Below are 72,089 nucleotides of genomic sequence, written 5' to 3' on the forward strand. Positions count from 1 at the left end.
TTCCCTTTCTTCAGGAAATCTATCTAGAAAAAAGCTGCTACAACTAAAGTCAGAGAAATCACTCTCTGTGCTCTCTCCTAGGATTTTTATAATTTTAGATCTCGTGTTTAGGTCTTTAACCTATTTTGAATTTACTTTGTGTTTGGTATAGTTTCACTCTTTTGCATGTTCCTGTCCAGTTGGGAAAACCCAACACCATTGTTGAAGAGATTGTCTTTTTCCCAATCGAATTCTTTCCTTCTTTGTTGAAGATTGATTGACCATGTAATTGTGGGTTTGTTTGGGTTTTCTATTCTGTTCTATCAATCTATGTGTCTTTTTTTGTGTGTGTCAATAACATATTGTTTTGATTACTACAGTTTTGTAATATAACTTGAAGTCTGGAATTATAATGCCTCCAGCTTTGCTTGCTTTTTTCTTTTTTTTTCCTTTTTCTTTTTTAAAAATTTTATTTATTTGACACACAGAGAGAGAGCACAAGCAGGAGGAGTGGCAGGCAGATAGAGGGAGAAGGAGAAGCAGGCTCCCTGCTAAGCAGGGACCCCCCCCCCCCAATGCAGGACTCTATCTCAGGACCCTGGGATCACGACCTGAGCTGAAGGCAGATGCTTAACTGACTGAGCCACCCAGGCACTCCGGATTGCTTTTTTCAAAATCACTTTGGCTACTTGGAGTCTTTGTAGTTCCATCTAGATTTTAGGATTTTTTTTCTAATTCTGTGAAAAATGCTATTGGAATTTTTTGTAAAGCTTTTTACTTATTTAAATAATTTCTACACCCAACATGGGTCTTGAACTCACGACCCGAGATCAAGTCACATGCTCTTCCAACTGAGCCAGCTGAGCACCCCTGCTGTTGGTATTTTGATAGGAATTGCATTAAATGTATAGAATGCTTTGGACAGGATAGACATTTTTAACAGTATTTGTTCTTCTAACCTATGAGCATGGAATGTCTTTCCATTTCTTTGTATCATCTTTGATATCTTTCATAGTTTGCAGAGTACAGGTTTTTCACTTCTTTGGTTAGGTTTATTCCTGGGTATCTCATTGTTTTTGGCACTCACCAGTGTTTTTTTAAGGCCACGCCCATGTGGAGCTGCAGTGAACTTCTATTTTCAGCTTGTACCCACTCATTGAATGGACACAGCCATGATTCAACCTTGACCTTTCCTCCTCCATCAGGTGATCTTGAGTAATTCTCCATACAGCCACAGTGTAAGATGAAGGAGAGGTGCTGATGCAACCCACTTGTGCCCTCTGGTCCTGCTTATGCTAGATTCCAGGTGTACAACTTTCATCTCGTAATGAATCATTGCTAGGCTGCATAGCCTTGTGACTTAGTGGAATAGGTCTGACAGATCCCAGCTCATCATGGGTAATTGCAACCATATGGGTCACTTGATGTCCCATGGGCAAGTATTTCCCTTCTATCAGGGTCTGAGAGCATGCCAGAGAATTGTTTTCCAAAAGGAGTAAAATTCTTTGCTGCAAATGCCATGGCCTTTCTATGGAGCCCCAGAGGCTTACATTGTGATTATTCTTCTACAGCTTGCCAAAAATTCCACACGGCATCTTTCACCATCATTGACACCCCTAACATCATAGGTCTTCTGGTTCATATGGTTCTTTTTTTTTTTTTTTTTTTTTTTAATTTGACAGACAGAGATCACAAGTAGGCAGAGAGGCCGTCAGAGAGAGGGAGGGGAAAGCAAGCTCCTTGCTGAGCAGAGAACCCAATGTGGGGCTCGATCCCAGGACCCTGGGATCATGACCTGAACTGAAGGCAGAGACTTTAACCTACTGAGCCACCCAGGTGCCCCCAAGGTTCATATGGTTCAAAGGGCAGAGCTATTTGCACCTTAATCTGGTCCTACTCTAGAGCCCTTTCTCCTCTGGGCCCCATTCAAAGCTAGCAGCCTTTATCACTTTATTCCAGAAAGAGAATATGCTGCCTCCAGAACCTCAAGAAACATATATCTGATGTTATGCTTCCTTTTTCACTGGAGGTGGTGTGAGATGCAATTAGTCCTTTAGTTTGGATGGGCTATCCTGCCATGCTCCTGACCATTGGATACCTAAAAATTGTAATGACATGTCAGGCTCCTGAATCTTAGTAGCATTTATCTTCTACCTTCTGATGCACATATGTCCTACCAAAGTCTGCAATGTGCTACCCTATTTGCTCATCCAGCTGGATTAGAATGATGTCAGTGACACAACAAATAAATGTGATGTTCTGCAAGATGTCCAGACATTCAAAACCTCATAGAACTGTATTATGACAGAAGCATGTGGTATACTGTATTATAACATGGACTGAGGGCAAAATTATAAATGTAAATGTATATGTAAATATAAATGTATATGTAAATGTCTATGTAAATGAAGTCCTTTAAATCCACATTTTAGATAAAGATGGAAAAAATTGCACCAAATTTAATGGACATATATGATGTATTGAGGCCATGTTAATCTGTTATAGCAAAGATACTATGTCTCGTACAGTAGCAGCAATTTGAGCTTCTACTTACTTGAGTTTCAAAGATCTAATGTGATATTTTGGGATCTATCTAGTTTTTAAATGGGCAAGACTTGTGGATTAAATCAAGATATAAGGGGGACCACCATTCCTGCATCTTTTTGAGTTTTAGGAGTAGGACTATCATTGTTTCCAGAATTGTACTGGTTTTCGTTTATTATCTTAACTGGAGACAGTGGGGGAGGAGGAGCAGTTTCAGAGGTTTTCACCTGGACTTTACTACTATGAAACATTTCTCACAAGGGCTAAGTTTCCAACTACGAAGTATTCCAGTTACGCATTCAGAGAATGGTAAAATAACTATGCAGTGGGTTTCTTGATACAGTGAATTTACTGTGCACTAGACACTAATGGGGATTCCATTTATTACTTGAATTTCATATGCTCTCATTCTAAGAGGGGGAGCCAGGATGACTTTTCAGGGCTCTGGGTATCAAGGTAAAGTTAGACCTGAGTCCAAGAATTTTAGAAATATTTACATATTCTCTTCTCCAGGGTGTGCACTTACCCAAATAAATGGTCTTAGATCCATTTGAGAAAGGACTGAGAAAATCATTTCCCCATTGCTGGCCACAATTCCTTTCTCTTGAGCTGCCAGCTCCTTCAGTCAATGGAATATGGGTCTGAAAACTGGGGGCACCTGGGTGGCTCAGTGGGTTAAGCCTCTGCTTTCGGCTCAGGTCATGATGTCAGGGTCCTGGGATCGAGCTTCTCATCGGGCTCTCTGCTCAGCAGGGAGCCTGCTTCCCCCTCTCTCTCTGCCTGCCTCTCTGCCTACTTGTGATCTCTCTCTCTGTCAAAAAAATAAAATCTTAAAAAAAAAAAAAAACTGGCTCAGGTCCAGAAATTGGGCAAAAGATTGTGTTGAGTGCATTTATCTTGATGAGCACTGATAAATGTATAGAATTATTGAATCATTGTATTGTATACCTGAAACTAATATAATACTGTACAATTTTAAAAATTGTGATTTTTATTGATATGACTGCCTTTGGGCTTCTATCATCCATCATAAATTTTTGATAGTACGAATCAAATAGTTTTATTTTTGGCTGCCCATCTATTTTGCACCTACCAGCTTCATGTCTCATTAACTATTTCCATAATTCTGAGGGACAGACCCCATTGGCTTTTAAACACTTTTTAATTACACAAGTATTTCTATCAATCCTTATTCATTCAAAGATTAACAACCAGAGAATCTAGATGAAGAGTTTACAAGTGTTTATTATACTGTTTCAACATTTTGTAGATTTAAAATTTTCCAGAATAAAAAGGAAGAGAACATGGGATGCCTGGGTGGCTCAGTTGGTTAAGCAGCTGCCTTCGGCTCAGGTCATGATCCCAGCATCCTGGGATCGAGTCCCACATCGGGCTCCTTGCTCTGCAGAAAGCCTGCTTCTCCCTCTGACTCTGCCTTCCACTCTGCCTGTGCTCGCTCTCGCTCTCTCTCTCTCTCTCTGACAAATAAATAAATAAAAAATCTTTAAAAAAAAAAAAAGAGAACAAAGGTAAAGCCGATGAATAAGTAAATACAAAAACTGGTGATTAAAAATTATTAACAATATATTCTCTTCATTCCTTTTTTTTTTTTTAAGATTTTATTTATTTATTTGTGAGAGAGAGAGAGTGAGAGCCAGCACAGGCAGACAGAGAGGCAGGCAGAGTCAGAGGGAGAAGCAGGCTCCCTGCGGAGCAAGGAGCCTGATGTGGGACTCGATCCCAGGACGCTGGGATCATGACCTGAGCTGAAGGCAGCTGCTTAACCAACTGAGCCACCCAGGCGATCCTCTTCATTCCTTTTAACACCCAATACTAAAGAGTTTGTGTGACCTGTTATGTCAATATAACACTTTTAGAGAGCAGCGTGAATTCCAATATGTATAAAGAGTGAACATTTTGTTTATACTTTATAAACTGTTTAATTCCCCTGCTGAAAATTCATCCTGAAGGAATCATCTAAAATATGAAATTTCTCATGAATGTATGTATTGGAGCATTATTCATAATAGGAGAAAGTGGAAATAGTCTGAGTATATAGCTATAGGGAATTGGGTAAGAGAATTGTAATATACCTATTCAGTGGAATATTCTGAAGTTACTAATGTTACCAATGTTGTGATGCACTAGATGGGACACAATATTACTTATGTAGTATTTCTGCCAAAAACGTACAATCCAAAAATGTTGTATCAACATAATAAGATCACAATAATCCTACCAGCACTGAATGTCAAACTGTTGTAAGGAAACAATCAGATAAACAAAAGTAAGAGATAATCTTCAAAACAACTATTCTTTATTCCTCAAAGTGTCAATATCTCAAAAGACAAAGAAAAACTGAGAAATTGTTCCAATTTATAGAAAACTAAAGGGACATGATAACTAATGCCATTCATGATCCTGGACTAGAAAAAAAAATTCTATGAAAATAATTATTGGAATAATTGACAAAATTCAAAAGATTTATTATATCTTTTTGATAAAAGTATTGAGTTAATACTACATTTCCTGATTTAATTAATTGTATAGCTTTATAAGTAGATGTCTTTATACTAAGGAATACGCTGAACCATTTAGAGATTATGTCTGCATCGTGTTCTCGAATGACTTAGAAATAATTGAAGATTAAGAGACAAGGCAACATTTTAATGATCAGTGGATATCGAAGCATTTGTGGAAGTTTACCATTAAGACAGTTCTGTAAGTTTGAGAAATTTTCAATATAAAATGTTCAAAAATGTTATCCAGTCTGTAACCAATGCTCAATATGCAGCATTTTCAACAAAATATCATGTGAAAAAAATACCAAGTTCAAAATTGCATGTGCCCTACAATTATAAAAGCATAAAATGTGATTTTTATGCTTTGGCATGTTGGATATACTGGAGTAGAATAGATTTTCCTTTAAAAAGTTTTTTTCTTGAGAATAAATGAAACAAGATGGGATTGGGAGGGAGACAAACCATAAGTGACTCTTAATCTCACAAAACAAACTGAGGGTTGCTGGGGGGAGGGGGGTTGGGAGAAGGGGAGTGGGGTTATGGACATTGGGGAGGGTATGTGCTTTGGTGAGTGCTGTGAAGTGTGTAAACCTGGCGATTCACAGACCTGTACCCCTGGGGATAAAAATATATGTTTATAAAAAATAAAAAATTTAAAATTTAAAAAAAATAAAAAAGTTTTTTTCATGGGGCACCAGCACTCAGTTGAGTCACTGCCCAGCTCTTGGTTTTGGCTCAGGTTGTGATCTCAGGATCGTGGTATACAGACCAAGTCCAGGAGTGAGCCCTGCCTTGGGCTCCATGCTCAGCAGGGAGTCTGCTTGAGCTTTCCCTCTCCTTCTGCCACTCCCCCTGCTCTCTCTCTTTCTCTAATAAATAAAAACATCTGTAAAACACTTTTTTCTGTGTGCCAGGGTGGCTCAGTTGGTTAAGCGTCTGTGTTCAGCTCAGACTGTGGTCCCAGAGTCCTGGGATCCAGTCCCACACTGGGCTCCCAGCTCTGAAGGGAGCCTGTTTCTCCCTTTCCCTCTGCCTCTCTCTCTGTGTCTCTCATGAATGAATGAATAAAATCTTAAAAAAAAATTTTTAAATATTGTTTGTTATATTGTATTTTAAATGAAACCACGACATGAGATTAAATGCATTTTAAAAATCACCAAGGGGAAGAACTATAAGAAATGAAAAGAAAAACAAAATAATTTTTAAAGTTCCAGTTCTTCTCCAAAGTTCCTTAACCATCTTGAAAAACAAAAATTTGTAGATTCAAACTGATTTATGCTGTTGTTCCAACCCCAAAGTGAAGTCTCAAAAAGTCCAGCTCTTTTTAACTTAAAGCAAACAAATTCACCTTTGGGTGTGGGTGGGATTTTTTTTAATGAACTAAGAACCAAACTTTTAAGTAATGTTATCTCCTATCATATATCTGACTTAATTTCCCAAAACAGCAACATAATTCCAAGTTTATCAGTACTTTATTATTTTATTAAGACTTTATTTATGTGTTTATTTGAGAGAGATTGAGAAACAAGGGAGGGGGAGCAGCAGAGAGAGACAAGCCAACTCCTCGCTGAACACACAGCCTATGGGACTGGGATCTCCCCATCCTGAGATCATGACCTGAGCCGAAACTAACTTACTGAGCTGAAATCAACTTACTGGGCTGAAACAGATGCTTAACCAACTGAGCCACCCAGGCACATTTCTTTGTCAGTACTTTAAATACCTTTACCCTCTAGGCAAGTTTAGAAAATAGCATGAATTTCCTATATTAAACATTCCCTTTTCAGCTTAAAAAAGTTTTATTGTGGTATAGCCTTACATAGACTGTAACAATGCCTTTCAGGACAAAAATAAACAGAAGTAATAAGCTAAAATATTTTAGTATATGTGCTGCCGAAGTGAGCACAGCTAAAATATTTTAAAAAGCTTTCACTCAAGGATTTTCAGTCAAGTAATGTTGATTGCTCTGGCTTTCAAATACTACATTTAGCCAATTTTTGTAATTAACAACACACAATATTTTCCCCTTGGCTTTTCAATTTTGACAATGGCTGCTGCTATTTCCCTACATATTTCCAAAAATCCTTTCCAGAATGTAAAAATTAAGCTCTAATAAAATGATAATATTGTGTTCACTCACCTTGCCATCTTAGTTTATTGTAAAATGAAATAGTTACCACATTTAACTTTCATCTGAATAAATTCTCTCAAATTAACAGGAGTGGCTGGGAGGAAGTATATAAGTATATAAGGAAGAAATTTTAAACAAGGTGAGATTATCTCTTTTAAGGTGTCTTTTCCATAAATTACCTGGCAATTAAACTAACAGTTTCAGAAGTCTGCTGAAAATTGTATTTTGTCATTTCCCAGAAGTCAGTTTTCACAAACCAAATATACAGTCTGCTAATACCCATATCTGGATCCCCCTTAAAACCTGATAACCTCAGGTACTGATATGATAAACTATAAACCCTTGTTTCTTGACTTTCCATTTCAGAACACTAATGCTGTTGGTTAATTTGTACTAAATGCATCTGTAGAGCTGGCAAAAGGTCTCCCCAGAGAGTGTGACTTAGTGATTTATTTTTTTCAAGATATAAATGGCTCTCTTTGAGTATTATTAACATTATTTTATAATTTATATTAATAAAACAATAATCATGGTTTTCCACTAGCTACTTGAAACACATAGTGTCATATCAGAATTTTTAGTACATCTCATGTTTTTAAGCAACTTCCTGAATGAGGTTTGTATTCTTAGGCTTTGAAATTAGAGTTTAGAGATAGATAAGTCAAAAATGTTTATTTCACAGGTCTCTAAAGATACAGTTGGAATAGAAAGGCATGTGGCAAGTCTTAATGAAGGCTGATTAGCCATCCAGACAATTCCTACTGATTGACATTTCTTCAGAGAATCATTAGAGTCTGAGGACATAAAGAAAATCCAGTCTGCAGGGGTAGCTGTTTTCCAAGCTCAGAGATTGTAATTTAAAAAAACTAAAAAACTTTGTACTATTTAAAAAAAGAAGGGGGAACTCTGGAGTGCCTGTCTGGCTCAGTAGGTAGAGTATGTGATTCTTGATCTTGGATTCATGAGGTCAAGCCCCATGTTGCATATAGAGCTTAAAGAGCTTACGTTAAAAAAAAAAAAAAAAGACAAACAAACAACCATTCCCCCCCAAAACCCAACTTTTTAAAAAGGACTCTGAGCAATGAAACTATTATGGATCTGAATATTAGTGTTTCCATATCAGCCCCACATTTCTACGAATCAACATGGGAAGGTATGTTTACCATATGATTATGAACCTGGAGTCAAAGCAAGGTGAATCCGTTGTATGATTAGTGTCCTCAAGAAATCATCTCTCTCATCATCTCATCAACCAAGCCTCAATGTTAATGTTAATTAGAGGTTGCTTTAGATTATATCTGAAGTTAATAGATTGAGGAACAATCAACCAGAGATCCATATTTTAGCACCAGAGCACCTTGTCTGCAGAAAAATACTAGAGACAGATAATCAAATATTGTTATTCTAGATTTCTCTTCTACAGATAGCAAGCAGACCATCTGCCACCCATTAATATATTTCTCTCTTTAGACAAATTCAATGCAGGCATTTACTCACATATGTGGCAATGACAATTCAGTCATGTCTCCCTGGGAGTTCCACTTAAACCTCTGAATTTTGGGTGTTTACAATCTTGCAGGTTACTTCTAAATACTATAGATTCCTCTCATATGTTTACATTTTTCTTAATTTCAGTTTTAAAAGGGAAATTAAGGTAGATCATTTTGGGAGCTACCTTATTGTTGCCCAACATACTACTTAATATGGATTTTTCACATACTCTTTGCAGATTCTTTCTCATTATTTCAGACAATGATTTCACTTACTAGGTGGTCCAGTCAAAATCCAGTCAATATTATATAGTGTTAAGAGCCCTGAAAACCAAACTGTGTTTTTGGAAAAATTATTTAACTGCAGTTTCCTTATCTATCTCAGAAGGTTGTTTTGAAGATAAAGTGAGGTTATTACTGTGGCAAGTAAACTGAGTAACATGGGGCTTGACATATAATAATTTTTCTATTACTTACATTATTTCTTTTGAGGCTAGAAATTTTACATAGTTTTACAAATTATATTTGAATTTTCCCAATATTTGTTAGCAATCTACCTACAAATCACCAAAAAGCTAATATTTTAATACTGGATACCACCTATAATTGGTTAAACAATGTTTTATATACTCTTGGGTGTTGAGCTGGGGTAATGAAGTAGTCTGAAGAAAAATAAAGCAAAGTAAGGAGATAAAAAATAATGAGCATGCTAACTTAGGTAGGGTGATCAAGGAAGTCCTTTCTGAGGAGATGGCATCAGAACAGAAAACTGAGTGAAACAAGGGAAGGAACTGTGACTGTCTCATTCATTAGATGAATTAGTGCTTGTTATGGTGTTTGTTAGCTGCATCCTTTTAGTTCTTAGTCACACTTCTTTATATGGGTACTGAACTATTTATATTTCTATGACTTAGGATGCCAAGCAGATTTTACAGTCCAGGAAGGAAGGGCCTGGGCTTTCCATGTGCTTTAAATATCTGCCAGTGATTACACATTTCCCATTACTGACTTAGTACTTCTTGAATGGTTTGTCAGTTCTGTAAATGAACTTAGTATTAGAAGTCCTTTGAAAAGGAACAGGCATTTGGAAGAACCTATCAGAGGAAAGCCGCTATGGTATGGAGGAAAAAATCTTGAGTCAAGAGAATTGGGTGTGAATTCCAGCTCACCATTGGCTGTGTGGATATGTCCCCTAACTTTAAGGCATTTGTTCTTTATCTATAAAATGGGGATGATAATGCTTGATTCACATAATTGTTGTAAAGGTCCACCAAAGTAATTGATATGAATAATACTTAGTATGTTATATGAAATCAATAAATGTTACTTGAATTTGAAAGCTTAGAGTATCCTTAAAGATAATGGTCTGGGGTTGGTTCTCTGCATTAAAGAATTCTTAAGCATATTAGACTAAACTAAGAAGTAGTAATAAGAAACTTATGTTACTACAATATCCCAGTCATAACAATTATAGTTAACATTGAGTGCTCACTATGTTCTAAGAACTATCCTAAGAATGTTACATAGATTAAATAATTTATTTCTCAAACTAACCATACAAGTACTATTATTCTGCCCCTTTAACTCATGACAAAATTGAGGCTCAAAGATGGGGCTCCTGGCTGGCTCAGTCAGAAGTGTATGTGACTCTTAATCTCATGGTCATGAGTTCAAACCCCATGTGGAGTCTACTTAAAAAAATTTCTTTAAATGAGGCAAAAGGAGATTAATCTGCATATGGTGATATAGTAAGTGGTAGGATTGGGGTTATGAATTAGATGATTTGACATCACAGCTCATTTTTAAACTTTATTAAACTATACAATTATAATTTAAAAGATTATCTTGTCTGAAGCCCCATCATCTCAGGCCTTTCTTTAAGGAACATCACTGTAGAAAGTGACATTAAAAAAAAGATAGAGTTTAAGGTATGACCAAGTTTAAAAAGAGAGTGAATAAGGTTAAAAAAAAAAAAGCAAAAAGCCAAGCCTCAATGTTAATGTTAATTAGAGGTTGCTTTAGATTATGTCTGAAGTTAATAGCCAGCACTGTAATATTAAGGATCATCTACTTTATTATGCAATTTCATATCTTGTTTGAAGATCTACTCATTTTAAGAAAAATGGTTGCTTAATACTGACCAGAGACTAAGAAAGACATCTAAGAAGAACAGATTGTCTAAAATTCCAAGTCCTTAAAAAAAAAAAAAAAAAAAAAAAAAAAAAAAAAAAAAAAAAAACCCAGAGGGTGAAACAGTAACATTTTTGAGGGATTGGGTTGTAACAGATGTGATCAGTTTGAACCACAGCTGAACAACATCCAGTAAAACAATGATTCTGGCTATCTAGAAAACCTAAATAAAGTTCCAATGACAAAGAGGTAAATAAATGAAAAAAAAAAAAAAAAACACCTGATGTATTCTATCAAATTATTTAAAATATTTTACCATGAGTTAAATCTATAAAGGCTGGTAATATACCAGCTTGTGGAATATATTATGTAGGAAAAAGATCATGACTATACATGCTAAATGATAACCAATCATCCCAGGCTTATAAGTAACAGTTACCATGATACAATGCTGGGTCATTAGTTATGTATTAGCTAATTTGATGAAATAAAATAGTATTTCAATGCTATATTCCATTTCATACATTTCTTTATTGGCCTTTCTTTTTCTTAAATATAAGCATAAATATGGTATTAAGGTAACAAATGTAATTTTTTATATACTAATAACTAAAGTATAACATTTCTACTCTACACAATTCAGACTGACAAAAACAATACAATCACATAAACACATAGATAAAAATCTAATCACCAAATCTTTGACATGGTAGAATCTAATGGTGATATTAGGCAAAGACACACGAATGTGCCATAAACATATGTGCCATAAACTGTATACAAAATGGAGATAAATTAAGCTACAAAGAATAGGAGCATATATAAGTATTATAGAAGTACTGGGATGATTTACAAAAGTGGAGAGATTTTTAATTGAGAAAAGTTAATAAAATGGAAGCTATAATTAAAGTTTTAAGAGTATCACTGGCTTTCAGTCTCATATGGGGACTGAAGTTCCCTTAATTTTTTGCTACTATCTAGTAGCACTATCAAAATACATCTATGCTATCCCCTCGAAGAAGATAACCAGATACTACAGAAGATATCACTGAGATCAACTGTAATTACTTTGGGTAGTATAAGTAACAGTAGATAGTTTCCATAAGTAGAAATTCATTTATTTACTCAGAATTTCATATACTTTAAGCCTGCTATAGGTAAGCTGATTGGAAAAAAGCTTTCATTAATCACCTTTGACATCCAGGGAAACCAAAGCATATGAAAAGGCGATGGTTTTGTGTGTACAGCCTCAATTATGTGTTAGTCAACTCAAGCAACCATTATGTACTCAATAATAGGTATGACACAGCTCTGGACATCAGCAACACTAAAGCAGGCAGGCACAGGCAGCCTGCTAATACTGATGTTTCTAGTGTTGACATTCTTAAGAAGTATGGAAAATAATAATGATGTCTTCCTCATTAGAACTTTATAGCAGTGTTCTTTTAGATTTACCTCCACTTTTTATTAACAACCAGGCTGTGCAGAATAACACGGTCTTAAGAAATTACAGCAGAATGTCTTAAAGGAAAAGGAAATGTACGATGCTGGTGTGGGGATAACTGCCAGTGATTTTTGCGAGAATAACAATATATTCTTGAACATAAAGCCTCTGTAGAAGGTACCTACAGTAGTAACGAAAAAAGTCGTCTTGAAACTTTTTAAAATTTAAATTCCTTAGTGTACATGACAATGTAGCAAAGTAAACAGAAAAAAAATTAACATTGTTTAAGAAAACATTAGGGGAAGCAGCTTATCCTTAGGGAGGCATGAGGTTGCCTTATTATTAAGTAGTTAATAGAGTTCGATGCATTTTCAAAGCTGGTTACAATCATTACCACAGCACACCCTTGTGAGGTAAGTGTATTATCATCTGTGGTTCATAAATGACAAAGCTGAGGCACTGAATGATTAAGTCACTCGCCTAAGGAGAATGAGTCAACGTCAAGAGTCATAGTTGACCGACCTAACTTCTGCCGATCAGTCCAGGGCTCAGTCAGCGGGGCCCAGAGTGGCTTCCCTGGCTGGCACCTGGACTTCGGCTATTTTCGTTCTCGTTAAGCAGACTAGTGGGACCGAGAGGACAAAACTTTCAAATAATTTTTACTTCTACTCAAGATTTAGCCCTGAGGTCCTAATCTCAGAATTTGGGACAGGAAAAGCTGTCGGGCGCACTCTCCCTCCCCCAATCTGCGGCTAGTGGGTACTGCGGGCGGTTCCGGCACCCCCTTTTCGCAGCGATGGCAATGAGTGACCACCCTCTTTAGCAGAACAGGGGGACGGGGGAGGGTCGGTTGCTTTAAACAACGACTCTCCATCGCCGCCTCTTTCTGAAAGCAAGAGAAAATGGTGGGAAGTCCAACAAAATTTAAATAAACAACTTGTCCTCGGACCCCAACTAAGCAAATGAAGCCTCATTGTGCGTGCTGAGCCTGCAGTTCCCAACTTTCCGGGGAAGATGGGCGGACAGGGCAACAAAGGGCCCAGCAGGCATGCCTGGCAGTAAACGCGACAGCAGCTATCCAGGCGGAAGAGCACAGGACTGAAAACCACCCTCCGCCACGCCAGGGTCCGCCGCCGAGAACCGCGAACCCGACCCACCAACCACGTGACCAGTCCTTTTCTTTCTTTCCTTTTTTTTTTTTTTTTTTAAACTTCTTTGCCCTTAAAAAAGAGAGGGAGAGCGAGAGTGAGCGAGAGAGACTCCACTTCCCAGAAGCCTCTTGTTACCCACGCAGCCGCAGTCGTGCGCAGGCGCCGCCGAGCCAAACGGACACGTCCGTCACGTGGACAGTAGCCGGCCAATCCGGTTTGAATCTCATTTTTTTCCTCTCACCCCCCCTTCAGGAGCGGTTGTGCGATCAGATCGATCTAAGATGGCGACTGTGGAACCGGTGAGTATTGCCTTTGCCCCCCCCCCCACCGGTCCCCGCGCTCCGTCTCCCTTCGGACTGGGGGACCCCGCGGGACGGCGTTCCCGGCGCGCACGCTACTGCTTGTTGCCCCCTCCCCCTCTTCTTGGGCCTGACCTCTCCGCGGGCAACTGGGGGCGCCCCGGAGGCTGGCCGAGGCGGCGTGTAGCGCACACGTTCTGGTGGGGGCCCGAGAGCAAGGGGAGAGGGGTGGGGGAGGGGCGGCACGGCGCCTCCTGCGGATCCGTGAGGTGGTCTGCTAGGATGGAGAGTGATCGGGGTCCTGAGCAGGGTGTGTGGGGTTTGTGTCTTCAGGATAGAACGGCGCAGGACTGGCTGGAGCGGGTGCCCAGATCCGCAGGGAGGGTGGGTGGCGAGCCGGCCCGGAATGAGATGGAGGAGGGATCCCCGGGGTAGCCTTTCCGTCCCTCTCCCCCTCCCGAGCTCCAGCCTGGGGGTTCGTGTGCGAGGCGCACGCGGGTCTTTATACCGGTGGGCCAAGGGGCCGGTGGGCGCGCGTTCTGGAGGGTGGGTTGGGCGGGAGTGGTTCCGCGGCACGCGCGGAGAAGCTTCGACCTCGCCGAGGGGAGCCGAGAGGGGCGAGCGCATGTTACTCCAGCGCGCCCGAGAGTTGCCGGGGTTGGCGGCAGGGGAGGCGAGAAAGGTTTGGGGCGGGGAGGAGAACCTCGTGTTGCGCGGTAGAGCTCTCAGAGTAGGGTGGAAGGTAGTGGTGGTGAGAAAGGGGGATCACATTGTCCTCTCCCCTCCATGCTTGATACTGGGCTGTCATGGAGGAGGGAAGGGGGAGGAGCGAGGCCTACAGATCGCTGCTGCTGGTCTGGTTGCCGGCCGGACCTGCTGCATTTCACACGCGCCTGTCTTCCATTCATTCATCGTTTTCCGCGCAGTGCGCACGTCTCGAGAGAATGCGGATGGGTCTTGATCCATCTGTTCTTCCAAACCTTTATAGTCTGAAATATTTCTAAGACATAGTTTATTGGAAATAGGAACTTAACTTTTTAAAATCAGTTTTTTGTTTATTTTTCCTTTACCTATTCTGCCGCTTTCTTTTCAGTTTAGGTACCATCTTAAACTTAGTGAAGCAAGCCGATCCCAGAACAGTAGTTTGGTAGTTAACCGCCCGAAGGAGAGGATCTCTTGGTCATGTTTGGTTTTGCCGGCACTGGCTCACTGAAACTTACAGGCCTGTGTTGCAGTTTTAGGAATGTCACATCTAAGTGAGATTTTTTTAGAGGCATAATGGACTGTTTTAACAACTAGAAGACCTTTGACACTCTGGAAGCAGTTCTAGACCTTGGTTGCTAGATATTTTTGTGTATCTTTAATGATAGTTTGTGATTTTGATAATGATTTAACCAGTTTGTTTAGACTTTTTAGAGACTTTTATAGCTAGATGAAAAATTAGTCATGGAAGGCTTGTAGAATTCAAAAAGACTTTTTTCATTACGTTGGTGTGAACTATCCTTACCTTGTTGCCAGAGTTTACGGCAATTCTCTTCGGTTACTTGTTCTTCAGTGGTGCGTGTTTTCATTTATGTTCTGCAGAACTGTCTCTTAACTTGCTGATACACTTAACTTTATAACATTAATGTTACATAAATAAAAAGATAAAGGATGAAAATGAAAATACTCCCTTTTAACAGATTCCCTGTCCACTTTTTACTGGATCTGCTCTCCTCCCTACTGTTACCAATATCATTAAAAAGCATTACAGCGAGTAATAGGGGCAAGGCTGAAACCTCTAAGCTGTGAAATAATGATGTATCCTGTGAAGTTTAAGTAACATTTAGGCCCTTTGGATTTTGCAAAGCTATGCAGTTTTCTTTCAGCCGCGCAGAACAGAACTACAAAGTGTTGAAGGACTATTTTGAGTCAGTGTACATTTATAGTCTCTTATGTTTAGGAGGCTATACCAAATGTTTTTTAGGATACAACGTTATACAAAATGTGATTCTATACCTTGTTCAATTTAACTTTTAAGGAGCTTAATTCTCAGTGATGTGGTGGGTGATACAGTATAGTACTCGTTCTGTTGCTGACAGAAGGAAATTTGGATAGTGCATTTAAATTTAGGGAGTAGGGAACCTAAAAACCTAAAGTGTGTGAAAGTGGAAGGCCAATAGTAGTTTGAAGATGTATGTAAAATACATTGACATGTTTATTTTTAGTGAGAATGGCTTTTTTTTTTTTTGCACCTTTAATGCACCTTTTTCACAGGTTATTCTTAGAATTCTTTGATGATTGTAAATACTGGGAGGTGGTTGTTTTTAAACTGCAGCTGGTTAGTATTGATTGTAGTTGGTGTTCCTGCTGAAGCCTACAGAAACCATATTTATATTTGTTCATTGCTATTTCATCTAGCTTGTGAGTTTCCTTACTGCTTTTTTGTTGGGCATAATCAGTAAGCACTTAAGGAGTCATGGGTCTTTCCTGCTTGTCCTACCTTTCGTAGATATTTGGGAGATTTTTAACGATGGAAATTACATAAAATATCAGTCATTTTCTGTTTGATATTAGTTGATTTTTTTCAGATGTGTTTAAGAGATCAGTTACATAAAGATGTGGTTTACAGATACTAAATTTATTAAGAAGCTTGGTAGGGCAAAGTAAAGGAAGCATTTTACCTCTCTGTATGTAATATGGGAAATTTTTGAACATTGGGATAAACAATGTTTTCCTTTTAGTCTCTTGGCATTTGAATTGTGGCTAGGTCAAAATTAGACTTAATATTAGTAGTGAAGATGGCAAGGCAGTTTCCCCAGGCCATCTTGCTTCTAGTAGCAAAACGTTTCTTTGTAGCTATCTTCATTCTGCATTCTTCATTGTTGGGCTGGTTTTTGACTTGTAGTTCTTTTTTTTTTTTTAAAGATTTTATTTATTTATTTGACAGAGAGAAATCACAAGTAGATGGAGAGGCAGGCAGACAGAGAGAGAGAGAGAGAGGGAAGCAGGCTCCCTGCTGAGCAGAGAGCCCGATGCGGGACTCGATCCCAGGACCCTGAGATCATGACCTGAGCCGGAAGGCAGCGGCTTAACCCACTGAGCCACCCGGGCGCCCCGACTTGTAGTTCTTTTTAAAGGGGTTTTTTTTTCTTTGCTGGAGGTATACAGTTTTACATTGTATCTCTTGGGTTTTTAAAACTATGTTAATTGCATAACTGGAATCAACTTGGACAGTGGGCTGAACTGTTTCCATTTTTACCCTTTAGAAACAGGTTTTGTACTACAAAGAGCTTATTAAAAGTAAATAAGGCTTGGGCACCTGGGTGGCTCAGTGGGTTAAAGCCTCTGCCTTCCACTTAGGTCATGATCTCAGGGCCATGGGATCAAGCCCCACATCCGGCTCTCTGCTCAGCCAGGGAGGCCGCCCCCCCCCCACCCCCACCTGCCTCTCTGCCTACTTGTGATTTCTATCAAATAAATAAATAAAAATCTTTTAAAAAATTTTTTAAAAAGTAAATAAGGCTTACATATATATTGACAAATCTGTTGTATATAATAAATTTTTGGTTAATCAGAGACTGTTGATTGACAAGCAGACCTTGCAAGTTAATATTCTATTTTCACCTTAATGAAAGAACCCAGTATATATATCAAAGTTCATTCATAAACCAAGTAAATTTGGTTCTGGTGTTTATATTTCAAATTTCACTTCATTTTATACTTTGAATTAATACTATGCATAATCATTTGACCTAGAGAAATCCAGTTTAGAGAGCAGTCCTAATTTGTACACTGAAGTTGCAGAGCATACAGTGTTAAATGAATTGGGTAAGCTTAATCCAATTTGGACAGCAAATTCTAGGCAATACAAAAATATGTTGTTTAATATATATAAGGTTAAAAATGTAGTAGAGTACCTGGATATAACAAGGAACTTGTGAAACGGTTACTCTGGCAAAGATAATTTCTACTTTTCCTTCTCTGCTACTACTGGAAATTTTCTTGCTCTTCTGGTACCTGTTAGTTTTTCCATCTTTGTTGTAGAGATTTTTGTTGTAGAGATTTTTTAGAGAAGTGGAAAAGAGCAGGGGTGATAGTCAAATTTTAATATGTTTGACCTTGACTGAAATTTCTAAGTTTAGCTGAGAAAATGGGAATAAGATATCTTACAGTGATTTTGATTTTCAAGTTCAGTATTCAGGGATGACAGTTTTTTAGTTATGGAGACCTAGGTATACCAAGTTAATAGTCCATGAATGTGTTGCATGCAGGTGTATTCACGCATACGTATACTCACCTTTTCCTCTTTTTTCTCAGAAATTCATGTGGCTGCTTTTTGATTATCATTCTTAGTCTTTGGCAAGAAATGCAAAACTTATGCTGTACAGTTCTGAGATACTCTTCCCACTCCTATCCCTATCATAAAAATCACTAGTGTTTGTTTGAAAGTTCCTGTTTATGTCAGGAGAAAAAACGAAAGGATCACTTTTGTCTTGCAGGTACTTAGAATGTGGTCAGAAAATAAGTTCTTTTTTTTTCCCCCCTCTAGTTGGAACTTTTGATATATTATTCCACAGAAACAATGGAAAGCTGTGATTTAGTCACATTGTTCAGTAAGTTTCTGTGGCATTAGGACAAATCTAACCAGCATTGAATTTCTAGGGAAATGGATACAGAGTTCTAAGCAGTGGTCTTAAAAATGACTTTTAAGGGGTGCCTGGATGGCTTAGCCAGTTAAGCATCTGCCTTTGGCTCAGGTCATTGTCCCAGAGTCCTGGGATCCAGCCCTATGTGGGGCTCCCTGCCTGCTCCTCCTCCTCCTCCCTTTACCATCCTTCGCTTCACCACCCTCTCCCCACTCCCCGCTCTGTCTGTCAGATAAATAAAATCTTTGGGGGAAAAAATGACCTTTAAGCAGAACCTGTTTGTAACTGATTTTTAACGTAGGCAGATCTTTATTTCTTAATTAAAATGTAGCACTTATGTATGTCGGGCACTATATTACTTTACATATATTAATTCATTTAATCCTACAGAGCCCTGTGAGGGAGATACTATTGTCCATAATTCAGATGAGGAAACCAGAGCACAAAGCGATTAAGTTACTTTGTGTGACTAACTTGATCAAGATCGCACAGCTAATAAATGGTGGGGTGGAGTTCAAACTAAAGCAGCAAATTTCAGCATATGTGTTCTTAACTGTGACACAGTCTTTCCAATGGCCATGTAATGTGTTTTCCTTATGTGATTTGGGAACAGTAATTTGATTAACTAGGTATTTTGCTGCAGCTCTAAAAGAAAATGTGTGGACATTTTAGGCTCTTTTGTACTACAGTTAGATAACTGATAACTGAAGTACAGTAAGAAAATAGCACTGTGGTGTCTAAATCCAAGGACTAAACAAGTTTTTACACCTAAGTTTATATTTTAGAAACTGGTCCACAACATTTTGGATAGATTTCTGAGGAAAGCAAATGGTCACTTCCCTCCCCCCCCTTATTTGCTTTTGGACCTTGTCAAATCAAAATCAAATGATTTGCCAATTAAAATATTTTGCTAGTAAAGACAGTAAGTTTTTAAGAATTTGTCATTATGGAATTTACTAATAACTACCTTGAACTGTTAGTAATTTTGATGAAAGGACTAAAAGTTAAGCAGTTATTTTGAAAATGTTTCAGTATAATAATTGCTAGCTTTTTTTTTTTTTTAAACAGATCTATTTTATTTATTGTTTAGAGAGCACGTGAGAGAGAGAGAGAGAGAGTGCCTGCGATCAGGGGCATGAGCGCCTGTTGGGCAGGTGTGGAGGGAGAGGGAGAGAGAATTTCAAGCCGACTCTCTACTGAGTGTGGATCCAGATGCTCAATCTCATGAGATCATGACCTGAGCCTAAGTCAGGAGTCAGTTGCTTAACCAGCTGAGGCACCCAAGCACCCCTAATGTTGCTAGTCTTAGAAGCTCAGGTGTTTGAGGAAGATAGTAGTAAGACCATTTCTCTGAAATTCAAGGCTTTGCAGTAATTGTTAGAGCTAAAATGTATATTTAAATGTTTTTAGCTGTATGTTTTAAACTTGTTACTATAAAATGTTGAGGAGAAATTACAGTCTTTCTTTTTTTTTTTTTTAAGATTTTATTTATTTAACAGAGAGAGATCACAAGTAGGCAGAGAGGCAGGCAGAGAGAGAGAGGAGGAAGCAGGCTCCCTGCTGAGCAGAGAGCCCAATGCGGGACGCGATCCCAGGACTCTGAGATCATGACCTGAGCCAAAGGCAGCGGCTTAACCCACTGAACCACCCAGGCACCCTACAGTCTTTCAATACTGTGCTTATTACAGTGACCATCAATAAGATTTTTATATTTATCTGAACTAATGTCAGTGTTTTTTTTTTTTTTAACATTTTATTAGAGGGAGATAGTGCCAGTGGGGGGAAGGGCAGAAGGTGAGAGTAAGAGAATCTGAAGCGGCTGTACTAAGCATGGGGCCTGATACATGGTTGATCCCAGGACCCTAGATTATGACCTGAGCTGCAGCCAAGAGTCAGACACTTAAATGACTGAGCCACCCAGGCGTCTCGTGTTAGTGTTCTTATGAAGAATTTTTATGGGGTTTTACATAGTCATCTTAGGGCAACACCTTATGCAGTCACAAAGTCTGATAACTTCCAAGTATTAACTAAGTCAAGAAAATTTAATATTTTAATGGAAATATGAAACATCTTTTTCTTGTAGTTTTTCTCCCTAATTCTCTTAATATTTTGAGATAAATAATAGCTGGGAAATTCATATTTCAAGTCATTTTTTCCCCTGTCTAACTTAGAACTCAAACTCAGGCCCTTGGGCCTAAGTTGTGTTACTATTCTATTAAAAAAAAAAAAAAAAGAAACTGAAATTCAAGACTAAAAAGTCTAAGTCCTTGTTATCAGTAAATCTCCTGCCTTAAGCATAAATTGCTATATAGATCATTTTGCACAAGTAAATTAAATATAAAATTCTGTCTTTGAGGGCGCCTGGGTGACTCCATTGTTTAAGCTGCAGACTCTTGATTTTGGCTTAGGTCATGATCTCTTCTGGGTCCTGGGTTTGAGCCCTGGTTCAGGCTACATGCCCAGTGGGAGGTCCGCTTCTCTCTCTCCCTCTGCCCCTTCCCCCACGCATGTGCATGCTCTCTCAAATAAATTAACAAACAAACAAACAAAAAACCAAAAACCCATTGTTGAAAAGATATATCAAATGATTTATGGGCTGTGGTATGGAGCAATTCGGGTTTTTCTTTTCTTTTTTCTTGTCTCTTCTCTTCATTTGAACTTGTACGCTGTATTTTTAATAATGTTCAGGATTATAAAATCTCGTTTGGATTTTGGCTTATAGGTAATTCCCATTTAGCTTTTCTTTTTTTCTTTTTTTTTTTTAACTTTTTTCTTGAATTAGTAATACATGCTCATGGTCCAGAATTCAAATGGATCCCTTTAGCAGTGAAGTCTATGGCTCCATTATCAGAATAATGTTTTTAAATTCATTAAGTAGAATATTTAGGATTACAAAAGAAACCGTATTTTTGAAGTACAGTAAGGATTAACTGAGTTAACATGCAGCATTAAGGATGCTGCCTAGCCTAGGCTCAGTCCTATCTCCTCCCCCACCCCCACCCCCAGAGATTTATTTTGTGGGAAGGGAGAGAGAGTGCATGCTAGTGCGCACATGAGTGGGTCGGTAAAGGGAGAGGGAGAGAGAGACTCTCAAGCAGACTCCCTGCTGAGTGCAGAGCCTGTATGGGCCATTGCATGATCATGAAATCACAACCTGAGCTGAAACCAAGAAATGAGGAGTTAAAAGCTTGACTAAACCACATGGACACCCTGTCCTGTCTTTAAAACCTATTTCCTATCTATCTTTCCAGCCATCTAGTTCCCTTCTCCAGTGCATCCGCACTGTTACCCACTTTTTTGAAGATTCTTTTAGATAAGGGCTGTCCAGGAGAACTTCTGTGATGGTAGAAATGTTCTATATTTGTGCTATTCGGTATAGTAGCTACTAGCCCTACTTGGCTTTTGAGCACTTGAATTGTGACTGATTCCACCAAAGAAGTGAATTTTAAACTTCATTTAATTTTAATTTAAACGTCATTTTAATTAATTGAAATTTAATTTGATTTGTCACTAGTGGCTACCAGATTGGACAGTGTAGCTGTAGAATCTAGACCTATCTGGTATAAACATATGCATATTGTATTTCGCTTAACTTTGTAAGGTACAATCAACTATAACCAGTTTGGTTGGAGAAATTATCAAATTTTATCCTAGAGAAACTTCTGTCTGTATTTTAAACTTTCAAAGGCAATTATTTGCGCTTATATGTATAATTAAAATTGTCCTATAGCCTTTTTTGTGCTGTTTAAAAAATTTTGTGAATAGGCAGTACTTTATGTTGTTTGAAATTCAGATTTTGTACAAAAGACTAGTGAAGTCTGTGTCTCACGCTGATCCCATTCAGGTAGATCACTTCTAGACACAGCCAGCATCATCACTTCTTTCCATGGAAATTTGTATGTATATAAGCAAAAAGGGTATATATTCTTTAAAAACAAAAAAAGTGGTCAACTGTATACACTAATCTGGCACATTGTTTTTCACTTTAATAATATGTGTTTTAGAGCCTTGCATATCAGCACATAAATCTTTTGCTTTTTTTTTCTGATGGTATGTATTGCATGGTTTGGTCTTAAACATAGTTATTTCTGTATTGTATTTCTATACATTTGGGTTATTTCCAACTATTTGCTAATTCATTTTATAATAGCCTTTTACTAAGGTTCCATACATGAGGTAGTATAGCTGCAAGGTAAGTGTTTTGGCAATAAATTGAAAATTAAAGCTCTACTGGTTAGATAAACTACTTTGTGATTACAGTTGGCTATTAGGCTATAATTTTTTTAGAACTACACCTTTTTTTTTTTAAGATTTTTAAATTTACTTATTTGACAGATCACAAGTAGGCAGAAAGGCAGGCAGAGAGAGGGGGGAAGCAGGCTCCCTGCTGAGCAGAGAACCCTATGTGGGGCTTGATCCCGGAACTCTGGGATCATGACCTGAGCTGAAAGCAGAGGCTTTAATACACCTCTTTTTCTAATTGTGATAGATTTATATGTAAAAAACGTAGAAGATGCACATGTGCATAGGTTTTAGAGTAATAAGTTGATGACCTGTGTATTCATCACCTAAGACATCATCATGTCTTTATGATGGCTTCAGTTTCCTTGAATCTCTACTAAAGCCCTACTTGGGGGAACCAGTGGGCAAGATCATGAACATATTCTGGGAAACATAGGACTCCATAGTTGTTATCTAGCAGGTTACGGTGTGAGTCAGGCAAAGAACCTTCAGTTAGGAGAGTGTTTTGTGCTAGTAAGATGATTTTGTGTTGTTTTAAGTGCGAGTTCCTCAGTGTGAAATTTGTAGCTGTTTCAGGGGAAAGGGTGCAAAGGAGAGAATGGGAACTTTGTCAACACAGGGTTAAGATGAATTAAGTGTAGTTAAAAATCTGGGCTAGACTAACCATGGCAATCAGTGTTTTGTTTTGTTTTAAGTGTAGAATAATAAGCATCTTGATCATTACAGCCATAAGATGAAGAATGTAGCCTGAATCACATTGCTCGGATCTGGACCTTGCTCTCTATACTTGGCGCACACCTGTCTTTGACTATGCTCGTGATTCCCTCATCTGACTTCCTTTGTGTCCCTTGTTTTATTTGGTTTTCTGTATCATTTCAGTAGGTCACATCTCAAGTAATTTTTTGAGAAAAGATACATGAAGAGTTGGATATTTTTGATACCTGGCCTATTAAGCAATATCCTGTAGTTTGGCTGGGTGGAAAATTCTTTTCTTCAGAATTTTAGTTGTTATTTCAGGTTGTCATCTGTTGGTGGCTGTTTAAAGTCAGATATTCTTTTTTTTTTTTTTAATATTTTATTTATTTGACAGAGAGAGGAGAGAGAGCGAGCGAGATAGATCACAAGCAGGTAGAGAGAGCAGAGAGCTGAGCAGAGAGAGAGCCCAATGTGGGGCTCGATCCCAGGACCCTGGGATCTTGACCCGAGCCGAAGGCAGAGGCTTTAACCCACGGAGCCACCCAGGTGCCCCTAAAGTCAGATATTCTGATGGCTACTTCCTTTTCTCTTTGCTTTCCTTTCTTTTCCTCTTCTCTTTTCTTTTCTTTGTGTGACCAGTTCTCCTACTTCAGCCCCGCAATTTTTTTGTCCCCATTTCACAGTGACATTCTCCACTATGCTAGGTACTCATTGCACTTTTTAATGTAGTAATGCCTATTCATCACTTTAGATTTATTTGTGACTTTCATTTCTCTTTTCTTTCCTCTCTTTAAAACAGTTATTCAGATAATAGATCGCCTAGCGTGGTTCTCTGATTTTTTTTTTTTTTTTTTTTTTTAGTTTAAATCTTGCTTTCGTTTTCTGTCTTCTGTTTTCTGGGAATTTTTACTTTCCAATCTTTTCTGTCATAATTTCAATTTCCAGATGTCTTCTTTTTTCTCTTCTCTTCTCAGTGTTAACGTTATAGCTTCCTATACTTGTGATGCAACATTTTATCCTTTGGAGGATATAGATTGGTACATATTTTTATTTTTTTAAGATTTTATTTATTTATCAGAGAGAGGGCGAGTGAGCACAGGCAGACAGAATGGCAGGCAGAGGCAGAGGGAGAAGCAGGCTCCCTGCCAAGGGAGGAACCTGATGTGGGACTCGATCCTAGGACACTGGGATCATGACCTGAGCCGAAGGCAGCTGCTTAACCAACTGAGCCATCCAGACATCCCCATATTTTTGAAGGCATTTTCTTTTTCCTGCCTCTTCCTCCAAGTTGCTTATTTTCTTTTTTATTTTTGAACTCATGGCAGCAATCCTGTGAAGGTGGAGGGAGGAAATTGAAGAATCTAGAGAAATTGAAGAATCAAATAGCTTTTGCCATATTCTCTTTATTTACCTCCTTCTTTCACTGTCAGTTCTAAAGGTGCTTTCTTTTAGGTGCTGCCGGCTTTTGAGACTTTTAGGATCTAGCTATATATATTGATTAGTGACCACTTGTCCATCTGTGTTCCAGCCCTTTTCCTTTTTTCCCTGCTCTTTCCATAGTTGTGGACTTAGAAAAAAGTTGTGGGATTTTGAGAGGGAACAAAATTAAAATCATTTATTCGAACATTTGAGTACCTATCATGTGCTAGACACTTCTGAGTGCTTAACCCAGCTCTCCTTTGAGCTTAAAGTTACTGAATTACTAAATAGCAAAAAAGAAAGAAAGAAAGAAAAAGTAACTTATTGTTGCATTCTGGTAATAGAACACAGTATTACAGTTTTTCTCTAACTAGGCAGATAGTGCCAGGAATAGTAAACTTAGCAAGTAATTGACCACTTTCATGTACCCAGGAACCAGTGCCTTCAATTGGGTAGAAATTATAAACCTAGTAAGTAATTTGCAGAATTTATAAATGAAAGCTATACAGTTCTACTGAAGAATACAGTGGAGGGCTTTAATAAAATCATAATTTGCTTTTGGGAATGATTCAGTATTAGAAAGATGTTAATTTTTCCTGAATTTAATGCTTAAATTTGGTATATACTGAATCAAAATGCCAAAATCATTGCAAGGGATGGGGAACTATATGCTGAGGTCCACAGACTGGCCTTAGTGCTGTTCTTGTGTGGCCTGCTAGCTAAGAACATGTTTTGTATTTCAGAGGGTTGTAAAACAAAACCGAATAAGTGATATAGAAAGATATCAGCCTAAAATATTTACTCCTTGACCCTTTATAGAAAAAGTTTGCAAACTCCTGCTTTATAAAATGATTATAAAGTTTATTTGAAAGGATAAATAAATGAGAATTGGCAGTACATTTTTAAAGAGAAAAGAGGAATGGAGAACTTGACTTACAATGAGAAAAAAATATTGAACAAAGTTAACTCTTAAAAATGTATTGGTGTAAATAGGACTGACAGATCACTGGGACAGACCCCCCCACCCCCAGCCCCACATCCCTTACCTGAGTGGAACATATGTTATACCAAATAAACCTACATTGACATATCATTGTCGTCTGAAGTCTCTAGTTTACATTAGGTTTCACTCTTGGTGATGTACAGTCTTTGGGTTTGGACAAATAGTGTCATGTATTTACCATTATATCATACAGATTCAAGTATATATTTGGTTTCAGTAATTTTGTTGTAATAAATTTGGAACATTTAGATCTGTGTGAAGAAAATAAAAGTCCTTTGTAATCACAACAACTAGGTTTTCTTTGGTAATATTTTGGTTTTTCTTGTTTGTGGGCTTTTTTTCCCCTTACCTCATCTTTTATCTCTCTTTTCCTTTATTTATTTATTTATATTTTAAAGATTGATAGAGATGGGCTTATGAATGGGAGGGGCAGAAGGAGAGAGAGAATCTCAAGCTGATTCCACAATGAGCCCGGAGCCTGATGTGGGGCTCCATATCTCAGGATCCTGAGATCCGGGCCTGAGCTGAAACCAAGAGTTGAAGGCTTAACAGACTGCACCACCCAGGTGCCCCTTTGCTTTTAAATAACAGTATTTTTAAGAACAATTTTTGATTCACTACAAAATTGAGAGGAAGGTAGAGAGGCTTCTGGTATTCTTCTGTATGCACAGACCCCCACCCCCACCCCCTACATCCCATACCTGAGTGGAACATATGTTATACCAAATGAACCTACATTTGACACATCATTGTCGACTGAAGTCTCTAGTTTACATTAGGTTTCACTCTTGGTGTTGTACAGTCTTTGGGTTTGGACACATAGTGTCATGTATTTACCATTGTATCATACAGAAGGAGTTTCACTGCCTAAAATCTTCTGTTTTCTGCTTATTCATCCCTCCCTTCTAACCCCTGGCAACTACTGATCTTTTTACTGCCCATGTAGTTTTGCCTTTTCCAGACTGTCATGTAGTTGGAATCATTCAGCATGTAGTCTTTTCAGATTGACTTCTTTCACTTAGTATCATTCCTCCGTGTCTTTTCACGGTTTGATAGCTCGTTTCTTTTTTGCGCAGAACAATATGTTAACCATGGTTTATTTAGGACTTCTTAAAAAGTGCCTCCCCTCCACTGGAAAAGCGAAGTGGTTCTTGTTTGTACAATTCTGTAATCTACCTTTTCTCACATTTACATTAGCATTTTTTTTTAAAGAATTTATTTATTCATTAGAGAGTCAGAGATCACAAGTAGGCAGAGAGGCAGGCAGAGAGAGAGAGGGAAGCAGGCTCCCCGCTGAGCAGAGAGCCCCATGTTGGGCTCTATCCCAGAACCTCGAGATCATGACCTGAGCTGAAGACAGAGGCCTCAACCCACTGAGCCACCCAGGCGCCCCTTACATTAGCATTTTAAAATAATTTTCTAAGCATCACATTTAGTGTGAACACCATAGTAGATCTCTTACTTTTTGGTCATATGTTTTGATATATGCTGACTGTACTTTTTATTTACTAACATAAAATACACAAAACTGTTAGTGTCATGATACTTTTTTTTTTTAAAGAAATCTGAGAAGTATTACTGAGTTAAAGAATAAAGCTCTTTTTATATTTGGAAGCTTGTAGTTCATTAACTTAAGCTCAGTAAGTAGAAGAGTATAACCTACTCTGTAAACCTGGGGACATTTGAAACTATGACTGTCTCTAGTTTTCTAATTTTAAAAAGTAATATAGGTTGATTTCTTCTGGAAGATAATTTAGATATTTGAAATAAGAAAGGACAACTCTAATTTTCTTGGTAAAATTATTGTTTTGGGGCCCTGGCTGGCTCATTTGGTGGAGCATGACTCTTGATCTCAGAGGCATGAGTTTGATCCCCTCCTGGGTAGAAATTAAAAAAAAAAAAAAAAAAAAAAAGAACTAGTTTATATCACAATTTTAATCTTTAACTTTTAACATTATAGAACTTCTAAAAAACATGTAGAATTTAGAAAATTCAGCTGTAAAAAAAGCTGCTTACTTGTTTAACTGGGACTGTAAAGATTTCAATCAGTGTCATGAAATTTTAGTTACAATTTTAAAAGGAATAAACTTTAAAAGAATCAGAAGATAAATTCTTCAAAATGTTTGCCTTACAGATTGTAATTATGAAGCTTTGAAGAATAATTGAAATAGAAATTGCCATGCTACTGGAACCAGTGTAATTTTGTGCAGTGAAAATGCTTGTCCTTACATGATTTTAATGTTATTTGGAGCACTTTTAAATTTTGTATAATGTTTAACTCCTATAAATTTCCTTAGTTGTTATAATGATGAGTCTTTATATATGAGTCTTTTGGTAGTCTTTGGTTTAAGTAGCATTGACATTTAAGTTTTATCATTAGCCTTCTTATACTATATCACACATGTTTATTTTTTATGTCTCTATCATCACATTTTCCTTTCCGAATTTGGAATCTTCTCCTAAGCTACATAAGATGTGCAGTGTAATCTGGCTGACAGATTTCAAATGAAACAAGATGCCTCCAAGTCTTTCTAGTAAATGGTTAAAGATAGATGCATCCAAGTTTTAAGAATTTTATTCTATAAGGTCAGAAATTCAAGTGTGGCCTGTAGGGAAATTTTTTTTTTAATATTAGTAAAATGTGGTTAAGTATATCTTGCTGTCTATCCAGAAATAACCATTTTTAGCTATAGAGCTGCAAAGTTAATCAACTCTGTTCACTGAAAAGTTTAGTGCTTGCTAGTCATTAATTTTAGTCAGGTAATTAATTAGGTTATTGTTACTTAAATAGATTGAACAGCTATTAAATTTTGCAGTACTTATAGATATGACACAATTTGTACAAATCCTCACAGCTCTTCCCTTCTATACCTCAGCTTCCAATATTTTTTGTTGTGTAGATGCCATTTTATATCAGTTGAAATGAATGTTGCCTGGGTGGCTCAGTGGGTTAAAGCCTCTGCCTTCGGCTCAGGTCATGATCCCAGGGTCCTGGGATCAAGCCCCATATCCAGCTCTCTGCTCAGCAGGGAGCCTGCTTCCTCCTCTCTCTCTGCCTACTTGTGATCTCTCTCTCTCTCTCTCAAATAAATAAATTTAAAAAAAAAAAAAAAGTACTGTCTTTTGAATCAGAATTGGTATTTAGGGTTTCATAGTCCTTTACATGAAAAAAATTTCTCCATTTAAACAGTGCCTTAAACTTAAAAGGTTTGTATTTTGCTAAATCTGCTTATGTTGTTTTTCCACCTCGACGTTTTAGTTTAGAGCATGAAAGTCACTATTTTGATTCTTCATTACAGACAAGGAAGAAGATCTGCAAAATCCACAGCCTCCTCTTTTGTGAAGAGTGATGTCAATTAGCTGATATTACTTTAACAACCGAAATAATTGATTTAATTATTTGTGGTTAATTTCCAGTGTTTACACCAATTTTTTTTTATTCCTTACAAGGCAAGTGGTAAGACTACTTGTTCTTTTGTACTAGTTAATTAGTCATACTAATTTGCATATGGAGAGTGCTGGGGGAAATGCATTGTTTGCTAAAAAGAGACCTGGGAGCTCACTGTTTGGAGACTAAAGGGGAGAGCAATATATCTTGAGGTCTGTTTACATATCTTACATGAAATGATTTTCTCCTTTCAGTTATTTGTATCCATTAAGAGAGGATTTTATTTATACTTGACTGTATTTCTGAGATTTTTGACCATATAGGCATTTAGTATGCTGTCTTAAAAAATACTACAAACTCACTGTAATTGATAATTGGCATTTGCTTGCTTTTTTTCCTGGTGGAATTTTGTGTGTGTGTCGGGAGTAAGGTATACCATTCATGCCTTTTTTCTAGTTTATTGACAGTGCCATGCATTTGCAGGATAGTGAAGGTATTGAGTCCGAGGCTGTGGCGCAAGGCATAGTACATACTGTAGTGTTGTGCAGCCTGGAAAGCATACCTTGATAACCTTATATAATTTATTATCCAACTCTGGGCACTTTTGGGAGTGAATGAAGATTCTACTGACACACTGAAACAATAAACCGGTAAAAACCAGGACATATGATATCCCTAGCTGTGAATCCTGATGGTCCTGGATTCAAATGTAGCTTACAGCTAGGCCACATTAACTTCCAGCACTTAAATTTGAAGAGCAGAGAGCATTAGTAGTTTCACAGTATTGTGAAGATTGAATATATTGAGATTATGTAAATATTGAAATAATGATGTAAAAATGTGTAGCACATTATTTGATAGTAACTGCTTGGCAAATATTACTATCAAGTAAAAACTCATAGTTTGGATGAAGTGTGAGGGTGGGTGTTACCACTTTAAAAGTCACAATGCACCATTCTTCTCTGTTCTTATTTGCTTATTCTCATTATTTTGCATCTTTAATGTATGTAGTGCTTTCAGTTTACTGAAATGTTGGGTGAGTAACTTGTAGAGATAATTACAACTCTCTTTGTCAAAATAGCATTTACATTTCTCTTAAGGCCACAAATGATCTTTTCTAACTCAACTAAAGAACAGTGAAGCAAGGGGTATATATAAGGAAGTGCGACTGAAAATAGGATATTATCCATTATTCGGTATTCTGTTGAACTTGCCTTAAATTACACAACTGTGAATGGCAGAGCTGGGATTCCAACCTGGGTAGCTTGGCTACAGAGTACGTGATCTAAACCAGTGTCTCTCATACTCTGGTAGAAAGTGAGTTATTTATTTATTTATTTATTTATAAAGACTTTACTTTTTAAGTAATCTCAGAACCCAATGTGAGACTTGAATTTACAGCCCCAAGATCAAGAGTCACATGCTCTACGGACTGAACCATCCAGGCACCCCTTTTGTTTTTAAACAATTGCTCGTGTAATGTTTTTATAAATCCTAAAAATAGGATAAAGAAAAATGCAAAAATGTAAGCCTGAGTTTGCTGTTACTAGTTTTGACAGGTACAAAAATACTGTCAAATTGTTGTAAAGTTTTCTAAGTACTTACTTCCCATTTCTATACCTACCCTGGTTGTAGACTATAACCAGCAGAAATTGGACTGCATTTTGAGTTACTGCTTTAACTCTTTTTAGTGCCAGGGGAACTGTCTTCAAATTAAATTTTAGGTGATGTCCTAAAGCTGTGTGTGTGGAGGGGGGATGGTAGAAGTTCTTAGTAATATTTGTTCAATGAAGTAAGGGAAGACACTAATTAAGTCTTCTGAGGGGAAGGCTCATTGTTATTTCTAGGAAAGATAGTTTGTAAGTGTGTTTGAGTTGAGAGTTAATGAAAAATTGTGAGTGTTTACAACCATGGAAAAGCATACTGTGGTTTTGGAATTAAAGCTCTGTAGATTTGAACATGGCTAGAAGCAAGAATCTAAACTTGTCAGATTAGAGAAATGATACTGTATCTGGGAAGTATTTAGCTTTAATTTTTTTATTAAAGATTTATTTATTTATTTGACAGAGAGAGAGATTGAGAGAGAACTCGCACGTGCTAGAGAGGAACACGGCAGGGGAGTGTGGGAGAGGGAGAAGCAGGCTTCTGGCAGAGTATGGAGCCCATTGTGGGGCTCCATCCCAGGGTCCTGGGATCATGACCAGAACTGAAGGCAGATGCTTAAAGACTGAGCCACTATGTTAAGCTTTATTATATTAGGATTGTCCAACAAACTTAATATTGTGTTTGATACATGTGCTAGTTTTCACAGAATGTTACTACATTCTGAGATGTAGCAACAATTAGAAGTTTCCTGAGATTCTTTGCAGCTGATTGTTAAACTTGCCCTACTCTTGCTCTACTTTTTTTCAACTTCTCTTGTTATGACAGTTACTGAACTCTGGGACCACTAAATTATAAGACTACATTTTTATTTGAATCTCATAAACTAATCTAAAACCATGCTTAATATTTTGCACTTAAACTGGTTGTCTTTTCTATTCCCATACTTGTCATCAGTGTTTAATTAGTTTGATCTGTCAGTGAATGGCTTCCATTGCTCACAAGATGAAAGGTTAACTTGACCGTTAAGGCTTTTCAGTTTCCCTTCAGCCCCACTGTTCTAGTCTGTCCTTGGTTTCATGAGCCCTCTATTTCAGTCTCATTGGTTCCTTACCATCTAGTTAAACCTTGTACCATCTAATAGCTTTGTGCTCTCCATTCTACCCACCTGAAATAGGTTATACAAGAGTTTTTCAAGTATAGTTTGTCTTTTAGGTTAAAAATGTATTTGATAACTTAGACCAAAATTAACACAAGAAACAGCAGGTGTTCGTGAGGATGTGGAGAAAGGGGAACCCTCTTGCACTGTTTGTGGGAATGCAAACTGGTGCAGCAACTCTGGATAACAGTATGGAGGTTCCTCAAAAAGTTAAAAATAGAAATGCCCCATGATCCAGCAATTAAACTGCTAGGTATTTACCCAGAGGATACAAAAATACTGAGTCAAAGGGATACATGCACCCCAGTGTTTATAGCAGCATTATCAGCAATAGCGAAATTATGGAAAGAGCCCAAGTGTATGTCAGTTGATAAATGGATAAAGAAGATGTGTGTGCGCGCGCGCGCGTACACACACACACACATGAATATTATTCAGCCATCAAAAAGAATTAAATCTTGCCATTTGCAATGACATGGAGGGAGCTAAAGAGTATTATGCTAAACTAAGTCACTCAGATAAGGACAAATGCCATATGATTTCATTCATATGGGAAATTTAAGAAACAAAACAAATGGACACAGGGGTTAAATAAAAGAGACAGACCAAGAAACAGAATGTTAAGTATAGACAAACTGAGGGTTACTGGAGGGAAGGTGGGTGGGAGGATGGGTTAAATAGGTGATAGGGATTAAGGAGGCCACTTGTTGTGATGAGCACCAGGGGTTGTATGTGAGTGTTGAATCACTAAATTCTATACCTGAAACTAATATTACACTGTATGTTAACTGGACTTTAAATAAAAACTTGGAAAGAAAAAATGCATTTGATTACTCTGAGAGTACAGTAATTATTAAATTAGCCTCTTTTGTTTTATTTGTGTAATTTTAATGAATACTGGTAAAACATGGATATTTAAGATGTAATTCTCAATAAAATTTGCTTACAGAGGATCTTAGAACGAAGGTAGAGGATGTGGTGGAAGTAAAGAATTGTTTTTAAATTGAATGTAAATTTGGAACTTTTATTGTCTGCTCTATATACAAAGCAACCATAAAAATGACAAGTTACGGAACACATTTTTTAGTTCTTATACAGATCATAATCTTATTTGCTTTACTTGCTCCTTTGATGATCTTACATATTTAAAAATAAGTAACTGAATCAGTTGTTACAGATATCCAGGGAGAATTTTATGAAGTTGGTGTTAACAAACAAAACTGTACCTGTTTTTTTGGTAATCCTAAGTCTTCGTCATTTTTAAATCAAAGGATTTAATTCAGGATGACCTTCATTCTTCACATCATTTTTCATTGTGTATGTTGCTGTAGATTGAGAAGTTTATGTAGGAATTGGACTTTCCCCATAGAGAACTACTGTCACAGAATTAGCCTGGAAGTCTTAAATAACCTCCTACACTGATTATATTTTTTCTTTTGTTTTATCTAAGTTCTTTTAAAAAAGCATCCTGATTATTTGAATCAAAGTTGAAAGGTCTTATAACAATAAAATAATAAGTTGAAAGAAATTAACAGAGAAGCATGTCTTTTTTTTTTTTAACTTCTTCACAATAATTTACAGTATAGTTGCAAGAAACTTAAAAGGTGAATGATTGATAAATTTTTGGTTTAGATTTTGGTTTAAATTTCTGCTGATTAAGAGTGAATTGATGAGATAAGTAAGATGGTCGTAACAAAATATGGCCTAAATAAGAAAGTGTATGCCAAAAGATATGACTTCTTTTTATTTTATTGTGCCTTTTCATATGTGGTTTTTAATATTAATGTTTTTGTAAGTAAATTCCATCATGAAGTGATTTCTGAGTTTTATTAGATTTGGTTTGTGCTGTGTTAAAGAGTATTTTCATTTTGTCTTGGAAATAATTGGCTATTAAAACCATTGTTGCTTTATTAAAAGAATTTGAAAAATTCTTAAGTTAAAAATTTGAACATGAGGGACGCCTGGGTGGTGCAGTCAGTTGAGCATCCAACTCTTGGTTTTTGCTCAGGTCATGATTTTGGGGTCATGAGATTAAGCCCTGCTTAAGACTCTCTCCCCTTTGCCCCTCCCTTCCACTGTGCGCGCACTCTCTCTCAAATAAATAAAATCTTAAAAAAAAATTTGAACATGAAACTATTAAAACGCAGATGGTAACTTAAAAGGCTAAATAAAAGAAACGTCAGTCCACTGCTTAAAATCTTTAAATAAAAGGGAGATGGGTGCCTGAGTGCCTCAGTAGGTTAAGCATCTGCCCTGGGCTCAAGTCGACTGAGCCTCCAGTCTGGCTCCTTGCTCAGCAGGGAGCGAGCCTCTTTCTCCCCCTCTGCTGTCTTCCCTGCTTATATTCTCTTGCTCTGTTTCTGTCAAATAAATAAAGAAAATCTTAAAAGTTTTAAATACTGAAAGATGATTGTGTTTAATAATTTTGGGGGGGTGTTTTAGAGTATTTCTCTTAACATTTAGCGTATTTGTGTAATATTAAAAGTGGAGCTGAAAGATTTTTACATTTTTATACAATCACACATTTATTTAAAGTTGAGTACTTATTTTAATTTTAGTTATAAGAAAAATTCAAAATTATAGATTCTTAATGTAAAGACTGAAACATCAGTTAAGGTAGGACTTTTAATTCAAAAGAAACTTAAATTCTAGGAACTGAATATACTTTTTCCTGAGTTATTACCTGCTTTTAGTTCCTCTGTGTCCAAAAATTTTTAATACCATCTAAGTCTTTGATCATTCTCCTCATTGTGAAAAGATTCAAGTAACCAAGAAGGAAGGAAAATACTAAGTTTAGCAGGTGACATTTTGGATCTCATAAAACTTGTAATTATTCATACTGAAATTAATTGTTTTTATGTGCTGCTGACATAAACTGTTTAAGTAAACATTGGGAAAGTATGGTTTGTACTGAGGATTTTGAACTTAGGAGTACATTTTACTCCTCTCTTACTGTAGGTAAATAAGATGATTTATAGCACTTAACTTCTGAAGGAAGAATATGCTGTACAGCCAACCTTACAAATTTATATATACCCAGCTCTTCATTAGAACCATCATTACTATTTTAAACTTCATGAGACATCATTATTATTGTTCTTCTAAACTGTTCATAGTCTTTGACAAATTGATCTATCTATTTACATTTTCCAGTGATTTTCATTCTTTTTTACATTTTCATGTTCCTACCTGGGCTCTCTAGCCTGTCGACTTTTTTCCTTTGGTGTTTGTTCCTCTTTATTTTGGATCTGTATGTATGTGTTGAGGAAGAGGGGGTTGTTTCTGTGTACATCTGTGTATTTATCCAGTTCTGAAGGATGTTTTTCCTAGGCACTGAATTCTAGGTTAACAATTTCTTTCAGTGTAGAGATGTCATTCTGTTGTCTTTGTGGCTTCCATAGTTTCTTTGGGAAGTTAGCTGTTAATCTTATTTTATGAAAGGGGTGTGTGTGTTTGTGTGTCTATGTCCTCTTTCCTAATTACTTATAATGTGACTTCTTTAAGTTTTCAGTAGTTTGAATTTGATATGCATAGGTATAATTTTGTGTGTATTTTACTGCTTGGAGTTCCTTGAGCTTTTTGAATCTGTGACTTGGGTTTCTGATGAGATTTGGTAAATTTTGGTCATTGTATATTGCTTCTTTAGATTCTCTCATCTTGTACTTGAACTTTTTAACCATTTTCCACAGTGTTTACCATCTATTTTTCTCTGTCTGTATTTGAGGATCTTCTGTTGACCTATGTTTAAGTTCACCAATCTCACATTCTGTAGAGTTGAATTTGTTGTTAATCATTCAGTGAACTCTTTAAGTTTTATTTATTTATTTATTTATTTATTTATTTATTTGCGAGCTAGAGAGCTTGAGCAGGGGGAGAGCAGAGGGAGTGAGAATCTCAGGCAGATTCCTTGCTGAGTGTGGAGCCCCATGTGGGCTCACTTTCATGACCCTGAGATTATGACCTGAGCTAAAACGAAGAGTCGGATGCCTAACCGACCTTGCCACCCTGGTGCCCCCCTCCCCCAGGGAAGTCTTAATTTCAGACATTGTACTTGGCATTTCCATAATGTTTATTTGGTTCTCTTTAAAAATTGATTTCCATTATCTTTTCAAAAACTCCACATTTTTTTTTCATCTTTTCTCCTATTTTACTAGAGTAATTTTTTAGTTATCATGTCTTTGTTTGCTGTTTTCAGGTCTCGATGTCTTTCTGTGGACAGATTAATCTCTTGATCATTAGTGACTTTAAAAAAATTCTTTGCAGGGGCATGTGGGTGGAACAGTTAGTTAAGCATCTGCCTTCATATCAGATCACAATCTCAGAGCCCTGAGTGGAGCCTGCTTCTCCCTCTCCCTCTGCTGCTCCCACCTGCTTGTACTCTCTCACTCTCTCTGAATATATAAGAATATATAATGTATCTTAAGACTTATTTATTTATTCAAAAGAAAGCAAAGAGTAAGATACAGCACAAACAGGGAGTGGCAGGCAGAGGGAGCAAGCAGAAGCAGCAGTCTCCCTGCTGAGCAAGGAGCCCAGTGCAGGGCTCAATCCCAGGATCCTGGGATCGTGACCTGAGCTAAAGGCAGACATTTAACCAACTGAGCCACCCAGATGCCTCATAAATAAATAAAATCTTTTAAAAAAATTCTTTGCATGTCTAGTAATGTTTGATTGTTGGATAGGATATTGTAAATAGCATTCATAGAGACACAGAATTATGTTCTCTTCTGAAGAATGTAGAGTTTGGTTCTTGGAGGCACTTAATTTGTAGGTAGATTACCTTGATCCTGTCAAAGATTGGTTTTAGGGTTTGTTAGACAGATGTATTTCACCTGATTTCCTTTCTAGGATTTCATCTGAAAGCTGAGGATTTTCACTCAGCTTTCAGGTGTGAACCCAGTGAAAACCCAGGATTTTCACACAGCTTTCAGGTGTGAACCCAGTCTTGCTAATGGTATTCAGCCCCTGAAGTCTTGGCTGAGCTTTCTCTGCTAGACTACCCAGAGCTGTACTCTGAACATCACAGCTTAGGAACTAGCCAAGGATTTCTGAGGGACTTTACATAGATTGTTGAGGCTTAACATCTCTCTAGCCCATTTTTCTCTACTACCCTATCTAAGCCCACTTAGTCTGTAACTGTTGCCTGTTTCTTGACCCATTGAGACTGCCTCTGTCTGGAAATTATTAATTTTAAGCTGGTGGGTTAAGGAATGGCATTTTGTAATTATCTATATGCAGATGTAAATTGTGATAGAAAAATCCTGGTAAAAATGGTGATTTTAGGGCATTGACTGTATAAATTTTGGGGTCTTAATTGCTTTTAAACGTTGACATTTATTTTATTTCTTACATAATCAAGCCACTAAGTTCCTGCTGATCTCATTGGCATTACAGTTGTGAGCAAAATCAAGGCATAGCCTCTATTATAAGCGACTTCATAGGCTAGTAGAAATTAGCTCCTAGATATGTCATGTTATTAAGGAAAATGTATTTTGTAAAATGAATACTTAACACCTGTCTTATAGATCTTCCATCCCTGACTTGCACAATCCTGTTAATGTGAACATAGATCTTTGTTGTTTTGCTAGTTCAGTTGAAATATGATCCCTAGACTCTTTTGGTGGTGCCCTTTTTGAAAAAAATTAGCTTTTGTTTTAGCTTCTGGTGCCTTTCCGTGGTATCCAGCTGTGTTGACAGTAGTTTATAATTAGGTGAAGAGCTACATGGAGCAATCTGGAGAACACAGATTATCCCCAAGCTCCTTTTTTTCTGAGAGTTTTTAAGGATTTTTTTTTTTAAGAGTTTATTTTTTTGACAGAGAAAGAAAAAGGACAAGCAAGGGGTCTGGCAGGCAGAGGGAGAAGCAGGGATCCATCCCAGAACCCTGGGATCATGACATGGCCAAAGGCAGAGACTTAAGTGACTGAGCCACCACCCAGGCATCCCTTTTCCCGACATTTGTAGATTGCAATATTATGTCTAACCTAGAAGGAGATTTAGGATCAAGCCAACATCAAGCTTTTTTGCCTGGGGCCTTTGAAAGTGATAGAAGTTGCTGAACTTCTAAGTTAACATATAATAAATAGTGTGACAAGAAGGAAGAGCCTGTGCAGTATTGGCTTCATCAATTTATAAGCTTTCTTTTGTCTTATTATACTCTCCAAACTTTAGGCACACTTCCCCCACCCTCCAAACCCTACATAGTACTTTAGTGGTATGTTAGGAAAGACAGCTGATTCCTTAACTTTGTTGCATGGTGTCTAACAGTCTTTCTGATACCAAAATGTGTGTCAGATAACTGTATATAGTATTGTTACTGTGTTTTTATTGAGAAGCCTTTTGCTCTTAGTGAAGAGATGCTAGAATGGAGAATCTGGTGGTTTTCTCAGTGTTTGTTTTTGGCCTATTTTATGAAATTTTTTTATAATTCTTAAAGAATATTGGCAGTATTTGTTTAGAGTATTGCTATCATAGTTATGTTAAGAAATTTAAAATAATATTTTATTATTTTCCATTAGGAAACCACCCCTACTCCTAATCCCCCGCCTACAGAAGAAGAGAAAACAGAATCTAATCAGGAGGTTGCTAACCCAGAACACTATATTAAACATCCTTTACAGAACAGGTAAGCCTTCTGACACATGTTCTTTTGACTGAGGCAATGAGGAGAATGGTAAAATAGGACAGGTTTGGGGAACAATTAGGTGAGACTAGTTTTAGTTATATTAGGCTGAGGATTCCATTTTCCCTTGGATAACCTGTTTTTAGCAAGCAGTTTTATGTGTGAGTCTTGAGCGCAGAAAAGAGAACTGGTTGAGACATTGGGTGTAAAGTCTTATCAGTAATTGGTGGTAAATGAAACTATAGCAAATGAATTCTCTTTGAAGTGAACTTGACTCAAGACAGAGAGGTTTGGATACCAGCTTATAACGGATTTTTTGGAGGGATAATGCCTATGAAAGGTTTAGACATAAACTGTGTAAACTAGGACAGAGTGGCAGTCAGGGAAACAAAGAAAATGGTTTGTTTCAAGGATAAGTGGTCAATAGCATATGTTACACAAAAAGGTCAAATATCCATTGGATTAAACAATTTGAAAACTCAAAATGGCCATTGGATTGAATGGTAAAGTCCTTGCTAATGTAGAAGAAAGTTTAGTAGAATGTAGATGATGGAAAAAGCTTGGAGTAGTTGGTGTAGTGAATACAAATGTATTATAGAGCAAGAATAAGCAACTTGAAGTCGGCCTGTGAAGGAGAAAAAGCTGGGGGATGTGGAGTCTAGAGGTTGGTTGGTTTCTTTTTAAGACAAATTAGGAGAGGTTAGGATGAATTAAGTTTCAGGACACCTAGATGGCTCACTTGGTAGAGCATGCAATTCTTGATCTCAGGGGTTGTGAGTTCAAGCTCCATGTTGAGTGTGGAGCCTCCTTTAAAAAAAAAAAAAGGATGAGTTAAGTTTCATAGTCAAGCCAGTTCTACCCCACCCCTTCCCAGTATGTTTGTGTGTTTATGGTTTATGTAATGAAAAGTAACATGAAAGCTCTAAGAGCTGATGGTGGAAAGAAAAGGGCAAGGCAGAAATATTTTAAGAATTTGGAGGGAAGTAAATTAGAATTTATTTGAGGATATATAAATATTTCAATTCCATTCATTCCCTTACCCCAAGACTTTTTAACCCTATCTACTCTAAAAATCCCATAATCCTATATATGTTTCACAGGCATCCCTTGTTTTATTGCATTTTGCAGAAACTTTTTTTTTTTTTAAGATTTTATTTATTTATTTGACAGAGAGAGAGAGATCACAAGTAGGCAAAGAGGCAGGCAGAAAGAGAGGGGAAAGCAGGCTCCCTGCTGAGCAGAGATGCAGGCCTTGATCCCAGGATCCTGGGATCATGACCTGAGCCGAAGGCAGAGGCTTAACCCATTGAGCCACCCAGGCACCCAAAACTTCATTTTTTACAAATTGAAGTTTTGTGGTGACCCTACTTTGAGCAAGTTGGTGCCATTTTTCCAGTAGCATTTGTTCATTTTTTGTCTCTCTGTCACATTTGGGCAAGTCTTAGAATCTGTCTCAAACTTTTTCATGGTGTTTGGTATGGTCATCTGAAATCAATGATCTTTGATGTAATTACTATAATCATTTTGGGGCATCATGAACTGTGCCCATATGAGATGACATACTTAATAAATACTGTGTGTTCTAATTGCTTTACACATTAGTTGTTCCCCATCTCTTTGCTTCTCCTTGGGTCTCCCTTTTCCCTGAGACAGAACAATATTGAAATTAGGCCAAGTAATAACCCTATAGTATCTGTAAATACTGTAAATACTCAAGTGAAAGGAAGAGTCCTACACATCTCACTTTAAATCAAAAGCTAGAAGCGATTAATCTTAGCGAGGAAGCGTGTTGAAAGCTGAGATGGGCCAAAAACTAAGTCTTGCACTAAACAGCCAACTTAGGAATGCAAAGGAAAAGTTCTTGAAGGATATTAAAAGTGCTACTCCAGTGAGCACATGAATAAGAAAATGAAACACCCCTACTGCTGATAGGGAGAAAGTTTAAGTGGTCTGGATAGAAGATCAGACCATCCACAATATTCCCTTAAGCCAAACCTAATCCCGAGCAAGGTCCTAATGCTCTTCAATTCTGTGAAGGCTGAGAGAGTGGAGGAATCTGCAGAATAAAAGTTTAAAGCTAACACAGGTTTGGTCCCTGAGGCTTAAGAAAAGAAGCTGTCTTTCTAACATAAAAATGCAAGGGCTGATGTAGACGCTGCTTCAAGTTATCCAGAAGATCTAGCTAAGATTGTTACGAAGCTGGCTACACTAAATAACAGGTTTTCAGTGTAAATGACAAAGCGTTCTAGTGGAAGATGTCATGTGGATGGACTTTCATAGCTAGAAAGGAGAAGTCAGTACCTAGCTTCCAAGGACAGGCTGACTCCTATTAGGGTCTAATATAGCCAGTGACTTTAGGTTGAAGCCAGTGCTTATTTACCGTCCTGTAAATACCAGAGTCCTAAAGAATTATACCAGATCTTCTCGTAACAGTGCTTTGTAAATGAATCAGTAAAGTCTGAATGACAGCACTTGTGTTTTACAAAGCAGTTTGCTGAATATTTTAAGCCCACTGTTCAAACCTGCTCAGAGCAGAAAAATTCCTTTCAAAATACTAATGCTCCTAAAACAATGTACTTGGTCACCCAAGAGTTCTGATATACAAGATGCATGTTGTTTTCATGCCTGCTAATATATCTCTTTGGCAGTGTATAAAGGGAGTAATTCTGAATTTGAGTCTTACTGTTTAAAAAATGCATTTTGTAAAACTGTAGCTGCCATATAGATAGGGGTTTGTCTGATTGATCTGGATAAAGTACACTGAAAACCTTCTGGAAAGGATTCAACCATTCTAAAATGCTGGTAAGAACATTCATGATTCCATATGTAGAGGTCAGAATATCAACATGAATGACGTTTGGAAGAAGTTGATTCCAGTCTTCCTGGTTGATTTTGAGGGATTTAAGACTTTGATGGAGGAAGTAACTGCAGATGTAGTAAAAATAGCAAAGAAGTAGAATTAGAAGTGGAGCCTGAAGATTAGGACTGCATTGCTACAACTCATCATAATACTTGAATAGATGAGGAGTTGCTTGTTATAGATGAGCAAAGATGTTTTCTTGAGATGGAACCTACTCCTGGTGAAGATCCTGTGAAGATTGTTGAAATAACAACAAAGGATTTAGAATATTACATAAACTTAATTGATAAAGCAGCAGCAGAGTTAAAGAGGATTGACTCCAATTCAAAAGAAACTCTGCAGATAAAAGTATCCAAACAACATTGCGTGTTGCAGATAAATCGTTTGTGAAAGGAAGAGTCAATTAATGTGGGAGACTTCATTGTTTGTCTTACCACAGCTTCCCCCATCGTTCAGTAACCACCCCCTTATCAGTCAGCAGCCAGCATCATCAAAATAGGACCTTCCATTAGCAAAAGGATTTTGACTCACTAAAAGCTTGGATGATGTTTTTTAGCAATAAAATATTTCTTTTAAGATTTTATTTTTTTATTAGAGAGAGAGAGAGAGAGAGAAAGTACGAAAAGTGTAGGGTCAGAGGGAGAAGCAGATTCCCTGCTGAGTAGGGAGCCTGATGTGGGACTCGATCCCTGGACTCCGGGATCATGACCTGAGCCAAAGGCAGTTGCCTAACCAACTGAGCCACTCAGGTGCCTCTACACCAAAGTATTTTTAAATTAAGGTATATTCATTAGGTTTTTTAGACAATGATATTGCACCCTTACTAGAATACAGTAATAGTGTAAACATAACTTATGTGCATCTGGAATCCAAAAAACTTCAGTAGTCTGGCTTCCTTTATTCTAATACTTACTTTAGTGTGGTGGTTTAGAACCGCATCTGCAGTATCTCTGAGATATACCTATAGTTTCACTTACCCATTTTCTCTTTATGGCCTGAATTTTTTTTTCATCATTTCTTCATTATCATGGTAGACTTATTGAAATAAAGTCCAAACATGTTTTAGGTAGTTTTTTCATAAGATACCTGTTTCAGCATATCCTGTAGTGAGGAAGAAACTCATTGTTTGTAAGTGGGGATTGTCAGCAAATGAGTGAGCCATCAAAAGTCAAATAGTCCATAAAGGGTAAAAATCCTTCCTCAGGGGAAAGCATTGTACCAAAGTTGAACAATTGATGAGTGGCAATTTCATATAATTCAACATAAAAGTTGCACCAAAACCCTTAAGGAAGGAAGATATTTTAAAAAAATTTTTTTAAACATCTATTCATTTTAGAGAGAGAGGCAGATGGTGAATGCATGTACAAGCAGGGGAAGGGGCAGAGGGAGAGAATCTCAAGCAGATTCCCCACTAAAAGTTGGAAGCTCAATCGACTGAGCCACTGAGGCACCCCTGTTTTGGTTTTTTTGTGTGCTTTCTTTTCATATTTTTAGTGTTGTCTTAGAAAAAGCTAACTTTGTATGCCTTTTGTCTTTGAAGTTAGTTTTTGGTATTGCTGTTGCTGGGAGAGGTAATCAAAGCATATATCCCTCACAGCTTGAATAAAATTCAAGAAGAGCTTGTAAAATGTCATTAGTAGATAAACTGATTAACCCTAAATGAAGTCTCTGAGGATTTCAATTTTTCTATGAATTCTACTTCAGAAATAATATCATTGTGTAAAATACTATCATTTGGAAAAATATTCCAAGATGTTTTATGTTCAGATCTTGGTAGTTTCCTCATTATTTACTTTTTTGTAAATATTGCATAATTATGCATTATTAAAAATGTATAATAATTATAAGAGTAAATTATCAGGGTACAAGTATGTTAAGTAAAAGTTCTCTGTTTTCCTTAGATACTCTCTTTTCCATTTTACTTTTCTTCACTCCCTGGAGTAGTCAGTGTTAATTTTGGTTTGTAGTCTTCCAAAGCTTTTCAGTGTGCAGGTCTATCTGTTTTTTTCTTTATACAGGTGACAAAACTGTTAACATTTTTGTTTGTGCAGATTTTGCCCTGTTATTTTAAACTTTGTGATAAATAAATAGTCATGTATTTTGTCAGCTTAATATTAATGGGTATTTAGACTTTTTCTGTTTCCTCTTTACACTGTTGTAGTATATGCATTCCTGTATGTTTTTTGTGTACTTGTGGGAATATATTTATTAGCTAAAATTTCAGATTTTTAAAAAAAGATTTTATTTACTTGAGAGAGCGGTGGGGAAGAGCAGAGGGAGAAGGAGGTTCCCAGCTGAGGAGGGAGCTTGATTTGAGGATCCTTAGATCAGGACCCAAGCTAAAGGCAGATGCCTAACTGACTGAGCCACCCAGGAGGCCCAAGATTTCAGATTTCTTAGGTGAAAGACTGACTATGCTTTAACAGCCTAAATAGATAATTGTCGAATTATCCTCCTTTATCAGCTTAGGCTCTTAGCAATCTGAGTTCTTGGTTTCTACATCTTTGCAATTGGTCCTAGTCTGATTTATAAAAAAAAATGTATTCTCATTTTAAATTTGCATTTTAAAAAAAGATTTTATTTATTTCTTTGTCTGAGAGAGAGCACATAAGGAGCCGGGGAGAGAGAAGCAGGCTGGGGAGCTCAATACCAGGACTGGGATCATGACCTGAGCCAAAGGCAGATGGTTAACCGACGGAGCCAGCCAGGTGTCCCTAAATTTGCATTTCTTTTTGACGTTGCACAGCTTTGTCATATATATGGAACATTTTTGTTTTTATCTGTGGACAGTCTGCTCTTTTGTCTAGGTATGGGAAGCGGGTATTCTTTAAAGTTTTATTTCCAGGGTGCCTGGGTGGCTTTGTTAAGTGTCCCTCTTTTGAGTTTGACTCAGATGGTGATTTCAGGGTTTTGAGATCAAGCCCTGGTATTGGGCTCTGCACTCAGCAGGGAGTCTGCTTGAGATCCCCCCTCCCTGCCCCTCCAGCAATCTTTCCAAAATAAATTAATTTTTAAAAATAAAAAAGTTTATTTCCAGGCATTGTAATTAGGGCTGCTGACTTACCCATGTAGGATATTAAGGTGAAAATGATTTATCCAAATAATTTGTCTTTTAACATTGTTTGTGGAATTATATTTTTTTAAAACAGTTTTTTTCTTTTCTTTATTTTTAACAGGTTTTGGTTTTTATGTAGTCCAGTAGCACCTTTCCTCCATGGCTTCTGGGTTTCATGTCCATCTTAGGAATAACTTTATCCACATAATTATTCTGTTTAATAGCTGCATGGTTCTATTTTATTGGTGTATATTTTATTTAAGTCAGCAGTTCTTAAATTTTTGGTCTCAAGACCTTTTTATTGAGGACCCCACAGAGCTTTGGTTATGTAGATTTTTATCTATTTCCCTTTAGTATATTAGAAAATAAACCTGAGAAAATCTAAAATTATATATTCATTTAGAAAATCCATTGCACGTTAACAAATATTTTTTATGAAAAAATACTGAAAAATATAGTGGGAAGAATAGCATTTTTATAAATCTCTTTAAGTGCCTGTCTTAACAGAAGTTTGTATAGCTGCATTCAGTCTGTGAAGGAGATAAGTTGTTTCATAGGAAGTATAAGAGTATATGTCCTCATACAAGTACATGGTTGGAAAAGGAGGATTTTTAATAGCCTTGTAAGTTAATTATAGATACTGTCCTTTGATAATACTTTTTTTATAGGTCAGCTGCAATGTACAATCTGAAAACCTATCCAAGAATCTTTCCTTCTTTGTTTCATTAATATCTATTGGCCTGTCTTGCATTTGGCATGGACCTTTTACCCATGCATGATTTTGAAACACCAGGGGTCCTTTGGAAAACATTGCTTCAGTGAGTTATGCAGATCTTCTAGATACTGATAGTTCTTATTATGCAGTATGGAAACAGTAACGTTCATTAATATCACTACTAAACTCATCAGAAATGTGTTTTAGTTGTGGTAAGTTTGTCACAGTGGCACATGCAGTCTTTCCAGACTTCTGATTTTCTCCTGGAAGCTCACTCTCTTCATTTTCAAGAAATAACTGTGTTTATCTATCAGTCATGGTTAAAATGGAGTTCTATGAAAAAAGTGGCTAGTTTACAATTCAGTTCCTTAAGCATTGATTGTACTTTGGTATATGGAAATGTTTTGTTGTTGATTTTGATTTTTTGCAGAATATGAAAAAGATGTAGCTAGATTAAAATTCAATGAAACCAATTACTGTGTTTCATCAGTGGCGTTCTTAATTGCAACTGATGTTGTTACTCTCAGAGGTGGTGAAAGTAAAGAGTGTAGTGACTGCTATTACGATTTGATACCATTGTATGGAACTTGCTAAGATACCAGCCGATTTAGTCCACCATTGCTTTTGTACCATAAGTACAGATGTCAACACAGGGAAAAATAAAATAATGTCTTAGCATTGTTATGAAAATAGGTCTTACGGATCAGAGTTCCCTGAAAGGGTCCTGAAGTCCCCTAAGCATTTGCAAACCACATTTTGATAACTGGATTTAAATGATCCCTTGTTGAAAGTGCTTAAGATGTTTCCAAATTTTCCAACATGAAGAACATTCTCGTACAAACATTTTTACCTAATCATCTAATTATTTTGTTAGGATAAATTTTTATATGTCCAATCGCTGGATGCAGCAAAAAAAACAAAAAAAGAATTTTATTAATCATTTTTAATTGAGGTATAATTCACATATAACATTAGTTTCAGGTGTAAAACATGACTCAGTATTTGTGTTGTTTTTTTTTTTTTTTGTATTAGCATATAATGTATTATTTGCTTCAGGGGTACAGGTCTGTGAATCATCAGTCTTAGACAATTCATAGCACTCACCATAGCACCTACCCTCCTCAATGTCCATCATAACTATATTGTGAAATGATCACTGTAGAAAGTTTACATAATATCTGTCACCATACTTAAAAAAAAAGGTTTTTTTCCTTGTAATGAGAACTTTTAAGATTTACTCTCTTATCTACTTTTCATATACATAATACATTGTCATTAACCATAATCTCCATGTTGTATATCATTAATGACTTATGTATTTTATAACTGGAACTTTGTACCTTTTGACCCTCTTCACTTCTTTTTACCCAACCCCTACCTCTGGCAGCCACCACTCTTTCTGTGTTTATGACCTTGGTTTTTTTAGTTTTTTGTTTTAAAATTTCCCCATATAAATGAGAAACATAACAGTATTTGTCTTTCTTTATCTGACTTACTTAACATGTGCCCTCCATGTTCATCCAATGTCTCAAATGACAGATTTCTTCTTCTTTTTTTGTGGGCAAATAATACTCTATTGTGTACATACAACATTTTCTTCACCCATTCATTCATTGATGGATACTGAGGTGATTTCCACATGTAAATAATGCTGCATAAACATGAGGGTGGTGCATACATCTTTTTGAGTTAGTGTTTTCATTTTCTTCAGTAAATACCCAGAAGTGGAATTGCTAGATGATATGGTCGTTCTATTTTGAATATTTTCAGAAAAGATTAAATTAATTTTGGAAAACCAGAGTATACAGTACTTGACCTTATTACATGTGTCCTTAATAATTTCTATGCCTTTGCTTTTTTTCTTTTTTGTCCTTAGCGGCTTGGCAAATTCACATTGTCAAACGGATGTTGAAATGCATCTCATTTTTATGTCAGATAATCCAAGCGTTAATTATGGAGTTGTGAAGTATATATAATGTGCTTGGAAACCTGTCTTCAGACAACCTTATTCTCAGTGAGAAAATGAAATTTCCCTCTTGAGTTACCTTTGGTATCGTAATTCAGATAATTGTACTAAAGATGTTATCTTGGGCTTTTAAGTGTAACTTTGATGTGACATGAGTTTGTATTCTAGGTATTAGAATAAAACTTTTTTTAACAGTTATATACAGATATATAGAAACTAGTATACATTATTTCACAGCATGTGACAGCATTACTCAGTGAATCCTTTTATTTTGTTATTTTCTCATTTCTGTGTAAAGAGAGAATTGCATTTCATAGTTCCCCCCCTTTTTTTAGGAGTCTCTTATTTTCCACTCTTGGCTAATACCTTTGCATTTCTCTGAAAATTCAGCTTTCTTGCTCCCTACTTTCTTTTCTGCACTTTTCAGTGCTTCTACTGTTTTTCTTAAGTAACTGCTTCTTTATCTCTGTCAGAGCAGTTGGCACTCTGTAATTGTCTATTAACACTTCTGTGAATTACTCTAATGGATGAACCCAATGGGTCTCTAAAGTATGGCAGAGAATCTGTTAGGAAGTAGGTACAAAATACATACTTATTTTTTTTTTCCTTTAAAGATCTTTTTTAGGGGCGCCTGGGTGGCTCTATCCTTCCACATCTGCCTTCCGCTCTGGTCATGGTCCCAGGGTCCTGGGAGGCCTGCTTCTCCCTCAGCCTCTCCCTCTGCTTGTGTTCCCTCTCTCCCTGTGTCTCTCTCTGAAATAGACACACAGGGAGAGGGAACACAAGCCGGGGGAAAGAGTGAGGGAGAAGCAGACCTCCAGCAGAGCAGGGAGCCCCATGCAGGGCCTGATCCCAGGATCCTGGGACCATGACCAGAGCCGAAGGCAGATGTGGAACAACTGAGCCACCCAGGGGCCCAGAATTACATACTTTCTAAATGAAAGAGCGAAAACTACTCATTATTTGCTACTATATTATCTACCATTTAAAATTATTTTTAAATTAAAATAAATTTTTAATTGTGGTAAAATACACCATAACAGAATTTATCATCTTAGCCATTTTTTAAGTGTATGGTTCAGTAGCGTTGAGTACATCCATGCTGTTATGCATCCAGTCTCCAGAACTCTTTTTCATCTTGCAAAACTAAAACTCTGTATCCATTAAACAGTTGTCCATTCCCTTTCCTTCTAGCCCCTGCCATTTTACCTTCTGTCTCTGAATATGATTACTTTAAATACTTCATACAAGTAGATTCATACTGTTTGTCTTTCGTGATTGGCTTATTTCACTTGTAATGTCCTTAAGGTTCATCCTCAGACTTTGTTTTTAAGTCTGACACATATTCCACTGTATATTTAAACCAGATTTTATTTATCTACTCATCTGTTAGTGGACAATTGGGCTGCTTCCTTCCTTTGGCTGTTGTGAAGAATGCGGCTAGGAATGTGAATGTAAAAACTACCATGTTTGACACTGACTTTTTACTTTTAGATGGGCACTCTGGTTTTTTAAAAATGATAAAAGCAAAACTTGGCAAGCAAACCTTCGGCTGATCTCTAAGTTTGATACTGTTGAAGACTTTTGGGCGTAAGTAACCATTTTAGGATGTTTGTTTTATTAAATGTGTAATTTTTCATTTTAAGTCACATTTCCAAAATGGAGGATAGAGTAAACAATAGATGTTCATCTGTAGACCTACCTTTTTGTTTGTCCATCTCCTCAGAACTGTTTGAATTGGAAAACTTTAGTCTTGTCAGCCTTTAGCCCTGTATATTCTATATTCATGTCCTAAGAGATCCTTCCCTTGAGAGTCCTTTGTTGCTTCTAGAACTTTTGACAATATGTTGGAACCTGTCCCCTTTCTTGGTTGCCTAGATACATTTGCCCCATACTCAGGAGCTTTGTTAGGTTCCATTTTTGCAAATTTTTTTTTGTGTAACACCTAGGATTTTCTGTGATACGGATTCTGAGATTTTTCAAAGGCTGAAAGGTTTGTCCAAGTAAAAATTAGGTAAAGTAAAATTTAAAATTTGTAAAGTCTTTTGAAGAAGTTTTGTTCTATTTATTCTCGAAAAACAAATTAATTTAGGATGTAATTTATTTGAAAAATGATTTTCATTTCAAAGATAAAACTTGTAAAACATTTTTAAGAGGTGTAAACTTATCTAAAAATTGTAATTTGTACATCTAGTATTTTTTTGGATCCTATATATGTTGAATCAGTGATATAACTCTTATGTATTAACATAACCCCTGAGTATATTTTGCCCACAAAAAAGAACAGATTGTCAGAATATTCATATATGTATACTTCTTCCAGGGCAGAAATCGTATTCTTCTGTATCTTTGCAATGCTTTGCCTATAATAGGCATTAAATGTGCATTTGAATCACTGGGGGGAAAAGCATAGAAAAATTTGAGATAACTCTTAAATTTTGAGCTCTGTACTTTGAGTGGTCACTTTATATTGAAATCATTATCTTTTTTTGAAGTAATGGAACTGTATTTAAATCCCCAGTAATTCATAGGTTTAGTTGTCTAATTAAACTAGGGTTACTGTGTTTTGCCCTTCCATCAAAACATCAAGTGATTTTCTTCTTTGATTGTATTTATTTGAGTCCTCTAAAAAGTCTTCAGTCTCCTATGGAAGAGGAAGAACAAGAGTCTTGGGAACCATTTCCCCCTCTGAACCAGATCTGCATTTATCTGGTTTGTTAGGCTTTTCACCGGTTTACATAATTGGGTTTCTAAGTGAGCCTGTAATTACAGCATGGCCCCATACATTAGTTTTGTGTAAGCAATGTCATTGCATAGTAGACTTTCACACTTAGACATATGAAGGAATTCTTTAGCTTTCTGTAAATACCTAAGCACTTAATTTCTCACTTTTTTTTCCTGGCAGATTTAGTGTTAAACAACTGTTGAGCCCTTTGGGACTTATCCAGTCTCATCTGTAGTGCTCTGATTCTGTTTAAATGTGTCACTACAAATACTCATTACTATAAACTTAATAGACTTTAGAGCACAGTGAAGGAGAAAGGAGAAGGCATAAAGAAGCATTGGGCATTTCTACCTTGAGTGCCATTGAAGAAGGCATTTCCACCCTCTCCAATAATTTCATAAAGTGGTGGTGCTAATTCTATAGTTACTGTTACTATCCAGGCCTCTTCTCTTTTGCCTAGTGGAAGCTGCCAATGATAATGTAGTTTGGAAGAGTGACCGATGAGTAACTGTGCATATCTTATTCAGCCTTGGGCTGCCTTCCCCCAAATTGGATTTGTATGTAATCCTGTGGAATGTGATCCAAATGATGCCAGAATCTTTCTTAAAATTCTACTTGAAATATTTCTGGATTAAAATAGCATCAAGAGAATCTGACTAAGGATAATAGCATTGTCCATGGTCTGCAGATGTAGCAGAGATCATGTTTCTGCATCTAATATTGGAGACCGGCAAAACATCCTTAAATCTGTTGCCAATTTTATTATAACTTTAGGAGGTCAAATGATTTAGCCTTCTACCTTCAGGCTAGTGAATATTTAAGTCATTGCAAGTGTTACTCTGTTATATTGATACTTGGGGAAAAGTTTAGAAATACAGATTCCAGGGTTCCACCCTATATATAAAGGGATTAAAATCACAGGAGTAGGGCCTGGGGTGGTTTTTGTTTGTTTGCTTCCTTGTTTTTTTCCAAAACTTTCCAAATAATTGCTATGCCGACTGACTAGTAATGACTTCAGTATTTGAGAACCATTGGTCTTTTCTTGGACAACTTCAAGGATAATAATGTTGTCTTCTTTCAGTCATGCAGTGCTGATAGTCAGGAGGTTTGTCTTGCTTTTCCTTGATTTGTTTTTTTGTGTGTTTAAAACTGCTTATTAGCATCATGAATTCTTTTATGTACAGAAAACAGCCTCATACCTCCTATTCTCAGTTTCTTATATATACATATGTATGCACTGAGTTAACTAATACATCAAAATATACTTTTGTCAGAATAAAATCATTAAAAGTATTTTCTAGAAAATGATCAAATGCTGATTCTTGAACTGACCATTATTAAGATACCTGTTTGGTCCATTATGGAAATTGACTCAGTAGAAAAACAAGTAAACAAACTTTTATCTTTTTATTTTATCATATTCTCTAAATGCATATGTAAGTACCTAAACTCTGCATTACATATTCTGTGTTTATAATTGTCCTTTTCTTTTACCTAGTCTGTACAACCACATCCAGTTGTCTAGTAATTTAATGCCTGGCTGTGACTACTCACTTTTTAAGGTATGTTTAACTGGTGATTTCATACATTCATTATAAGACTGGACCATTCAGTTACTCAGTAAGAAATCTTGTCAGAAACTTAGGAATAGTTAATACTCTGAGTTTTGGAGAATAATTAAATTAATTTTACTGGGCTTTAGTTTAAACAGATTTTGCCTTACTGCTATAAATAATTGCAATTGAGAATCTTACTCTGTGGACACACACTGTGATTGATTTTTGACCATCCAGTCCAGTCTTTCTTACACATTTGAGTAGACTGAAGTCTAGAACTCTCTAGAGTTCATCAAGAATTCTTAACCTTGGATGCATTGGTCTTCGGGATATTCATATTTACAAATGGGTTTTGTCAAGTGCTAGGGGGTGGGGCATTCATTAACTCCAAAATTGCATAATTTTTTGCATAAATTTTCTATATATAGAAATGTATGTAGCTTCTCAAGGGTATCTGTTTCTGGGTGTTTAAGAACCTCAACTTAAAGGAACCCCAAGGTTTATAGCTAATAACGATGTCAGGACTCTAATCTGTAGTCCCATAGCTTTTAATTCTGCCTGCTTTTTTCCCCACTACATCAGTAACAGCTTGATGGAGAACAAAGTAAGAAGTTGACAGAGTTGTTGCTTCCTCTTTGTAGTGCTCTCCTCAATTAAAGTAACAATTTTGTCTAATATTGTTACCTACTAACCTTGTAGGATGGTATTGAGCCTATGTGGGAAGATGAGAAAAACAAACGAGGAGGACGATGGCTAATTACATTGAACAAGCAGCAGAGACGAAGTGACCTGGATCGCTTTTGGCTAGAGACAGTAAGGTTTTAAAATTATAAAGCAGTTTTGGAATATTAAAACTTAGTTTGGGTTACATTTTACATTGGTTACTTAATTTAAGAGATAAGGATGCCCACCCTATAAAATCTTAAGCCAGCAATTAATTTTGTACTATCAGTGTATACTGTGTGTTTTACATATTGGTACAGTGAAACCTCATACCATATTACAAATCAGATATAAAGAGATTGGCAGTTTACTTTCACCTTCCATAGTAAGCTCATCCTGGTCATTTCATTAGCCTCAAAATTCTAGAACCTTGCATTTTTGTATTATACAAGTTTTACAGCCCTCTTAAGAGTATTAATTTGTATACTAAATTTTTTAGATAATTGAAGCAAACAATGAAATTGATCTATTGTGCTATAACCTGGAACTTTTGGCTTTATAAGACATATATTAAATATGAGTTAATTGTCATTTTCTCTAGTGAGAAGTTCTAAACCCCAACCTATCAGACATAAGGATAATAATCTCTTTTGGATTTTTAGCACTTGTCATAGTGTTTCATTTATAGTTAGCACTTACGAAGTTAAGCAGTTTATCAGTATTTCAATGAATGGGTTTTTTATTTGTTTGGTTTTTCTTTTTTTATGAAGAGATTAATTTTGTTTTGGGGGGAGATTATCAGTAAATCCATTTTAGAATTCCACTTTAAAGTCATTTCAGCTCTATAAGATGACAGATGTTCTGGAGATGGATGGTTGTGATAGTTACACAATGTTGTCAATATACTTAATGCCACTGAACCATATCCTTAAAAATGGTTAAAAGTGATTTAATGTTGTGTCGTCCATACTCAAATTAAAAAACCCATTTTTTTAAATGGTAAAAATGGGTAAATTTTATATTTGCCACAATAAAAAAAAATTGTGTTCATGAAAAACGGTGAGAACAAGAGGCAGCATGAGCAACTATTCAGTTATTCCATTAATACTTGTTTGCTGGCAAGTTGAAGCAGCAGCAGAGCAAATGAATATTAAGATAATTTGCCTTTTATATTTGCCCTGACCTCAATTGCCCCACTTGCTTAAAAAGCTAAAATAACTGTTAATGATCTTGATATTAAACACACAAATGAATTTTTGAAAAATCAGGACAAAGAACTATATATATAAATAGAATTTAGACGTTCAAAAAGTTAACTTTTGATTAAAAAACTGTTTTGTAAAGAAACGTTTGTAGTTCATTAAGCAATGTATAATTTATTTAATGTAATTTGGGATTGAATTTTTTTCTTTTTTAAAGCTGCTGTGCCTTATTGGAGAATCTTTTGATGACTACAGTGATGATGTATGTGGAGCTGTTGTTAATGTTAGAGCTAAAGGTGATAAGATAGCAATATGGACTACTGAATGTGAAAACAGAGAGGCTGTTACACATATAGGGTAAGTTTTGCTGTTTGTATACTTCCTTTAAAATATTAAGATAAAAATATATTAAGATAACTGGAAGCAGAAGTATAGTTATAACTTAAAAAAATACTTGGATTTGTAGATGACTATTTTACTTCTAATGTTTTCATGAAAAGTTATAATCTTAAACTGCTGTTACTATTTTCTTGTGTTTTTTTTTTAAAGTTTTTGTAAAATTTCTTTTTCCTCACAATGGGAGTGTAGAATCAATCACCAGATTGCACTGTTTTGGCATGTAGACTTTTATTCATTTATCATATGGCAGTATTTTTTCTATTTTAAAATCATAACATTAATATTATAATACTCTTAGTAATTCAGTGAGTATTGGCAAATAATGTATGTGCCTTGTGTGTACATATGTGTACACTGTACATAAACTTCCAGTCACATTTAAGTAATAGTATCTTAGTTCTGACCATATTTTTAAAACCCACGTTTTGTTTTTAATTTTTTTGTTTGTGAATATTATTCCTTGTAAAAATTGCCTGTCACTTCCACCCACCCCACCCCCATATATTGGTCATTGTTAACTGGGATCATCTTTTTATTACATTTAACTTAGTAAAATTTGACTTTAAATTTTGTTTTAAAATTAAGTATTGGTCATAGGTCACAAAATGTTTGGTTCGCTCTTTGTGATTTTTTTCCAAACATTATGAATTCTCCTATGAACATAATTTCTTTCTAGATTAAAAGGTACAGAGATCTACCAGGTTCCATTCCACAGAGGTTTTCTTTAAAGAGAGGTTGACTGTTGTTTGTGGTCATACTCTCAATCTTCCTGTCAGCATCAAAAGTTATTAGTTGTGGGATTTAATATTTTAAAACAGTTTAAAAATAAGTACAAATTTCTTTTCTTTGAAAATCTTGTATTTGTGTCAGTATTAAAAATTATTGAAATGTTTGTGAAATATTTGGCTTCAGTTTTTCAAGGGAGAATTTTTTTTTAAACCCTTCCAAGTTACATGGCTCAGTGCTCTGCTTTCTGGCATTTTTAATGATTAAGTATAATGGAAGGGAATACACTGTATCATAACATAAATCTGATAATAGTTATAATTTTGGTTATCATAAAACTGTTTTTAGAAAGTTTATTTGAAGGAAGGTAGTAGAATCTTCTGGAAGGTTGAATATGGATAAAAACTATCCTAGTATCATATTGGAGGATTTAGCTCCCAATATGTATAAACATGTCTTTATTTTGGTGTTTATTTTTGAAGTGTTGCTGTTTTTCTTAAGAATAGATGTCTGGATTCGTAACTTTACCTGTGGTGCTCTTTGTGATCTGGCCCCAATTTTACATTGTCACCCTTTTTGCTATACTCTTTTTCTTTATGAGCTATAACCGCACAGCCTTATTTTGTTCCCCAGCCTTCATATGTGCTTCTTTCTCTCAGCATTTTACTTTTAACCTCATGACTTTTAAAGGGGAGATTTCTCTAATTTCACAGACAAGATTAGATCATCCTTGTTATACAATATCACAGCCCCTACACTTACCCATTTTGGCACTCATCATAGTTTGTTCTTAAAATAGAGTTACATGTTATTTGAAAATTAGGTTGCAGAGTTAGTATTTAAAGCAGAAATCATGTATGTTCTAAATTACCCTGAAAATACCACAAAGTAAGTGTGGTAAATGTAATTTGTAGTAATATACAATATTTGTTATGGTTTATATGTAAAATAAAATTGTAGCATTTTATATCAGCAAATTAAAGTAGACATATAGGCAATTTTGTATAAATGAGTTATGCATATGATACAGCTCCACTGTATGTATTTGTGATTGTTTGTAAATAATCAAATACTATGAACACCCTGGGACTGTCCATGCTTTACTTATTATTGATTTATTAGTAATTACACAGTACCTCATAACAGGTCTCAGATACTGGTTAAGTGATTAACTGAAATTGCTGTAAAATGAAGGGTAAATTTTACTAAAAGGAAAAGGCTATGCAGTTTCCTGTTTCATGCTCTGGACTTTTTTTTTTTAATGTAAAGAACAGGAATATCAAATTTAGTGTGTGTGAATGAAAATTAATGTCTACTATTTATTTTTCTTCTTCTAGGAGGGTATACAAGGAAAGGTTAGGACTTCCTCCAAAGATAGTGATTGGTTATCAGTCCCATGCAGACACAGCTACTAAGAGCGGCTCCACCACTAAAAATAGGTTTGTTGTTTAAGAAGACACCTTCTGAGTATTCTCATAGGAGACTGCGTCAAGCAATCGAGATTTGGGAGCTGAACCAAAGCCTCTTCAAAAGCAGAGTGGACTGCATTTAAATTTGATTTCCATCTAAATGTTGCTAAGATATAAGAGAAGTCTCATTCGCCTTTGTCTTGTACTTCTGTGTTCATATTTTTTTTTTTTTTTAAATTTTGGCTAGAGTGTCCACTATCCCAATCAAAGAATTACAGTACACATCATCCCCAGAATCCAAAAGTGTGTTCCTGGCCCACTCTGTAATAGCTTAGTAGAATTACCATTACAAACACATTTTACCTATCCACAATATTCAAAAAAGAACTTGCATTTCTATACCTTACAGGAAAAAAATTTTGTTTATGTTCCATTGTATGCAGGAGCATATTTTGCTGGTTTGAAAGAGTATGATGCATACAGTTTTCTAGCAATTTTCTTTGTTTCTTTTTACAGCATTGTCTTTGCTGTACTCTTGCTGATGGCTGCTAGATTTTAATTTATTTGTTTCCCTACTTGATAACATTAGTGATTCTGATTTCAGTTTTTCATTTGTTTTGCTTTTGTTTTTTTCCTCATGTAACATTGGTGAAGGATCCAGGAATATGACACAAAGGTGGAATAAACATTAATTTTGTGCATTCTTTGGTAATTTTTTTGTTTTTTTGTAACTACAAAGCTTTGCTACAAATTTATGCATTTCATTCAAATCAGTGATCTATGTTTGTGTGATTTCCTAAACATAATTGTGGATTATAAAAAATGTAACATCATAATTACATTCCTAATTAGAATTAGTATGTCTGTTTTTGTATCTTTATGCTGTATTTTAACACTTTGTATTACTTAGGTTATTTTGCTTTGGTTAAAAAATGGCTCAAGTAGAAAAGCGGTCCCATTCATATTAAGACAGTGTACAAAACTGTAAATAAAATGTGTACAGTGAATTGTCTTTTAGACAACTAGATTTGTCCTTTTATTTCTCCATCTCTATAGAAGGAATTTGTACCTCTTATTGCCAGGCAGTCTCTATTGTGTCTTCTTGTAGTGTCTTCCACGTGAACAGCATAAGTTTGGAGCACTACTTTTGATTATTATGTTTATTAAAATTTTTAATAAATTGAATAGGTAGCACCATATGTATGGAATTAAATTGATGTGGCTATCTTTGTTTTTTATGCAGGAAGGCATGGTCCTTCGGTCTTAGATAAATAATATACTCCTAACATGTTAAAACTCAAGAGAATTATTATCTCGGTGCATTACCATTTGATCGGAATGGTAGTTGTAAAACTTGGTTGCTGAATTGAGATGTTCTGTTGTGTCAATATGATAGCATAGGGAAAGAGTACAGGTGGTGGGGATATATACATTAAGAATTTTGTTAGTGTTACTGTCTAAATAGAATGGAATAAATAGGTATGAAGACTTATATTTATATTGGTAAATTGGTGTAGTGTGGTTTTATGTAAATTTGAAAACTTGATCTACTCTTTGTAGGCATTTGAAAGCACATGTGAAAAACTTTGTACATAATAGATAACTGTGTATTTCTGATGAGATAAAATGAAATATGGCTGTTATAGACAAAAAGGTAAGCTGAACTTAGAGATAGAATGAAAATCATTAGATAGGAGGAAAATTTGTCTTTAAATGGTGATTATGAATTAATTTAAAAATAATAAGTTTGACAAAAATCCTATGTATAGTAAACATGAAATTAATAGTATTGATTTCATTGAAGAATTTAAAAACAGCTTAAAGGGTACCACAGGCAGTTACTATCTGAGTACTCTCAATACCACAAACTTAATATTCTTACTTAGTATTCTAGAAATACAGAATCTTTTGTGTTTATATTCTCTATAGACTGTACCTGATATCTGCTGCTTAAGCTTGGGTGATTGGTTAAGGTGATTTATTGTCTGTTGATATGTAGTTGTGAGCACTACAAGAGCTTATATATACATGATGGTAGTGGTGGTGTGTTGACAGTGGGTGCGATTGGAGTAATATATTAGGAATCAGTGCTCTGTTTCCTTAATTCTAAGATGTAGTCCATTTTAAGAAGCATCAGCTTTCAGGAGTGGAGGAGGAATAATGAATTAAATGTACACATTTCTAAACTTGTTTTTAAAACCTGATTTATAATACTTATTTGATTATCCTTATTCTCATCATTTTAGAATCATAATCAGTTTTATTTTAAGTCTTCTCCCAGTGGGTGGGGAGGATGATGAATTACTGAGTCACTTTTGGCAGATGCCACATAAGTATTACAGTGACTTGCAACTTTTCATAACTTCATTAGCATCTTTTCTAAATATAAGATTAGACTGTACATGATTTTCTATCTTTTTCTCCCTGTCCAACAGATTATAAATAAATATATTTTCATAATAGAGAATTAAAATCTTTTAACAAAAGAATTGTAATTAATTGTAGGGATGTGACATATTTAACCAATTTAATTGTTTATTCAGTTCAAGAGAAGGCTTTGAGACATACTGTGTAAGAATTAAATAATTACAATACTTATATAATACTTAATATGTGCCAGGCAGTGTTCTAAGCACTTTACATGCACTTTAACCTGCACAATTATCCTTTAATGTAGGTGCTGTTGTCCCCATTTTATAGATGAAACAGAAGCAGTGAGGATGTAAGTTGCTTTATAGCTTTTAAGTTGCAAAGTGGATTTTGTTACAGAGACCCTATAAATCACATTATACTCTCTCAATAGTGTAGAGCCTATCTTACAGGCTATAGTAAATCACATCAGATTGTAGTCGTTTTATAGGCCAGGCATTTTTTTCATTTTACTTCCTTTGGTAATGGAACTTAAAATAAGCCTCCTAGGCTCACCCTATTAGCAAGCAACTAAATCATTTGGGGGAGTTTTGAGAACATGGAGACAAAGATAACAGGAGTTTACAGATACATGAGTTACATAGTTATATAAGTTAAGCGAATATTTTCATATACTTTGTGTCTATATCCTGTTATCTTCTAAAATAAATGGTAAAACAAAATTTTCAGGTCGATAGGAGTGAACATTCTTAAGAGCTATAGCTTGCATTTAAAAGGATAATTTTAATTTTCTGAGGTAGTATGATAATGCAGTGTTTTAAATTTTAAAATTAAAACAAGTTAATGACCAGTCTCTGTGCTACTTTTTATCTCTAATTGTTACGGATTCTCTTCATTATTTAGTGGGGGGAGAGCTGAATTTTCTCTCTCAAAGTCAGACTCTCTAGACTAATACAAGCTTTTAGTCAGATTGACATTAGAGAACAAAATGGTAGGTCATTGTTACACAGTGTCTCTGTGGACCAGTGTAGAAACTGAGAATGTCTACATTCTGTAGCAGTTTGATACTACTGTCACATTAAAGTATGTGATCAGTAATCTAGTAATTTTTGAAAATACATTTTACAAAAATATGTTCTTGGCAGAGTGCAATTTAAGAGTTAAAATTGGTCCTTCACATATAATTTGAGAAAGATTACTCTTAGGTGGTTTTCCTTAGGAGCCGAGGCCAGCTCATTTGCCCATCCTTCCCTGAAACAGCTAGGTTTGTTATTTCTCTACACCTCATCTCCTCACAACTACGGGACTTGGTGTCAAAATTTCAGTCCTAAACTGTAACATCTTTAAATAATGCTGTGGTATTAAATAAACAGCATTAAATAATGCTGTGGTATCCTGCTTATTATGAATTCCAAAGTAGACATCAGGCAACCTTCCTTGTACTTCAAGTAGTTTAGACTTTAATGTTGCTGTCACTTTTCCATTACTAGAAGCCAGAAATGAAATTGCAGGCACATGATCACATGTGGTACTATGGTTTGCTATCTTTTTAATTGAGAGGAACCAATTTCACATTTTAATCTTGTCCTGTTTTCTTCTAATTCAGAACTTGTCATTTTTGCGTTTATACTCGTCAGTGTAAATTGTAGTCTTACCTTTGTATAGTATTGTGTTCTCTAGCAGGGGCACATATTCTCTACCCCTTCCCCATCTAGACTGTTCTAATCCTCATACATGAATCATCATCAGTTCTGTAACTGTGTCCTATAGTGCTTCTTTGTAAGTTTTGCAGTTTGGGGCCTTGTGATTTTTTTTTTATTGGTTTTTAATTGCTTTACTTTCTTCTAATGAGCCAATATTTATGACTTGTTTTAAATACAGTGGTTTCTTTGCTAGATTGTACTTCTTCCCAAAGACAAGCAGTAACACCTATTGTATTTTAGGCCTGTAAACGTTGAAAAAGCTTGAATCAAATACATTGATACTGGACCCTGTTTTATTTTTAAACAGTGTAATAAACTTAACTTCATAATTTTTGAAATGAGAGTATTTCCCAAACACATCTATGTATTGTCAAAACCATTTCCCTTGGCATTCGGTTTTGTTTTTAAGGGTATTTTTTTGCTTTATTTTTGTTTTCAATCTTTGACTCAATTTTGAGTAAATAGTTTCTGTGAAATGCTGTGGATTTTGTTTTTTTATAGGAGACTATAAAATATGTGAGGAACCAGATTTTGTTCCAACCTGACCCTGCTTTGGGTTGTCTCATGTCAAGGCCTTAAGTGTATTACATACACATTTGGGACCTTTTCTGTGTTCTGGCTTTGCCTTCCAGATAATGACTATGGTTAAATGTTGCAGTGTCCTGCACTTGCTCAAGCATAAGGCATTTGTAATTGAGCCAGAATGACATTTAAGGGAATCACGAGTTTTCATTTCACACGTTTTTTCTATTTTCAGGAAACCGCTAATTATTTACCTCCTTATGCTTTTTATGAAGTGCTGTTCTTCATAAAGTGTCTTTACGTATTCATATTTTGCATTTCTGCTAATCTTAGGTTATCCCTTCTGTCCCTTTATTTGTGACAGTGACTTCCAACTATTTGTTCTTATTCATGACCTTTCTCTTGTGCTTCAGATTTGTTTATCCCTCCCTGTTAGATATCTTATGTCGGAGGTTAGCAAACTGCCAACTCATAGGCTACATTTGGTCTGCATTATAAGTAAAAATTTATTAAAACAGCCTCATCCGTTTGTTTACATATGTCTGTGGCTGTTTTGTGCCACAGTGGCAGAGTTGGCTAGTTGTGATAGAGACTGTAACTAGCAAAGCCCAAGATGCTTACTATCTGACCCTTCCCCTTTTTTTCTTTTTTTAACGTCTGATCCTTACTGTAAATTGTAGCAATGGTATTACTGGCAAGAGCCAAATATCTTCTCTTCCCATTTCCTTGTCACTTCTAGTAGACCCCTAACCCCATTTCCTCCTGATGGCTTTATTATCAATATAATTAAGTATGTGCATTGTTAATTATTTCCTCTCACCTTCCACATATATATGGTATCTCTGAGTCCACCGCAGTTTCTCCTAATTGTTCCTTTTTGTATCTCAATTTTTATGTTATAAGACCTCCCCAGCTGAACTCCCTCCTTTTTGCCCATGTCCTCAAATGCTTATTTTATCTGTATGTTAAGACTTACTGCTATTGTGAAAGCAGAGTAACCAGGATTTTCACAAACTGGAAAGTACTGGAGCTTATGTACTTGTTATCAAAGTGATAGTTGGTATTTTTAATTATAAAAATGATTGCAGAGTGGTTTTTGAGTTACCCAAGAAAGCTTGTACCCTGTAGGACTCTTACTAATATATTTACTGTATTATCTAAAGCAGCATGTGGTATGCATTTATTTGTTCCTTGTTTTATTACAGGGAGTAGAATAATGAAGAAAGTGAGGAAATGTGAGAAAAGATTAAGCGAGAGTAAGGTTAGCATGAAAAATGCATTCATTGCATGAAATCACTCTAGTAACCAAATAAAAGGGAGAAGCAAGTAATTCAGAGATCCTAATATCATGCTTGGGCAACTGCCATTTGTGGCCACAGTTTTTGCTGTAAGTACTTTAACAGGCTATGCCAAAGGAAGACAGGATCCAGTCAATATTCCATCAAAGATCAAAGGAAAATACAGCTGCATGCTCCAGAAAAGCACACACACACACACATATGCTCTGGAGTCTGACAGCCTGAGTTCAGATTCTAGTTCTGCTCTCTATTAGGTACATAAACTTAGTCAAATTCGTTGAGCTATCTAAGTCAACTTCCTCCTCTGTGAAACAAGTGGTACTTCAGGGGGCAGTTGGGAAGCAACTGAGGTGGTATGTACAGAGTATAGTGCAGTGTCTGGTGCACTGTGAATGTGTAATGACTACTAGTCATCTCCATGGGTCTTCAAAAAAAAACCTGCCATGTGCTAGAACACCTGTAGTGTATATAATACAGTGGCTGACATTCTTTTTTTTTTTTAATCTTTATTTTTTTTATTTTTTATTTTTTTTATAAACATATAGTGTATTTTTATCCCCAGGAGTACAGGTCTGTGAATCGCCAGGTTTACACATTTCACAGCAGTCACTATAGCACATATCCTCCCCAATGTCCATAACCCCACCCCCTCCGACCCCCCTTCCCCCAGCAACCCTCAGTTTGTTTTGTGAGATTAAGAGTCACTTATGGTTTGTCTCCCAATCCCATCTTGTTTCATTTATTCTCCTACCTCATTAACCCCCCATGTTGCATCCCCACTTCCTCATATCAGGGAGATCATATGATAGTTGTCTTTCTCTGATTGACCTATTTCACTAAGCACCTTACCCTCTAGTTCCATTCACATTGTTGCAAATGGCAAGGTTTCATTTCTTTTGATGGCTGCATAGTATTCCATTGTGTATATATACCACCTCTTTATCCATTCATCTGTTGATGGACATCTAGATGCTTTGCATAGTTTGGCTATTGTAGACATGGCTGCCATAAACATTTGGGTGCATGTGCCTCTTTGGATCACTACCTTTGTATCTTTAGGGTAAATACTCAGTAGTGCAATTGCTGGGTCATAGGGTAGTTCTATTTTCAACTTTCTGAGGAACCTCCATGCTGTTTTCCAGAGTGGCTGCACCAGCTTGCATTCCCACCAACAGTTTAGGAGGGTTCCCCTTTCTCTGCATCCTCACCAGCATCTGTCATTTCCTGACTTGATTTTAGCCATTCTGACTGGTGTGAGATGATATCTAATTGTGGTTTTGATTTGTATTTCCCTGATGCCGAGTGATGTGGAACACTTTTTCATGTGTCTGTTGGCCATCTGGATGTCTTCTTTGCAGAAATGTCTTTTCATGTCTTCTGCCCATTTCTTGATTGGATTATTTGTTCTTTGGATGTTGAGTTTGCTAAGTTCTTTATGGATTTTGGACACTAGCCCTTTATCTGATAGATCATTTGCAAATATCTTCTCCCATTCTGTCAGTTGTCTTTTGGTTTTGTTAACTGTTTCCTTTGCTGCGCAAAAGCTTTTGATCTTGATGAAATCCCAATAGTTCATTTTTGCCCTTGCTTCCCTTGCCTTTGGCGATGTTCCTAGGAAGACGTTGCTGCCGCTGAGGTCAAAGAGGTTGCTGCCTGTGTTCTCCTCAAGGATTTTGATGGATTCCTTTCTCACATTGAGGTTCTTCATCCATTTGGAGTCTATTTTCGTGTGTGGTGTAAGGAAATGGTCCAATTTCATTTTTCTGCATGTGGCCATCCAATTTTCCCAACACCATTTATTGAAGAGGCTGTCTTTTTTCCATTGGACATTCTTTCCTGCTTTGTCGAAGATTAGTTGACCATAGAGTTGAGGATCTATTTCTGGGCTCTCTGTTCTCTTCCATTGATTTATGTGTCTGTTTTTGTGCCAGTACCATGCTATATTGATAGTGACTGACATTGTATAGTAATTCTTTCATGGGGTTTAAAAAAAAATGTTTGTTAATGTGAGCTGATGAAGTGATGCAGACTGGTTCTGTAAATGTTACTGGTTAGGGGCTCAGCTACCTTTGGAGATTGAAGTTTATAATCCAGTGCAATACATAGAGTCTCAGAGTATATAGTTTTTGATGAAACAAAGTTATAGGTTATCCCCTCCAGGGTGTCTATGCATATATATAAAATTATATATAGTATTTGGGAGCTTTGTTGACCTCCTGAAGCCACACCATGGATTAATTAGCATGAATGTCCTTGTATTAAGGGCTCCTGATCTAGGGGGATGGCCATGTGCATAAATCTTTAAATCAGGGGTTCTTAAAATTGTCAGATATAGTACCCCATATATAAAAGGGAATGTATCATTGCACATTCTGATCCTGAAGTGTGAAATTCATGGATGATACAGCTTGCTTATCCACATTTTAAAGAAAAATTAACAAATACCCTAACTAGACAATAATATATATATTTTAAAGATTTTATTTATTTATTTGACAGAGAGATCACAAGTAGGTAGAGAGGCAGGAAAAGAGGGAAGCAGGCTCCCCGCTGAACAGAGAGTCTGATGCAGGGCTCAATCCCAGGATCCTGAGATCAGGATCTGAGCCGAAGACAGGTTTAACCCACTGAGCCACCCAGGTTCCCCGAGAATAATAGAGATATTAGTAAAATAACAAGAGAAGGGAAATTAGAGGGAAGTAGTTTTTAGTAAAATTGTTATAGCTCAAGTGTAACTACATAATGATGTCTGATAATTGACCTACCTTTTATCAGTAGGAATGTGACAGCCCTAAATGTAAGCTATTAAGTTACTCTGAAATGGTGAATAATATGCAGTAAAGTTCTGGACAAATGTATTTTTTCAATTTACATTCAGTATTTCTAGGAAATTCAAGAGTATGGTAAGATTGTGCAAAAATTGGTTAGATGACATTATGTACTATAGTTAAATTCAAAATTTCAATTTAAAATCTGTTACAAATTTTTTTAAAAGGTTATATGAATGTCTGGCAGGATGTTTGAATGTTGTTCAAGATAATAGTCCTTAGATGTGTATATCTGTTCTGTGTATTGTTTTACCTGTACTGCCAGCATTACTCCACTTGTAATTGCTACAACGAAAGTAGCCCATTAATTTCCATAGTATGGTAGTGCTAAGTGGTACTGTGCCCATTGACAACCAGTCTTTAAGATTGTTCTCATTTTGCCCATGAATCATTCTGCTCATTACATTTGGAATCAAACCTATAATTCTGCATTTCTAAATAGTTTTGAAGTGATTCAAGTTATCATTGTGATCTGTGGGCCATACCTTAAGGCATAATGCTCTCTATCTTCACTGTCCAAAAGGGAAATTTTTCTTTCATTGCAAGAAGTTCTGTTAGGGAGCTGTGGCAAATACTGTTTCTCAAGTGATCTTTTAATTGGTTTCAAATATCAGTGAGTTTTACTTCTGACCATTTATCTGAAGAACTGTTTATATTTGTGATCATATGCTTTAGGAGCAGTGTTTGGAATAAGATTGCTCATTCTTTTTGTGAAAGTTGAAGATGTGTAACCGAATGGGACATCACCACATCTTCAGAGATGGATCTAGATTGTATTGAAGGAGTCCTGAATCATAAAACAGCATTTTTCAAAATCTTTCTTACCACAACCTACAATAAGAAATACATTTTATATTGTGGCTCAGTTTATATGTGTATATATATATCCCAAAACAAGTTTTACCAAGCTGTACTCAACTTTACTGTGAGGGACCCGTTCTGAGATTTTTCTGTGCTAATCTGTTCGTTTCTCTTCCCTTGTCTGTTTGTTTTTCTTTTTCATTACTCTTCCCTTGTGTCTCTTTCTTTACTTCTTTCATTCATTCATTTCTTGTGCTGGTCTTTATCTTCATCTAATTAGTCACAATCTGCAGTTTGAAAAAAATACCATAGGAAATATCCCTGGTAATGTGAACCTATTAAAATTATAAAGTAGGTTTGTTTTGTTTGGTTTTAGGATTTATTTATCTGAGAGAGGTAGAGTCCCAAGCAGACTGTGTGAGCACCGAGCCCTACCCAGGGCTCAATCTCATGGCCCTGAGATGACAGTCTGAGCTGAAATCAAGAGTCCAGTGCTTAACTAACTGCACCACCCTAAAATTATAAAGCAGTTTATACCATTTGAGCACATCGGCCATGGAAAAGTATAAAGCCTTCATTGTTTGTTTACACTTGGTTAGGTTAACTTTGTTTTTTTCTTTTTTAGTTTTTTTAAGTAATCTCTATACCCAGCATGGAGCTGGAACTTAAAACCCTGAGATCAAGAGTTGCATGCTCTTCATACTGAGCCAGCCAGGTGCCCCTAGTGTAACTTCTTTAAAACTAAAGTAAAATTAGCATATAATACTAGTTTGAAGCATATGACATAATTCAATATTTGTTTACAGTATAAGGTGATCACTACAATGAGTCTAGTTACCGTCCCTCACCGTACGGTTGACTTCCTTCACTCATTTCATTCACCCCCCCCCCAGTCCTCATCTCCTCTGATAGCGATCAGTCTGTTCTCTGTATCTGAGTTTTGTTTGTAAGTTTGTCTTTTAGGTTTCACATGTAGGTGAAATTGTGTCATTTGTTATCTCTGGATTATTTCACTGAACATAATATTTTTAAGGTCCATCCATGTCTCATATGGTAAGATGTCATTTTTTTTTAAATGCCTCAGTAGTATTCTGTTCTGTGTGTATACCACATTTTGATTCATTCATCCATTGATGGACTTTTAGGTTGTTTTCGTGTCTTGGCTATTGTAAATAATGCTGCAATGACTATAATGGGGTGCATGTATCTTTTTTAAGTAGTGTTTCTGTTTTCTTTGCATAAGTACCCAGAAGTGGAATAGGTAGATCATGTGGTAGTTCTATTTTTAATTTATTTCTAAATTTATTGAGGAACCTCCATACCATTTTCCATGTATATTTAGACTCTGCCCATTTTTTAATAAGTTTTCTTTTTTTTTTTTTTTTTTTTTTTGCTATTAAGTAGTTTGAATTCTTTCACATTTTAATTAGATGCTAACAAATACAAAATCTATTCCTAGGTAAATGAGTGGGTACTGTTAAGTCTTAATCAGCTAAAACAGTAACAACATTGTAAGAACTGATAATGCTGATTGTATTATTTATTTTTATTTTTATTTTATTTTATTATGAGAGGGTGCAGGTGCGTTGGGGAGGGGGGCAAGGGCAGAAGGAGAGAGAATTCCAAGCAGTCTCCACCCCCATCAGGGAGCCTGAAGCAGGGCTTGGTGTCACAACCCTGAAATCAGGACCTGAGCTGAAATCAAGAGTCAGATGCTGAACCAGCTGAGCAGCTCAGGTGCCCCGGTAATGCTGGGCGTTTTTGTTTGTTTGTTTGTCTTTTGTTTTTTTAATATTATTTATTTGACAGAGATCACAAGTAGGCAGAGAGGGGGAGAAGCAGGCTCCCACTGAGCAGAAAGCCTGATGTGGGGCTCGATCCCAGAACCCTGAGATCATGACCTGAGCCAAAGGCAGAGGCTTAACCCACTGAGCCACCCAGGTGCCCCAGTAATGCTGGTTTTAGATACATACTCCCTGGAACGCTTTTTGGGACGGGTGGGTGGAAACAATAATTACATTGCAAGCTACTTGCCTGCTTAAGGTCACAGTTCATGACAGTAAACCTGGATCATCTGCAATAACCTGAATACTTAACTTTGTATAACAAAAGAGCCTATATTCTTCATCCCAAGTGTGGTATCAACTTATTAATTTAAAAATTAAAAAGAAAGTGCGGGAATATGCTCATTAGCTTTATCCAGCTGGAATTCTGATCTATTTAAAGATAATCTTAGTACTCAGTCTCCCACTAGTATTAATGAGCAGGCTCAGTATTCAGCCATTCAACAAATATTGAGGACCTATTATATGCTAGGCACTGCTAAGTCTTGAATAGACAATGAACAAAAGAGGGCATGATTCCCCCCCCATGATGATGATGTAAATTTATATAATGTAAATGATAATAGGTTTATTAAATGGTTACTGTATGCCAGGGTAGTTTATACTAACAAAGCAGAACAAAAATCTCTAACTTAAATAATAAATCTTCTAATAGATCTGTAGATATGTTCGTTTTCCCTTTGTATTTGTGGAAGTTTTTACCTTATCAGTTCAGTGCAAAGTTATTTGAGGCTAACAGATAACATTTCAATGGCTAATGATTCTCCATTGCAGTAGATAACCACTGATATTACTTACCCTTGAACCCCTCTCCTCTACTCCCTACTTCCTAAAGTCTCTACAGCTTTCCTATAGCTTAGGATTTTAAATAGGTAGTTTATTTCATAGCAATAATTAGTTACCTATATGTGAATTCCAGAAAACATTTTGACATAATTTCAAAGTTACAGAAAAGCTAATAATACAAAAAATTTCTATATACTTTCACCCAGATTCATCAGTGTTAACATTTTACCACATTTATTTTATTCTAATACTTTTGTGAACGTCTTGAGAATAGCTGATGTCCTCCCTTGCCTAAATACTTCAGTATGTTTCTTAAAATATTTACTGCATGTTTCCTAAAAGCCAGGACATTTTCTTACCTAAGCATAATACAATGATCAAAATCAGGAATTTAGCATTGATACAATGGTATAATCCATAGATCTTACTCAGATATTCTCATCTGTCCCAATAATTTCCTTGATGGCAACTGAAAACCAGTTTATATGTCATATCCCTTTAGTTTCCTTTATTCTTGAATTAAATTTAATCAGCCCTCCTTCTGGTTTAATGACAGTAACAATTTTGAAGGGAGCGTGCCAGCTATTTTGCAGTATATTTCTTAGTTTGGGTTTGAATGTTTCCTCATGGTTATAATGAGGTTATGAACTTTTGGCAAGTATACAATCGAAGTTCGGTGTTTTTCTCAGGGCATCCTACCAGGGACACATGATGCCAATTTGTTCTGTTACTGGTGATGTTAATTTTGATCACTTGAGTAAGGTAATTTCTGTGGGTTTCTCCATTGTAAACTTAATAATTTTCACTTTGTAGTTAATGAGTATCTTGTTGTGGAACTTCCTGTTTCTTCACAAATTTTACCCACAAGGTTTTACTACTCAATGATGGTATTATCTTCATTTATGATGATTAACTAATGGTGATTTTTCTACTTCATTATCCTTCTGTATTAGTTGGCTTCCTATTGTTAGAACTTTGTCTTATTTAAGTGCAGACTCGTGCTTTCTATTTGATTTTGATGTTCATACTGTCCCAGATTTGACCAGTGGGAGCTCCTTCAACCTGGCTCCTTGTCCTTTTGGTGTGTTCATAATCATTCTTTGAGTGGAATTTACTTTTGGATACAAACGAATGTTCCAGACTTTTCTTGACTCATGTACTTTATCTCCTTCAGCTCTGAAACTGGTAATTTCACCATGGAGCCCTGATTCTTTTAGTGAAGAATGGAATTTATAACTGAGATCTGGACAGTTGTTATACTCATTGATACCAAGTTGTCATTCCTTAAAAGTTCTCACAGTAGAACTAGGAAATAGAAGTATGTATGTACTTACATACATGTCTTCCTATAATCCTTTATATATAATTGTATATATATTTACACACACACACACACATATATATATAAACTCTGTGTGTGTGTGTGTGTGTGTATCCATGAGTTTACCCTGGTATCTCTAATTCTAACTCAAATACCTCACAGGGGTCTTTGTATTCTCTCTTTGTATTCTCTCTTTTCATATGTATAATTCTCTTCTGTGTACAGTGAGAAAACAGGACATCATCCCCAATATATTTTTTGTTCTGTCCTGGAATAGAAAATAGTTTCATAATTGCTACCCTTTGTCTTTACAAAAAAAGAAATCTAAGAATTCAATGTTCAGAGTTCATTTGATCTTTTGATGCAGGGCTTTTAGTTCAAATACTGTGTTCAGAACTTCAGTTCTTGCTCCTACCCGTCCCTTCCTTCAGTGTGGCTATGTTATCATTTGAAATGCCCTTCTGTTCATTGGTTTTGTTTGTATTCCAATTTAGGTTCCCTTGCCCTATCACTTCTTGTTTCTCTCTTGTCCTTTCCCTTTCTTTTTCCTTTCCCTCTTTTTTCTTTCTTCCTCCCTTCTCCCCTTTCCCTTCTTTTCTTTCATCTTCTTGAATATGTAAAACGTTAACATGATTCCAAGAGGCAGAACTGCTTATGAAGTTATACTCAGAAAAGTAATATCCTCGTCTTCCCCCTCATTCCTTGTGTCCTCCCTACCCCATTTCAACCCACCTCCCTTGGGTAACTCAGTTCGTGGGTCCCTGCATTGTCTTTCCTGTATTATTTTTGCACAAAGGAGTAGATTCATATATATTTTTTACTTCCTCTTATTTCTTACACAAAGGGTGATGTACTACAGATACTCTTGTGTTTGCTTATTTTGCCTGACAGTGTGTCCTGGATATTGTTTCACATCAATTCATAGAGATCTTATATTTATAGCTACAGAGTATTCCATTGTCTGTCCCATAGTTAATTCAACCACTCTCCTATGTATGACTGTATGTGTTCCAATATATACAATTACAAACAGTGCTGCACTGGATATTCATTTGCAGTTAAATTTTCTTGCATCTTCAGGTTAAACTCCTAGAAACAGGATTATTTGATTAAAAGATAAGTTTTTGTTGGTCCCTTAAAGTTTGCATCAATGTACATTGCCACCTGCAGTAAATGAGAGTGCCTGTTTTTCCTTTACTTCACCAACTGATCATGTTTTTAATATTTGAATATTTGCCACTGGAAAGTGGAGAAGTGATATTTTGATATAGTTTTAATGTTCTCTTACTCTGAGTGATGTTGAATATACTTTAAGGGCTGAGTTTGTGTGTTTTCAAAATTTGTTCTTGTCTCTTATTTATAATTTTTCTGGTATATTTAACAGCCCCTCAGGTAGTTACCAGGTTATCAACTGTGCAACCACGACTGGAAATTCCTGCTCTGTTCTTATAATACTTTTCCACTTTGGCCACATTTATACTCCTTTCCCAAAATGTGTGTGTGTGTGTGTGTGTGTATGTGTGTGTGTGCGCACGTGCACACAAGCATGCATGCCCTAGAATCATTAAGGATAATGTGGGAACTGGTGGTTTCAGTTCCTGGTTCCAGTTGTTCCTAAAGCCCATATATTTCCCTGCTCTTTCTATTTTTTGTTCAACAGTTTCTGCATTGAAGCAAATAAATCTGCTTGCCTTTCACTTAAATTCATTGGATTTCATTACTACCAGAATAGCCTAGAAAACCATTTGGGGGCACCTGGGTGGCTCAGTGGGTTAAAGCCTCTGCCTTTGGCTCAGGTCATGATCTCGGGGTCCTGGGATCGAGCCCCGCATCGGGCTCTCTGTTCAGCAGGGAGCCTGCTTCCCCCTCTCTCTCTGCCTGCCTCTTTGACACTTGGGATCTCTCTCTCTCTGTCAAATTAAAATAAAAAAAGAAAAGAAAATCATTTGGCTCTTTTTTATCATAATTTTTCATATTCTCTGGAGGAGTATTCATCTATTGGTCAGTTCTGTTGTTTTTTTCTTTTTCTATTTTTTAAGATTTTTATTATTAGCATAATGAGGGGCTGAGAGGGAGGGAGAAGTAGATTCCCTACGGGGTGCGGTACCCGATGTGGAGCTTGACAAGGCTCAGTTCCAGGACCCTGGGATCATGACCTGAGATAAAGGCAGACCCTTAAGTGCCTAAGCCACCCAGGCACTGCTATTTCACTTCTGGTAGTATCTTTATATCCATTTAAAAATTTAGTTATTTGCAAAATGTAACTGTACTTTACTGGTTATTTCTCACATTTTCTTCTGCTGGGCCTTTTTGATACTGTCTAAGCTTTCCATTCCCCTTTGTCTGCGACTGTCCTCACTTTAGTTCTTGTGCTGGTTGTTGTAAAGAAAGCCATGCATTTTAGGGTGCAAGTGTATTTTTTCTGGTGCTCTCTCAGATCTGCCACTGCTGGGCTGTCTGTTCACTTCTGTGTAGGCTCAGGCGCTTTTGGCAGTACTTATCTATGATTCGGTGTCTGCAGATTATACTTTTCCTATGTTTCATTGGGAGAGGCCACAAGGTTTCCTTTCTCCCTATATTCTTGTTTTTGTACAATTTCCAAGAAGATAAAGGAAAAGATGCTGGGGTTTAGCTATTTCTAGGTAAATTTATCCTCAGTCTGTTATTTTCAACGGGAAACCAGATTTTGGTCATTTTAACCCTTTCCGAGATACCCATCTTTTTCGTTTTTACTTTTTTTTAAAGTAATCACACACAACTTGGGGCTTGAACTACAGCCCCAAGATAAAGAGTTGCATGCTTTTGCAGCCAGACACCCCTCATCTGCCTTTAATACAGAAGATTAATGAATTCATATAACTAATGTGTTTGATGATAGTCATCTTTTTAGT

General features: G+C 36.3%; 1 protein-coding gene across 8 annotated transcripts; it reads left to right on the forward strand.

Moving 5' to 3' along the window:
- Window positions 1-12,396: 12,396 nt before the first annotated feature.
- Window positions 12,397-58,945, forward strand: EIF4E (eukaryotic translation initiation factor 4E). 8 transcript variants are annotated; one of them, XM_082729094.1, is made up of 8 exons: window positions 12,397-12,653; window positions 13,644-13,690; window positions 38,346-38,452; window positions 48,540-48,635; window positions 51,269-51,332; window positions 52,026-52,139; window positions 53,409-53,548; window positions 55,654-58,945. In XM_082729094.1, exons 2-8 carry the CDS (start codon window positions 13,673-13,675, stop codon window positions 55,766-55,768), a joined length of 654 nt encoding a protein of 217 aa, XP_082585220.1. In that variant the 5' UTR covers window positions 12,397-12,653; window positions 13,644-13,672; the 3' UTR covers window positions 55,769-58,945. The 8 variants fall into 8 exon arrangements, with proteins under 8 accessions (XP_082585220.1, XP_082585219.1, XP_082585222.1 ...); XM_082729097.1 differs by lacking the exon at window positions 12,397-12,653 and adding an exon at window positions 46,956-47,093 and having other exon boundaries at window positions 13,660-13,690; XM_082729093.1 differs by lacking the exon at window positions 12,397-12,653 and having other exon boundaries at window positions 12,784-13,690.
- The last annotated feature ends 13,144 nt before the right edge of the window (window positions 58,946-72,089 follow it).

The sequence above is a fragment of the Mustela nivalis genome (genome assembly GCF_964662115.1).
Source record: "Mustela nivalis genome assembly, chromosome: 4".
Classification (NCBI taxonomy): Eukaryota; Metazoa; Chordata; class Mammalia; order Carnivora; family Mustelidae; genus Mustela; species Mustela nivalis.

Bases quoted from the DNA above. Each gene is read 5' to 3' on its own strand.
- EIF4E (XM_082729091.1), top strand. From the start codon at position 13,973: ATGGAGAGTGATCGGGGTCCTGAGCAGGGTGTGTGGGGTTTGTGTCTT. The intron at 38,453-48,539 runs GTAAGCCTTCTG...TTTTACTTTTAG, and splicing joins AAACATCCTTTACAGAACAG to ATGGGCACTCTGGTTTTTTA. The intron at 53,549-55,653 runs GTAAGTTTTGCT...TTCTTCTTCTAG, and splicing joins GAGGCTGTTACACATATAGG to GAGGGTATACAAGGAAAGGT.